Source organism: Bacillus rossius, chromosome 13 (genome assembly GCF_032445375.1).
Source record: "Bacillus rossius redtenbacheri isolate Brsri chromosome 13, Brsri_v3, whole genome shotgun sequence".
NCBI classification, from domain to species: Eukaryota; Metazoa; Arthropoda; class Insecta; order Phasmatodea; family Bacillidae; genus Bacillus; species Bacillus rossius.
The window spans coordinates 6,968,189-7,040,277 of record NC_086340.1 but is presented as its reverse complement, the minus strand read 5'-3'; the positions used below and the strand labels follow the sequence as shown (position 1 = coordinate 7,040,277).

At 37.3% G+C, this 72,089-nt stretch overlaps 1 protein-coding gene across 2 annotated transcripts; it reads left to right on the top strand.

Moving 5' to 3' along the window:
• The first annotated feature begins 25,257 nt into the window (after positions 1-25,257).
• Positions 25,258-61,217, top strand: LOC134538155 (protein tramtrack, beta isoform). Of its 2 annotated transcripts, XM_063379204.1 has the most exons (8): positions 25,258-25,462; positions 28,789-29,036; positions 30,166-30,306; positions 32,585-32,822; positions 36,072-36,247; positions 39,363-39,462; positions 58,832-59,124; positions 60,739-61,217. In XM_063379204.1, exons 2-8 carry the CDS (start codon positions 28,866-28,868, stop codon positions 61,054-61,056), a joined length of 1,437 nt encoding a protein of 478 aa, XP_063235274.1. In that variant the 5' UTR covers positions 25,258-25,462; positions 28,789-28,865; the 3' UTR covers positions 61,057-61,217. The 2 variants fall into 2 exon arrangements, with proteins under 2 accessions (XP_063235274.1, XP_063235275.1); XM_063379205.1 differs by lacking the exons at positions 58,832-59,124; positions 60,739-61,217 and adding an exon at positions 49,950-56,265 and having other exon boundaries at positions 25,277-25,462.
• Positions 61,218-72,089: the final 10,872 nt, after the last annotated feature.

Genomic DNA, 72,089 nt, shown 5'->3' with positions numbered 1-72,089 from the left:
GTGCAGCCTGGCGTTCATCGATTTATAAGACGTTATCACGTCAAAAAAAAAAAAAAAAAGGACTGCAGAAGCGAAAGTTGCAGACGAGTTTTGTCAGTTGTAGAAATGCGTAAAAGGAAAACAGGATGCAGTTAGAGCGATTGCTTTGCCACCGTCTTCCCACCAAAGAACTAAATCTGACATTAAACAGATGTCGGTTCAGTAGTATGGCCACAACAAGCTCTTCGACACTTTGCGTCTTTGGCTGGAGGACAAGAAGGTATAGGTTACGGGTGGGCACAAGATCATGTGCCGAATTGCGATACAACCAGACACCCCCCCCCCCCCCAACACATTCTGTGGGCCCCGTTGCTAGAAGTCATGATGCCCCCCCCCCCCCTTTTTTTCTAACAGAGATAAAAAAAATGTTTTTTTTTTTCCTTTATGTACATTGTTTTAGTTTTTTTTTTTTTAACCTTTTCACAATTATTTTTAAAACACATTAAAACTAGTTTTAAGTAAGTGTTTCGATCGTCAACGTAAATTTATTTTGAATAATGGCAAATAAATGAGTGTAAGTGTTCTGCACTGTCAACATGGTGTCACGTCAATTGGTGGTGGTTTTGTTACTCACAGTTGTAGATTCAGACACGTTCTGTACGTACAGCATACTCCGAATAATATCACTCTGGTGTGATATTTCATCGGTAACTAAATTTAGACCTTACTGTTATAGTTGTTTTCTATGATTTATTTAAAATTGTCTACTTTTTTTGTTTTAAGTTTTTTTTTCTTTCCTTCGCGGGCCCCCTAGACCCATGGGCCCCGTTGCCGTAGCAACGGTAGCACCGGCCATGTGGGGGCCCTGGATACAACTGAAATAACTCCGAAAAGCATGTACCTATATAAACTGCAAAATTCCGAACTGCAAGTTAATACACAACAATAGCACTAAAAATGCAAGTTAAATCATGGAATTAGGCAGCATTTAACCAAAACTTAATTCAAATAAAAATAAATTGTTTGATATTCAAGGAGTGTCATTATTTCCAGACGAAAATTTTATCATAGTGCATAGATCAGATAAAAATTAAATATGAAGTCGAAGGAAGTGAGTTACTATTGAGTCACCAGGTTGCAGGATTACTGCAAACAGGGAATATCTTTAAATAAATAAATAAAAGTCCAGGGAAATTTCAGGAAATAAAAAAATATATATTAAAGACCTGGAAAGCACATGGAAATTGCCAATATCCAAGTACAAAAACAACACCTGTAATTTTTCACACTACGCAGTATCTTTGTGTTTTAAAATAGACTTGGATTTTGATGGGTTGGTGATAAACACAACAGTAGTAATTGGTACTTTAAATAAATCTCTTGAGCGACAAAATGGCGGCGTGGCGAAAGTTATTAGTAACGAGATACGCCATTCGAGTGAACATGTTTCCGAGCCAAAAAAAAAAAAACCATCGGGCATTTACCCGTCTTATTTCAATTAGTGAAAATCTGTTGAAAATATCTGCGACAAAACATCAAATGCAAGAAAGGTATTGTGTCAACATTTTCAGAAAGAGTCCTTAAATATATGCATATATTAGAATGCACATTTATCAAGGGTGTCTCCAAAGAGCAGCGTTGCTAGACACGGTGGGGGGGGGGGGGGGGGGGGGAGAGAGAGAGAGAGAGAGAGAGAGAGAGAGAGAGAGAGAGAGAGAGACGCTCTTACGCAAAAAAGTGAATCTAATCTTCGTCTATTTACTTAACGTCATTCACATGAAATTCCATCCATTATGCACGATGCAGTTAACACAACTTTATCTTATATGCGAATTGCATTTTCTTTTTTTATTAAAAATGTACAGGAAATATCTGGTCAAAAAATTGGTGAAGCAACGAAAATTGAAAGAGAGCTACATAGAGCGATATATTTACGGGACAAAATCCCTTGATTAATAACCATTATTATAAAAAGTAACAAACAACTCGGCAAGTGACATAATGACTCTACCGAGACTTTAATGTCGCCACCAGTTTTTAAATCCGAGAATAGGTTGGTCAGGAATGTACACAGAATTTCATTCCCTGAGGGATAAGTAGGACATCTTTGTCTGCTATTTGCTTTCAAATTCTTTCCTTTTTTTTTTTTGGTGGAGATGACAGTTTTTTTTAAATATATCTTAGGATTGGGAACGGGGGGCGGGTATATACCGCTATTTAAAACTTTTTTTTTTTTTCGCTTTCGTTCACTGCACTGCATCTGTGTAAAAGTTTGGACCAAAAACTTACAAACATAAACCGCACCAATAATTTGAAGAAGAAATAAACATCACTGTCGTTCTTAGTTCAACTCAACAAAGAGGAGGGATAAAAAATATGCTTGAATGCTTGTGAGTGAACGTGCGTACCTACATTAAATAACCGTCTTAATTTTTAGTTTTCCATGACATCGAGAATAAAAAAAACTTATTTGTGTTGCAGGTTGCTTTTTTTTAAAATTATTTTTACTGAATTTTTGTAAGAAACAAAAAATATTTCTAAGAATTTGCGTATGATGTGGTAGTTCAACTGGGAGAAAATGCGGTTCAGCATGAATAATTAACAAAACAAAAAAAAAAAACTGTTTTGACCGTACGTCTGGGCTGGAGCGTTCTATCGCCTTTAAAAACTCGCTTCCCCCTTCCCCTTCCTAAAAAAAATGGAGGGGGGAGGTACTCCTCCCACAATCCCCTGCACATTTCCCCCTCCCCGCGGGGTGGGGATTATTCTGGCCTGCAGCCACGGTCGCTTGATAAGGGGGGGGGGGGGGGGGGGATCGATCACATCCCCTCCTCCCGAGTGCTTGTATCATGGATGAAGAGGGGGGAGGTGGAACCTCTGGAAGGGCGAGAGGGGGTATAGTTACGATGAATGGCTGGCGGCCTTTCCTAGCTCGAATGTTAGGAGGGTTGAGAAGAAGCTAGACAGGACTGGGAGGGGGGACGTAGCTAGAAAGACCCTGTTTGATGTCTACAGAACTCCACTCACTTTTACTTTTGTATCAAGAAGTTTCTCCTCTCTCACTCTATCTCTCTCCCTCCCCCTTTCTTATCAAAACATATTTTTTTCTCATCTGTATTAAATTATTCCATGCGTCCATACGTCCTCGTATCTACTTTTCAAAAACTACATTATCTTTTTTTTTTTTTTTTGGTTAATACATAATTTAACAACCTCGTGTTTACACCTTCACTCACTTGTTGATTTTTTTTGGGTGTGTTTCATTTTCTTGTTATTAATATTATTAAAGGGCTATTTCTGAAATTTGAAACACGATACCCCCCTCACTGATATTTTAACATAATATTCACTTAAGTACTGTGATATAATTAGTGGGAAAAGTCGCGCAGGTGACAAAGATTACACTCACGTGACCTTTTACACTCATCTGATTACAACTAGTGAATGTATGTTGACAATGACACGAAATTTAAAGTGAAATTCTATGTAATACTGCCCGTTCGTGATCAATATACTGATAAAAAAATTTTTTGCTTTTTCTGAAACATACCAAAATTTCTAGACTTTCTTTGCCCACCGCTAGAATTCGCTGCCTGAATCCACGACGAGTACATGGCAGCACAAAACAAACGGAAATTTTAAACGTCTCCGATAAAAACGAAAAAGACTTGAATAAAATCCTAAACCCCTGCTTTGGACCTGAATTTCGACTAGGAAACTTATTAAAATGCTGTCCATCTTGTTAAAATTCATCAAACAGTTAATACTATACAGTTTCCGCACACATAGAAGTTATAACTCTATGGCTTTACTAAAATATTAACCTAAAAAAATAAAATAAAAACATATTATATATTTTTTTTGCTTAAACGTCTGAAAATACTTATTCAAAATTATCATTTTATAATATTAATAAAAAAAAAGTTTAAAAAACTTTTAGTGACGGGATTTGAACTACGTCACATTTGGACTATTCACCGCTGTGCTACCAAACCAGTTGACATATTGCAAAGAGAATAATGTATTATAAGTTTTGTAATACCAGTTTTCTTGTGTGTTTTGAAACTTTTAGTTATTTTTTTACTATGACTATTCTAGTTTACCAAATATATTCCAGGGTATAGCGTCACTTACGTTTGGTATGTCTCCTAATATTTACGAAAGTGACTATATACGGGTTTATGTTGCCACCCGTGGGTCCGCCATTTTGGTTACACATTTCCCGTCGTTAACTTCCGTTCCATTTACACGAAAATTCTCCTACCAAATGCCGTATACCGAGAGCTAAGATGTAAACACATAAAAAAAAAGTGGTTGTCTGTAAAGTCGGTTTACGGACAATAGTTTAACGTGATAACGTCATAACAAAACATTGATGAAATGATTACACACTTTTATGAATAAAATTGGATCACTTTTATTGAAATATCACTATTTTGTATGGATACAAAGGAGTGTAATTAAATCTACAATTTAATTGATAAATTTACTTTTATTTGCTCTCATTAATTCAAATATGTTTATTACTTTAACCATTGAATATATATAACTTATAGAAGTCGCGAGGGGATAGGATTTATTATTCCAATTTTCGGATCCAAAACTGAGGTAGTTGTTAGCTCCGCCGCTAGACAGCTCTTCTTTCCACAAGAGGGTACTCGTAGTTACCAGCTTCCACGCCAGAGCGCTGTAGCGTCGCTTTTTTCAAGGTCGTGCGCGTAATTCTCTGTTTCACTCTATCGAGAGGCGGTGCCTTTTGTTGAAATCCGAGCGCTTAGATACCGGCGGGCGCAACTGAATTGGAGTACGGCCACCGAAAAAAAAAAAAAAAAAAAAAAAAAAACAGTGCGGTTAAAAGATGCCAACATAAAAAATTAAGTTTTAATAATAAGAAAACTACAGAAATTTCTTAAAGCGTATCAGATTGGAATGTACAGTATAGTGTACATTCCCACTGACATTCGTAGTTCAGAATTTATAAAATGTTGTGTTAACGGAGTGGCGCATTGAGTAAAATGGCAAAACATAATTTGGAATAATTCTTGACAACGTTGAATGATTTTGGTAGCTATGAAACAACTATGGCTGCGATGACTGTTCAAACGCGTGCACGTGTTGTTTTTAGTAACTGAAACTAATGGTATGATGTCATACTTTGTGGCTATGCAGTTTATAATTTTTTTTAACATAAGATGAAGCATTTTTACATAATGTTTTGGTTGTTTCGTAATTCAAAATAAATAATCTTAAACGTTATATGGTGAATATTCCCAGTAGCGAATGACCACAAAAAAAAAATCAATTTTGCCAACACAGATCTGAAAAGTTAACGATTTACTATGTTAAGTTGCTTATAAATAACGCACATTTCCCGGATCTCCAAAGAAAATAAGAGTGTTTGTTATAGCATTGAGTTCCCACTCTTTATATTCCTTGCTTTGAGGTTAGATACACAAGTTAAGCCCGGGCTACATTCGCAATAGCACGCAAATGGCACAGACGCACAGAAGTTCAACATACACTATTAGATATAAGCTGCCACATTGGCAAATAGCACGCGCACAGAAAAATAGCACAGGATCGGCGCACAGAAAGTTCATTAACTTTTAACTTTTAGGTTATTTTCTGTGCGCGACCATGGTGGTAGCCAATCAGCAAACAGTTTAAGTACTACTCGAGTGGGCTTATAAAAGAACAATTGTCACGAAAGTATTAGTGCTCTTGACTTGAGTAGCTTGTTATTGTTTTCAAACACGCGATAACATAAAAATGGAAGGCACATTTGATAGCTTTTTGATAGCTGTAATAGAAAGTAAAAATATTTTGTATGCCAGGGGATCCGCAGGATACAAAAATGAAGAAGTTAAATTAAATGCTTGGAAGTCTGTGTCTGAATGTGTTAAAGAAGCCGGATTTGAAATAAACAGTGATATATATTTTTGAATGCTCAATGTGTTTTGTACGTAAACTTTGAAATATTTAAAATATTTCTGGGTTTAACGAAAACCGTACCACAATAACAACACACGAATCTAAACAAACGTCACGTATGCCAACTTCAGTGACCAAAATTGTGAACGGGAGTTTTACGTTTAAAAAACTTTTTTGAATGCTTCCGGTATTATTTTGTGTTGTGTTGTGCGTGAATGTAGCATCAAGCTCTGTGCTATCTCTGTGCGTGTGTGCTATCTGTGTGCTGTTTGCGTGCTATTGCGAATGTATCCCGGCCTTTATGCTCGTAAAAACGATGCGCAAGTATTTTGAATACAAATATATTTTCTTTTAATAACCGAAAGGTAAATATTATTTCCATGAAATATAATACAATTCTTTAAACACAGACAACATATAAGAGCTATTTTTTGTTTATTATTCCATCTGGCGTGATAAATATTATACCGTATTTTAAAAACTGTTTGTGGATTTTTAATATAAAATAAATATTTATTTATGACATCAATTTAAGTTGTTCAAAAAATTCACTTTGGTATGAATTAAACCAAATTCATGTTATCCAGGGCACAAAATTAGAAACTACCAAAAAAGATTATTTACATTGCTGTTTTGTGTAAATCTGTGCACGGACTTAGTAAGTGACATATAATTCCTCATTTTAGCAACCCATTTTAACAAAAGAGAAAAATAATTTTATACTAAAAAATTATTATTTTAAACCATTAATTAGCAGGAAACATGTACGAATAATCTATTTAAATTTGCATTTGAACAGTGAATATTATTTTGCAATAATAAATATCATCGTATTTTACTGATGAAAAGTTTGTATTTCCATCTAATCAGAAGTATTATGACACATTTAATTAAATTGCTTTACAAGTTTTTATTCACATGAAAATCATTAAAAATTGGTTGGGAAGTTATATAAATATACAAAAACAAATCATTATACATACAATTTTATTATCTTAGTGGATTTAAATTAATGGTGTCCCAGTGACTACTGCGAAGAAAAAAGTCTTGCGAAAGGTTTCCTCGTAATTGAAATTCGTAAAACAAAACTATCTCTCATTTTTGGTGACATTTCTGACAAGTGGTACGATGAAATTTGAGACTGGCAAATGAATGTTGTGAAGCAATAAACAAAATATCACATTCGTGAACTACAAATGCATAATTGTTTTTATTTTATAATAAAAGTGTATCTAATAACCCGTGGCTTTGCTCACGTAATTTCCGGGTATTGCTGATATTCTACCATTTTAAGAAAATATGTATTAAATTTCAAAGATTTTTGAAGAATTATACACAAAGAACTGTCAAGTATAGAACATATTTAATAAATAAAAATATTTTTACGACTTATTTTTAATTGGTTTAGCGTAAGTCTATTTTAACTTTTATTTAAAATTAAGTACCTACCTTATTTTCTATCTCCCGGTTTAGTGACTTTGAGAATATATTTTTCCTTGATGAAATCTTAACTCTTTTCCATCTGACAAAGAAGCCAATTAAAAAATAAACTAAGACTCGCGCACTTATTGTATGTTAAGACTGCCATCGTTTTAAATTAGGTACTGTAATTTTTTTAGTTATAGTCATGCTTAGTATAATAACATAATATGCCTTATTACGCATACATTTCAGTATTCATGAAACCAATGCATTTTTATTTGAAATGTAGAGCAGTTACCAAATTTCTTATCTCGCATATTGAACTTTCGGTATGGCTAGTATTACTTAAACTAAATTTTTGAATTTTCACTGATGCACTGTTTTCCCTTTTCTATGTGATTTAGAAAATATAGCAATATACGTAAACCAATTAAACCAAAATCATACTGAATTTTTATTACCGAAAAAAGTTAATTACAAAAAATTTTAATGTGCGTATTTTAATATTGAATTTATATATATCTTGCCAATACTGATTTAGTGGGTTACATTTTTTTTTATTTTTAAAAATAATATCTACCCCTTTTACTACTTAATAGATAACGTTGAATAAGAGAAGGTTGTTTAAGGTATGTTGATTTTCCTTGCCAATATCTAAAAGTAAATTTGTACAAACGTGAAATATATTTTAAATAAGTATTTTACTTTTAAAATAAAACCATATTTTGAACGTAACACTGACTATTGGCCCAATACAAAGTTTTAATAGCAAATTTTCACTTCACTCGGGTACAGAATCCCATCATTCAGTGATTTCCGTGGCTAGCTTCTTTTGGGATTTCATCATTCTGAAACGACGGTAAGGGAAGCTCCTCTTCAAGGTCGCCTAACGATGCTGATAAGACCTGCCGGGTAATTTGAATCGCTGGTCTGGGATTTTCGCGAAAGGGGGGGGGGGGGGGTGAAGGATGATGTCACGACTGGGCTGGTTAACCTAGTTCTGCCAAATACCGCCAGGGGCGTATACGGCCGATACCCAGCGATGAAAGCGATCGCAGCGGCGGAGCTTGGAACTACAACAATTCTTCTAAGAAACCGGACAGAAAATTTAACCTGGGCTCGCGACTTCTATACATTATATATATTCAATGCTTTAACGAAGACATTATTTTATCTATAACTTTTATACATGTTTGCTATTTAACTTCTTCCAATCTGTGTTATTCTGTTAAGGATAGGACGATGATAGGTAAAGTAGGAAACGAATGGGAGTGTTTTCAAGTTTAATATGCCTCGAAAAAGTCAAATCGATGGTTGTTCCAATCGAGTGGAAGAGAGATAGATGCGGCGCAATCTTACAAAGAGCGTAACGGGACACAGCGCAACGGAACAATGTGCGTAACGGGACACTTTTTCGTGCGTGCAGCCGGCGTTCATCGATTTATTAGACGTTGTCACTTCAAAAAGGTATTTGATACCAGGCCGTAACAGAAGATAACTAAACGGATAATATTGTCAAGTATTTCCAAAACTAGCAGATCTTTGACAATAGCTGATCATGGTTCGTGTGCGTGTTAGTGTAATTATGTGATGTACATCGAGAATAATTGCTTAACATTCTAAACTTTTATTGTAAAAGATTTGTTTAATGGATGGTCAGTCATCTTTCAGCCCAATTTTACTTTACACCATTAAATATTCTTCACTTTCAGCGTGAGGACTTTTCGCGTATCATCGAATCAAATAATTCAATAAATTCCGTACACGGAATTCCACGAATGCTATCCAAAAAACCGGATTATATGAAGCTTGAAAACTTGTAAATTATTTCATAGGTTATTTAAGTAGCCTACGTAAAAAAAATATAGGTTAGTTTGTGACATCCGGAAAAAAAAATTTCTTCCAGAAGTTCATTTTATTGCGGGTAACATGTTTTTTTTTTTGTTTTCCGAGTAAAAAAGATGCATCAAATCAGATATCTGACCGTCGAATGTAAATTATTGTTTAAATGTATAGGCCTACACGTTTACGATTTCATTTCCTTTTATTTTAACATACATTTCTTAAAAGCATATTTGGTTTTCTGGGGTAGCCTAATCTGGGTTGCCACAAGAGCTCTCAGAACCATTCTAAATTAGAAACAAAAATTTCGATCTGAGTAAAGTCCGAAATATTTGACGTAATTGGAAATTTAAATCTCTTGAACGACAAAATGGCGGCGCGGTGGTTGCGTTAAGTTTCAGTAACGTTATATACGCTATTCGAAGGATTGAATTCGAGTAAAAGGGAACTTGTTTTCAAGTCAAATTCGATTCTGTGGAATAAACGTTATTGTCGCAGGTTGTGTTTTTTTTTTTTTTTTTTTTTTTTTTAAACCTTGCACAGAGGAAGAGATAGACTTTCAAAATCTTTCCACCACCCAGGCGTACTCAAAGATGGAGTGGTTCAAACTTACCCCTCCCCAACAAATCATCATGAACAATAATAATATATTAAATTTTGAAAAGTAACCATTAACACAACAGTCGCCCAATTGAATTTATGCATAGGTATTCTAATGATTAAACATGTAAGATTTGTTCTGTTTGGAAATTGTGAATTCATCTGATGCATGATAAAGTACAATATAGACTTTTTTTTTTCAATATCCAAACATCCATGACAGTTGGTACCTGCTAGGGAATTATGTGCCAAATAGTACAGTTGCCTAATCTGATACTTTGTAAAAAGCGCGCAGAGCAATAGAGATCGCGTACTTTTTTTTTATGTGTAAAATCTTAGCCTCGGCATACGGCATTTGGTAGCAGTCATTTCGTGGTTGGAACGGAAGTCGAATGGAACGGAAATGAGTAACCACGGTGCTGCCAGTGTAGTTATAGTATTAACGGTTTAATTAAAATTTTTTTATCAATGTGGGAAGTGATTTAATTTTGTTGAAAATCAGGTTCTAGTATTTTTTCAAGTCTTTTTTCTCTTTTATCGGAGCGAATGCATTACATAGTCTGCAAATGAAATTATATGATATGATAGTTGACGTAGCTTCTCCGGAAGCATGTGATTATTTTAAAGAATTATACGTTAAATGTAGTATCCAAGTTCCAATTATAAGTGTATTTGCAACATGAAAACACATGAATTGGCTGGTTACCGTCAAGTTCTAAAACACTCGCTGACGTGTTTTTTTTTTTTTTAAATATCCTCCATAGGTACAATAATGCTTCCGAAATCAACGTATAAATGACACACGAAACTACAGTAAACTCGTGGAATAACATCATGTCAGTGTTAAGAAGACTGCTGATAGTCGCTCTACCACTCTGGTTCTGGGGTAGATCGCCTGCCTTGTGACTTGTAGGACCCGGGTTCGCGCCCCGGCTCCTCCAAGGCGGATTGCCCAGACAAAATGGTGGCATTTTCTCTGGTAGGAATACAACAAGTCAGGCTACCAAAGAAACGGTGGGTGGAACAGAAAAAAACCTACCAGGTGGCTTCCAAATGGGGAGCCCGTTTCTTTTCTTGGGCTCCCCATGCGGTGGCCATTCCGGGGGTTTCTCCGGGGGAACGGAGTTTTGCACAAATATATTTAAATTGTTTTGTTATAAATAAAGCTCAATTAAACGAGAAAATGATTTCACAAATGTTTGATTTTTCAATTAAAATACTTAACAATTTTATTATGACACGATCTGCGCGTTTCTGCTGTACTTACAAGCCACGTGTCCTCTTGTGAGGCAATAACATGGATATTTACCTATAGTCACGAAAAAAAAAACACAACTTTAAAATTACGTTGTAATCCTGGGATTAAATATCTGATAACATTTTTTAATTCGCTCGATTCCCACAACAGGAACTTTTAACGTGATAACGTCTTATAAATCGCTGCACGCACGAAAAATTGTCACGTTCCGCCTGAGCCGAGCGTGCAAGAACCGGCCAACCACGGTGCGAGGTTAAGGCGGGCTTTTTAACTAATTGTTCGGTATTATATTTAAACAAATTATTTAAATTAAATTTGCATATACTGTAAATAATATTTGAAAATTAAAAAGTATGCAATTTTTGATCACTGTTTTCTTATGACGTTTTCACGTAAAATTATCGTCTGTAAACCGACTTTACAGACAACCCCCCTTTTTTATAACTAAGTTTATGTAAATTATATATAAACAGCATGTTATTTTGTTATATTACACAAACAAAATAATAAGGGTGCACTATTAACTTTGTAACATTTTTTTAGCTCCATTATTCCCTTACCACTTATTTTTCACACAATCTGAGAGAGTTTTATACCAGTTAAGTACACCGTTGTAATACAAGATACGTACCTTGGGAAGTTTTTAAAACCATTTGAACTTCCTTAACTTAAAATTATTTTCTTATTTCTATCTTTATGAGTTCAGAACTAATTCTTTACATCTAAAACTGCCTTACACAGACGAAGGATAAAAAGATCAAATCTAAAACACGCGACAAAAAAAAAGCTAAAGGTTTTAAGAGGTCAAATTTCGGTAAAACGTAAAATAATCATAAAAAAATATGTATTTTCAAAATGTCTAACCCGGTATAAATACATTTGAACAAGTTTATAAACACAATTTAGATCACTAATTTACAAAATAACTTTTCTTCTTTTTATTATATCAACCAATATTCAATACCAATGACTAAAGTATAAGATTTAAAAGCATATTTATAATTTTAATTTTTTATACTGTGATATATTTGTTCATGGATAGCGCGTATCGTAAAAAATTCACTCTCATCATTTTTTTATTTTCATTACGCGCCTAAAGAAGTGTTACTTAAAAAAAAAAGTTTTCGTGGCTAGGATTTTAACTACACACTTTACATAACCCAAAGTAATTGATGAGTTGATCGTGTATACATTCGTGTGCATGTCTTATTTTTTAAAAAGAAATTGTGAACTCAGCTAGAGCGTCAGCTCCACGGAGAACGAACTCCACATGTGACAAACAAGTGTTGCTCAGCAGTGGCAATCAGTGGCGTAGCCAGGATTTGTGTATGGGGGGGGGGGGATTAAGAAGCATGGCCGCCCCCCGTATTAAAGCGGGGGGTCCGGGGATCCTCCCCCGGGAAAATTTGGATTTTAAGGTGTAAAATAGTGCTATTTTAGCAGTTTTCGGGTCTTAAATTTAAATATTGTAATGGTAAAAATTTTATTAATTTTAATATGAAATTTGTTTGAGTGATGAATAAGAAATTAAATAAAGATTTGGTGCTAAGGGGGGGGGGGGGGGTTAAAACCCTAACACACCCCCCCCCCCCCGGCTATGCCCCTGAGTGGCATGAACTACTTTTGAAGTGAAACTTCTTTGCTGAGTGGGGGGGAATTGTCGAGCCTTACGAAAATTACAGTCGCACGAGGGGGAATAGCTAGGTACGTGGTGGGGGAACCGGTAGAGGAGGATAGTGCGTCAGCGGCGACGCCACTCCAACGCATGCGCCAGCGGTCGAATGGGAAGACGGCAAGGGGGAGGGGGGATAGGTACGTGCATGCTGTATGCTAGTTGTAACGGCCGGAAGGGTAGTCGGCAGGGGAGAGGTGGAAATGACGCAGCAGTGACGCTACGGAATTATAGTAACGTCTACTCTTGTCAGTTTTCGTAACGGCTAACGATTGACGCTACCATATATTTCTTTTTTTTATTTATTTAAAGTATCGACAATTTATTTTATTCGTGTGGAAAAAGAGTTATTGATTTGTGCGATTACCTTTAAAGTACCATTAATTTGTATGTGAATATCTCTACTTAATAAGCAAGAAGTTTCACTTGTCGCGCGTGGACTCAATCCACAAATATATTTTTTTTCGATTACGGGCCCTGGACCTAGAATCAAACACGCCCCCCCCCCCCCCCCCCCCAAAAAAAAATTACAGTCACGTGCTACATTATAATTGCATGGTTATTTCTTACCTACACTCTTTTTAGAATGTTATTTAACCTGAAAATTCAGGGTATTATTATGGTTACTATTTTATAAGTCCAAACTAAGCTTTATTTAAAAAAATATCCGTTATGTTTTTTTTTCTAGTTTGTAACAAAATTATGATGGTTAAACATTTAAAAATAAACGAGGCTGGACCCAGGGGTCCACCCAGCCCCACCCTTGTGGTGGCCCAGGGGGAAGGTGGTGAGGGGGGGGGGGCAGATGTTAGCCTCGTGACACGCCTGGGTGACGAGTCTCGCAGCTGCCAGCTGTCACAGCGGCGAGCGACATCTGCCCGTCGCCCAGGGGTGGAGGGGGGAGTCCAGTCACGTAATATTCCCAAGGGCTTTTGTTTTTATCCCAACACCATTTCATTAAAAAATATATATATTTGTTGTGCCCACTTTGAGCTATTTCTCCCATTTTTTTTTTTGGAACGACAGAGGCGTAAATTATATATCATGCAAAGCTTTTACACCTTGTTAAAATCTGATATTTGTTAATCTATTCACTGTCATTATTCGTGGTGAAGTTAGCTTATAAACCACATCTAAAAATGCAGGTACAACGATAGAAAACAAATTTGAATGTCAAATAAATGTTCGAAGATAAAAAGTTAAACAGAACTGTATATATACACATACACATGTGGAAATGTAACTAATGTTACGCGATGCCTGTATGAGATAATATATAGAACTCCAGTCACATAGTTACGTTAAGCTGGTTTCTTTCAGAAAAGCTTATGCCAGTTCTCTACTCTTGGCAGTTAATTGTTTTAAATTAAATCTATAAATTGTTCTGCTAATGCATTTTAACTGTCAAGAGACTAAAATATAAATATATCGGCTTCTTTTGTTTGTCTCTAAATAGCTTTAAATTTTAAAATTTAAACATTTTTGAGGACCTGAGCACGAGAATAATTTAAACGAAACTTTCCAGGTGATATGTTGATTATACCTTCTACTTAATGACATCATTGTTAAATTATTAACTTTATTTAAAGGTAGGATACTAGGAACAATTGGACTATAAAATAAAGCTACGCAAATTTCTCTAATCCTGTAAACATTCTCTTCCAAGTGGCTACAGTTTTTTTTCGAATCCCAACTTTTCGTTAGCCAATAGGCACAGCCAAGATTTCATGGTGTTATAAAATAGCAAAATTTTGTCATTAAAAATAGTGGGTTTCGTCTTTATTGTCATTAAAGCACATATCGTACATATCGAGCAACAACTACGTTGATCAATTGCTTCAAAAATTCATGGTAAGGCATGTACATACTATATTGATAAAAGTCAAAGAAAAATACTGCAACTAAAACATTAAATATTATTATTTCATCTTCCTTAATGATAATAAAAAATGTACACTTAACTCTTTTATTGCAATGTATAGGCCAAGATTTCATGTACCTATAGATGTAAATTCGTGGTTTTATATTTTGAAAATTTAGGTTGTTTAATTGTTGGTCACTAGGATCATGGATTAATAGGCTATATAAAATAACAAACTGTGGTATAAATTACATTATATTTATATAAACAAGGAATTGTGTTTGTTGAACAGATAAACGTAAACAACGTTTTTACCTGTGTGTGTGGGGAGGGGGGGGGGGGATAATTTTTGGTTTAATATTATTCACATACTATTAATACGCAATGTTAAAGCCCAGAATCATTATACTTACGATTTCCTCGTGATGTTTCTCTGTAGATATTTAGGCATGTCTGTATGGTATCAGATATAGACTGCTGTTTACTTTACATTAAACTAAATAAAGCCTTAACTAAAATTTTTTAGTAGATAAATTGAAGTAATTTGGTCTTTTGTGTTTTGGCTTTCAATACACAGTGATTGCCGAGTTTTGACTTCCATTATGGTGTTTGGCAGTTATTGACATCAATTTCACAGTCCCCCCCCCCCCCCCTCCACCAAGCGATTCACCACATAATCTCGCCTCCACCAATAGGCGCTGTGGAGCGGGGTGGGACCCCAATGAAGATCTGGCAACAGCGCGAAATCAATATCTCGTAGCGGCAGGCGGTTCAACAACCGCTCCAGGGAAAATCACGTGGAAACTTGGAAACTTTTGCATTCGAGTAGTTTAAGTGGGCGGAGGAAGAAGAATAAGTTTCATTAAAAAAAAAATCAACCGAAGTTATCCCTAAAGTTTTAGTTTCAATAATGTATAATCACAACGGGAATGTAAATGGACGATATCCGCTGCCAAACGTTGAATCGGCAGAAGTAACACAAGATAGAATAACAAAAACCAACAATAAACCTAGAAAGTTACCACTCACTGACACACACTTAATTCAAATATTTTATGTACAAAAGCAAAAATTTTTGTATGTTTGTTTGAGCTTTTTAATGGTGGAATGATAATGCTACAGTTACTAAAAACTAAAAAGCTACAAAACTACAAATAATATTTTTGCAAAACTCCGTTCCCCCGGAGAAACCCCCGGAATGGCTACCGCATGGGGAGCCCAAGAAAAGAAACGGGCTCCCCATTTGGAAGCCACCTGGTAGGTTTTTTTCTGTTCCACCCACCGTTTCTTTGGTAGCCTGACTTGTTACAGGGGATTGTATTCCTACCAGATAAAATGCCACCATTTTATCCGCCTTGGAGGAGCCGGGGCGCGAACCCGGGTCCTACAAGTCACAAGGCAGGCGCTCTACCCCAGAACCAGAGTGGTAGAGCGACAATCGGCAGTCTTCTTAACACTGACATGATGTTATTCCACGAGTTAACTGTAGTTTCGTGTGTCATTAACACGTGCATTACGTGCAGTAACATCTAACCTCGGTAACGAACAAATTTATGTGTTCTTATGTTCGTTCAGCATGAATTATGTAATTTCATAACAATGAAATATAATTTGTTTAACTAGCCCGGCAATTTTTTAGTTAATTTCTTGCAAACAAACTTACAGTCCCGCTGTACTATAATTAAGTATATAGAAAAATAGACTAGAAAAAATATATATAAGCTTGCACTGTCGATGGTAAAGTTATTTTAAAATAAATTTTAGATATAAAAAGTGTGTCTTTAGTTAAAATATGTGTGTTCTTACAAGCATGAAATTGTATAAACATTTTATTTATTTGTTTTTAAAGCCACAGAAAAGTTAACTTTTTTGTATCACTTTCTTTTGTTTTACTGTGCTTAATATTCGCAGCTAATACTGGAAAACTATTTAAAAAGCTGTTTGCAAATAGGCGTTTCCAAAATCTTAAATCTATGATAGTGTTGGAGATGTCAAATAAAAAGATACATTTTCATACTGACATCGCCGGAATTTCAGGTAATGATAGTGCTGACCTTAAATCGATCAGTTTGTGAAGATTAAGAATTGTGATGACGCTAGTTTTGTAAGATTTGGTTACTTATTTAGAAATATTCACATAATTTTAATACAACTATATTTTAATGGAACTTGCAGTACTCCTGAGTACAGAATTCTTGGCAACAGCTTACTTACATCAGGGTTAAGCAGGAGCATAAATAAATGAACCCTCAGAAACTTAATTAAATTGGGATTATTAAACATGAACTTTTTTGAGTACATAACCACAGAAAGTTTTTTTTTAAAATATTTGTGCACTTCGCAGTGACATTGCTACTTAATTATTTGTACTTTTAATTGTAACAAAAGTTGGATTACGATGTTTTAAATATTTTGGTTGTGTAATATTTCTACGCGTAATAGTATAAAACATGTATTATGTTTTAACTGTTACAGTATCAAAAATTCATTTAATGGTTGTGTATGCTTATTTCCGTCCAAAAAAATATTTTGAACGAATTAAAATATCCTACAAGAGATTTCACTTTTATTTTAATTTTGTTGTTTTAAATTATTATGTTCAAACCTTTCCTTCAGTTTAACAACTTAAGTAGATTTGATAATTTCGCTATGAAATTAAATACTACATACCTACATACTACACTTGATATTTTGAGATTATTACGAAAAAAGATGTAATTTTATTTTAAATACTTCTATTTTTGCAAACGTACCATTACCAATATTCAATTCCATTACCAAATACCAAATAATTTTTTTTTTTAATGGTTCTTGCAATCAGTGTTGTTAAGTAACGAATTACAAGTAATCGGATTACTTGTAACGATTACTTTTCAAGTAATTTATACTTGTAACGAATTACATAAAAAAAATGTAATTCGTACTTGTAATCGGAATACATAACATTAATTGTAATCGATACATTAAGGTAATCAATACTTCATATTTACTTGCCGTTACTTTTATTCTCGGAACGTATAATGAATACAATTAAGAACAAGAAGATCATACACTTTTGTGTTAGTAAAGTTTATAATTTTACGCTTGTAGTGCTACGATCGTATGCACAACATCTATGATCAAAAATGAAGATCCAAAGTGACTTGCAGTGTCTCCAACATTACCCTATCCTAAAATATGCATTTTTAAAATTTAACACATCGCTACCGTCAAGTGCTCCCGTTGAGCGTCTTTTTAGTGTTGGTAAAGATGTTTTTGCCACCAAGAGAGGGAATCTATCTGATGAGAACTTTAAAATACAATTGTTTTGTAAGGTCAATTCCAAAATTTAAAGTGTGTTACTTTTATTATAGGTAGCTACTTGTATGAAGTCTTTTGATGTAATTGAAGCAAGTTTGTACTCAAATATTATTCATTTAATTAAAGATAATAAATTCAATCATTACATGAAATCATTTTTTTAACAAAACATATATGTATGTATGTTTATTAATGTAACAAAGTGTAAAAAAATTGAATCGTAGGTCAGTTTTAAAATGGTAGCGGAAAGTAATTGTAATTGTAATTTTACTGATTACTTCTATATAAAGTAATTTTTACTTGTAATTAGTTACAGTATCACCACAGTAATTGTAATTGAGCCCAATTACTTTTTCCGAGTACTTTTAACAACACTGCTTGCAATATATAGGTTAGGACATCCACCATTGCTGATTACAATGTATGTCATAAGAAACCTCAATAACAGACGCGAAAAAAAGAGAACAACGAAACATATAAAACATAGACAGCACAGAAAATAACGTAGAAAGAATAGGTATTATTACAGCACAGACATGTGTGCTAACAACGACGAGACAGTAGCAACTAGAACAGTAATTAAAGACGAAAAATACTTTGGACAACACACTACACACAGAATTGAATTTTCAGTACTTTTACGAAATATTCTATTGGAAATGGAAACCAGTTGATAATGAATTGTTTGCAACACTAAAATAAAGATATTATAACTTTGTACATCACATGGCTTTGGTTATTTTTGCGTATATGAAATATGGTTTAACTCGGTATAACTGAGTATTTCTTACAAAAATTAACTAATAATTGTATACTTTAATTGATGTGTTCATTCGGCATAGTTTTTTTTTGAAACCATGGAAAAGATAATCGATCGAATATTCAACAATTTGGCTTTCTTTTGTTTTACCATGCTTAATATGCGTACGTAGCTAATACTGGAAAGCTATTCAAACAACTGTTTGCAAATAACTTTAAATATTAGAGGTACTGGGGCAACGATACAGTTATTTTCATGTAAATGTACAAATTAACAAATGTGTAAGTTTACATGAATATTTCTATTCCATTTACAAAGAAAATTTACGGTGCACAACGGCAAACAGAATAACTCAACGATGAAACTTAACAGATAAAAATTGAAGAAAAACAACGGATATACAAAGACGCACAGGTGAACCCAGCAATGTGAATAAACAGTGATGATAGCACAGACGAACACCGTAAGCAACAGTTGAGCGAAAAAACAGATATTTGGAAAACCACAACCATGATAGCGCAGACTAACACAGTATATGTGCCAAAGTAAATTTTATGGTAGAGAAACTATCCTGGAATATATTTTTTAAACTTAGTCATAACAATATATAACAGCAACTTAAAAAAAAAAAAAACAATTATTTAATGTCCAGGAAATGTTTTTGGAACAAACATGGGGTAAACGATATTTAGAATTTTTTTTTGTTCTCTAAAGCATTACGAACGCAGCGCTATATTTTAAGTATTTTTCAAAATAAAAGTGGCATTAAAATATATATACACATTGAAACAAAATTTACCTGAAACATTTTAAAACATATACTTATTATAACACTAAGTACACGTATATTTGTTTTTGCTTAAACAACAAAAATCAGTCTGAAAATACTTCCGAAAAATAAATCTTAACCTTATCGAGCTGATTCAAAATTTGAGAATTAACAGAAAAAATATAACCACGAATTTCTTTCCTTCAACATGGCAACGAATATGTGTATGCTTACAATTTATTGTCTCTCTGCAGTATGACGCTATCTCTACAGTTAAATGTTAACTAAGGATTGTCAAAATTGTAATGGGCATTATTTAATTTGTTTTTATTATTTTATTTGTAAGAATATAAATTATAACATAAAATATTAAAGGATAGTTGTACTAGTATAAAGTTTAGTTTGGCACAGCACACCAATACGCTTAGTAAATCGCACTATGTCGAGAAAGTTAATATACACCGCTGAAACACGCGGGTCCGCCACCTTTTCGGGATTTCTTTACTATTACCTTTGAATATATATACTGTATAGAAGTCGCGAGTGGATAGGATTTACTCTACGTTTTTCAGAAGCGTATGAGGAGCAGCTTGGGAACTTCACCGCTGCAGTGCGCTGCCGTAACGCCCTGTATCGTCTTAGTTGTTATTTACACGTTAGAGCGCAGCACTGTCGCCCGCTGTCATTCCCCGCACCCCCCATCGATCAATCACTGCAGCTCAAGTTCGTTCTTCAGGAGGGGGAAGGGGTGTTTGAAGAGTTCGACACTTGCCCGCTAGGGACCACCACAAGTCGATGCCCTAGAGATGGTGGCGATTGCGGCGGTGAATTAACCAACTACCTCAAAACCGTATTAGAAATTTTAACCTGGGCTGGTGACTTCTATACAGTATATATATTCAAAGTTATTACAGATCCCAGCACCGTGGTTATACATTTCTGTTCCATTTGACTTCCATTCCATTCTTGAACGCGCTCCTAGCAAATGCCCCTAGAAATGTTTGTCTTTTTACTGGCGTTAGATTCAATTGAATCTTTAAACGAATTATTTGGTTCATAACAGCTGAAATATGATACACAGGGGCTTAGCCAGGGGGGGGGGGGGGGTGTTTAGGGGTTAACCCCCCCCCTTACCTACAAATCTTTAATTAATTTCTTATTCATCACTCAAAACAAATTTCATATTAAAATTAATAAAATTTTTACCATTACAATATTTAAATTTAAGAACCGAAAACTGCTAAATAGCACTATTTTACACCTTAAAATCCAAATTTTCCCGGGGGAGGACCCCGGACCCCCCGCTTTAATACGGGGGGGGGGGGGGGGGGGGGGGGGGGGGCATGCTTCTTAACACCCCCCATACACAAATCCTGGCTACGCCACTGATGATACATAACCATATTGGAAACGTCATCTGATTCTGCCCCAGAGTTCAGGGTTGTTTATATTGCTGCGTGTATTCCTACTTGTCAGACATTTTAGTAATCTTTCTCTTTTCGAGAAAATGGTTTGGATAACTGAAGCTTTGAGAGTACTCGACGAAACCACTTGTTTACCTCGTTTGTTTCAGATTCACATTTGTCTACATTCTTTTTATTTACATTAGCTTTTTTTTCTAGAATAAAATCTCTGTTATTGGAGAGATTATTTATTTTGATCTAATATTTTTTAGAATGTGCACTTAGGTTCAGGTGTGATATTCTGCCGAGGATGCAACCCACATGTCCACTGGCACAATTCGGTAAGATCAATATACATGTGTATTTATGATCACTTGATTTTATTTGTAAGACTGCTGCTGCTATCTGTTGAAAATAACTTAAACTATCTTCCTAATTGGAAAACTGTTTAGTTGATTCTGCTGTATCTCCAGAGAGAAAATGTGTTTAGTGGATATTGTATTTTAGCGATTTTGTATACTATTTACAAACTTTTAAATAAATTATAAAGAATTTTAAAGAGGAACCAAAAGACACCATTTTGGTTTCAACTTATAATGTTTTTTCAGCCATAACATTTATTTTATTGAACAATATTGCACATTTGGTTACGTTAAAGCAAAGTTTATAATCTAATGTCATGTCTAGAATTAATAGTGATTCGCTGGTACATAAATTTACTCGCTAAATACATTTACCCCAGTGAAATCATTCAGTATTGAATGCATGTACTGGAATGACTACAACTGTAAAACACTGTTGATAGACCCAGACTTTGTAAATATTTTCATAGGAATCCACTTGACTTAACGCAGGCAAAATTTCTATTCTATTCTATTTCTTTTTTTCAATTTATTTATCTCAACTTTATTTATCAAAGCGACATCAAATGGGGGCAAAATGGTCGCTCACATGATATGTTTGCCTCAACTATACCACGTGTTTTTTTTTCTTCAGGAATATTTATTTTCTTTTGTTATTTTGAACTTCAATTAATATTAAATTTTGTGTTATTGAAAACATAAACATAATTCAATTATAGACAACCATATCATCTGTAAAATGCTGCAGGCAGGACTGGTATCGGGTGAAAAGGTTTATAATTGGCTAGCCTTAATAGTTCAACATCACTATGACACTGAGCAGATATAGTACTGAAATATTTTTGGCTAGTACCTAATTACCAGAAATTTGTTTAAAATTCTGGTAACTTGTAGAGTAAACTTTGGGTTGTCTGCAGATAAATATTTATTTTGTTGAAAAAGTTATAATAATTTGTATTCATTAGAAATTAAAAATAAAGAAATAATATAATTAACACATTTGATATTGATTATGTGTATTTACCAACAGTAACCAAGTGTCAACAATGTGTCGACTTGCCATCTTCTTCCAGTTGATGTAGTGGTGGATGAGGGTACCAAATAGCTTTTAATTGCAGATCCTGTGAGCTACTCCAAGGTAGAGTTGAAATTCTGCTCAAGGCTTGACATCGTCATGTGACCGGCAAACAACAGTTTCGAACCCATTAGAGAAACCCCCCCCCCCCCCCACCCACAAACTGTTGTAGCCACCAGAGATGCTATGCTAAGGAGGTTATAAACTATGGAACACCTAAACTTGTCGTCGTCCCTCCGAAGGCCATAAATCCCGGCCTCCACCCACCAGTATTAAACCCCGCTAACGGAATGCAACTTGTGCCCCCATCCACACTATGTGAGATGCGAGATTAAAAAACCAGCACCTAAATACAGTTTCTTTATTTCGTAAGCGCCTCCTGAACAATTAGGAAACAGTCCTCTATACTGTTTAGGGCCAGTGCTTATTAGGAGTAGGGACTCCCTCCCACCATCAACAGCCGTCGATCCTAGTGGAACACGCAGGGGCAAAAACCCACGAACATCTCGGTTAATCCTCGAATTAACCTGGCGCCCGTCGGAGATTTCCTTTAGAGCCACTGAAAACAACTAGGACCGCCCCGGGTCTCAATCCCGAGACCGCGGGTGACGGTATATTTAATAATTTTATTATTATAGCAAATTAAATTTACTAATAAACTCGACATCGTACTTCCCTGGGTGTGCAGACTTGATACAAATGTATGGTTCAGTATCAAAGTGACATCGTACGGCCGAAACCACCCCAAAGCCCGACCTGCACCCGCCAGTACTCGGCTCCGCTAACGGAAAGCGCCCCTAGCCATGGCCCACCCGAGTCAAGTGAGTGGACCGCAGCCCCAAGGTAGAGAATAGCGAACCATTTCTAATTACGCATGCAATGCACTCTCCATGCCTACAAAATTCCCCACGCAATAATAACGTAATCAAAAACAAACAAAAGCCACTAATTAATAAAGTGCGACGTAGGAGTGCCCGGCTCACTCACGTGTGGATTTCCGCTAAAACAGCTGTGAGTGCAACCCTTGCGGCCTTCAGCCTAATTTCAGTAGGGAAACGTGTGACATAATTCAAACCACCCCAAATTAGCATTATCGTTCGCCACTGGAGTAGTTTTCAAGAAACAGACAGTCTCCAGCTTGACGCTAATATTCAAACTTATTTTAGACAAACTTATTAAATGTCATTTCTATAACATATATAGATATTAGATTAATCATTATGTTTTACTATGTGAATTTAGAGCCACTTACATTTAATTAATTATATAGATTTTTACGAATAACGGAACTTTAGAAACTCTGGCGCGACAGGGAGCTTACCCCTCCCCTCGCGCCAGGGCTGCACGCCAGTACAGCGCGACTCGCGGACCGGGACGGACGCACGTCCCACGGGGAGCCAGCATCTCTTTGTTTCACCGAACGTCCATCTGGTAATTATAGTCACCACCAAAACCTCTTTTTAATACTCCCCGTGTGCGCCCGGTCCTTTTTCCAGTGTAGGGCTTAACCCAGCCGCATCAATTTAACACGCCCCACACAAAGCATTACGTGGGGCCGTGCAGTATTCGGTACGGGCCGTCTCCCGCCACCCCAGAACTTTATTTAATCGCCTAGTGCACAGGCACATGCTACCTTCAAGATTAAATGTGTTTTAATTTAGTAGCGAGCCGCGGTCCGCACAGGTGGGCCCGCGCGTCGCCATTTACAGATTACGAAATTAGCCGATGCTAATTGAACGCTCTCCCTCGACTGCAACTGGCGTGAGGACTTAAGTGAACGCACGTAGAGGCACGCAGGTGCCCCTCTCAGATAACGTGTGCAGTGTAATCGTGTACTTAAAAGCACCACAGAGTGCCGTTTTATCAAGTGTAATTGTAATCATAGTGTAATCAAAACTTCTACGTGTTCCGACGCCCCATTGGCAGTCATGTACCGCCGAGTAAACCTCGCGCCCAATGTAATGAACCAGTGTCAATCGTGAACAATAAAAGTCCACCCCGCACCCCCCGTGCGCGACGTGCGACCCGTAGAACAACCAAAACAGTGTATGTAAATTAACTTAAACAACCCAACCCAATCAGGAAACAAAATTCACCACCGCCGACGGTTCTAGCGGACCACGCTGGGGCAACGAACCCACGACCATCACACGGTTAGACACCGAGCTAGCCTGGCGCCCTCCCGGAGCAGAAAACGCTAAGAAAGCCAGCCACCCCGCTAGGACCTGCGCCCAATCTCGAACACGATACCGCGGCTGACGGCAAAAGGAAATGTACTTTATTAGCTTGACGACACCCAACGGTGCTAACTCTGCTAGCACAGGCCGTTATTCCATCTCACTACTTCAGGTTGCATGTGCGGCGTGAACGGTTGATTTCCGACATAAGTGTAATGCAGTAAACCAGGTGAACTGCCATCATCATCAATGAATCTACTGAAGACAGATCAGAAATCAACAAGAGAAATAACTGTACTTAATAAATGTTACTTTACATAATCAAGTAATGAAAAACATCGTTTTAGTATATTAATTATTTACTAATATTTGACGATTTTCTGGTGTTAGCAACATAACGCCCTAAATATGGCTGCAGCCCTACGATGCACTTTCAGTATTAAGTGTTGTTCTGCTAATTAAAAATCACTTAATTAATCCCAGCAATTTATGATGCGTGAGAACTGTTTGGTGGTGTTGGCATATGGACGTAATCTGTGAAGGCACTCACCGGCGTCGGCGGCTCGCTTGACTCACATGAAATGTGCTAGGGTGCTTTCCGTTAGCGGGGTTTAATACTGGCGGGTGCAGGCCGGGCTTTATGGCCTTCGGAGGGACGACGAAAAAATATAATTTTTTTAGATGTCTATTAAAAATAAATATTCTCTCATATTTGAAACAGAAATGATTTTATGTATATATAATTACAAAATAATTTAAATATTGTTTAAACTTATTTATAGCATTGTTGTAACGTTTTCGAAAAAATTACCTAATTATTAGGTCTGTTTCGGAAAGTAACCTGTTGTTTTGATTTTTTTGACAGTTTAGTTTCCCAAGGTTATAGTTGAAGTTTTATGCATTTTACTTTGTTGTTATTGTAAATAATTTGTATTTACTATTTATTATCTTTACATATAAGGCTAGAAACGCGCTTATTAAATTTTACCGTGTTGTTTAGGTGTTAATGAATTATTTCCGTCAATCGCTGGTACAATAATGTGTTTTTCAGGTAGGTTTGTGATACGCGTTTAATGTACTTAACAATTCCCAAAGAAGGTTACAAACATTTTAAAGTTAGTTATTCCTTTTGGTTTAGAATAGTAAATGTCACTGCGATTATGTTGCTAGGGATAAGGACAATCATACAATTTGTTAATATACTATTTATGCTAATAGTTAACTTGAGGATTTAAATTTATTTTATGATAATGTATAATTATTTTATTTTACAATATTAGGTTAGCTGCGGCAGCTTAGTCCATTAGTTGCCCGCTGCAATTTGTAAACGTTTTACACAGTATCTGACATCTAATATTCGTTCATGTAACTTCTTAAGTTTTTGCAATAAAAGTTCTTTATTACCTTTAGATGTTAATTCTGATGGCATGATCCTCTGTACATTGATTCTGTGATTTATTTTGTACGTTGAAAGATTCTGGCCAAACAAGTACTTGAATATTACGATATAAATTTTGTCATGTATTGTGAATTTTTTTTAAAATTTAACATAGTCATAATTCATTGTTGCATCACATTTTTTTATTTCCAGGATCTTTCGGCATACTAAAGTATTGTGTACCACAGGATTAATGTATTAAGTATCATGTAATCAGGATTAAGGGATAATCATTTATATATGTTATGGAAAATATTACAGATACTACACCAAGATAAATTGATTATGTAGTTTTAAAATAATCTAAATGTATTTGTTTAAAAATAAATTTTGTGACTATAAAATATATGTAGACTATTTCTTAAAATATTAGAAAATAACTACAAATGTATATATGTATTCTATTATTTAAAAAATGATAACATGTGAGGCAAAATTTTGGTTATGTAAATTTTTTTTAGAGTTGAGGCTTTCTGCAAAAAAAAAAAGAAGTAAAAATCATGAAAAGATGGATATTTTAGAGTATGTCTAATTATTCTTGATGATTCTGTAAAACAGTAGTGTGATATTGCAAAAAGTTTATAACCTTATAAAGAGGTTAATTTTTAAATGCATTGTTGTATTCACTTAATAATTGCATCATGATTTTAACACACAATGATGATTATGTGATTGTCATTTGTCTTGCGCCAACAAGAAAATATTTGTTGCCAATAAATTGTATTGAGTGGTTAAAAATAAATGATTATTTTATTGAAATTAATAAATAGGGTGTGCTAATCATTAAGTGTTTATTAATTTGTTTATTTTGTTACAGATATTTATAATGTGTGTTATTTTAGTTGTTTTGAATATCTTTGTATTAATGTAGTTTATTTATTCAGAATGTAAATTTGTGTTATGGACATCAAAAATTTAAAATCTCAATGATTGGAGCTCAAAGGAATGTTATACTTTACAAAAAAATGTTTTCTTAATGTGTTTTGGCATAGTTTATTTTGCGAGGAGTATGGTTTTTTCCTTTGTTTCAATGCTTTTTAGACCACAATTTTCCTTCACTTCATTTATTCCTATTATTGGGTTTTTCACAATCCGTTATAATTTTGAAAAACAGTTTTTTGTTTTATGGAACAATCAAGGAACTTTAGGACCTTTTGAAATTACGATTTTATTTTGTTTAAATAAAATTTATTTTGAAAAATCTTTTTAGAAGTTACACCTTTTTCCTTCATAATAAATCTTAATTTAAGTCATTTGAGAAGGTTCTTAGGTAGCAGGGTTTTACTGTAGAAGTAACATTTTGGAATTACCTCTCACAGTCATTCCAATCACAAATAAATTACAGGGAAACTTGGAATTCTTAGGAAATCAAAAAGTTATCAGGTAATTTTTTTCTCGTGTCTCAATGTGTACCACCAGACTGCAGTGAAACACTCTATAGGGTTTCCTGCTGACAAAGGAAATTTGAAAAGCCAAGAATACTCATGGAATTGAAAAGATGTCTTCAAAACCTGGAAAACTCAAGGAAATAATATCAGTATCAGCAATTTTTCATACTATGCGGTAACTTAATGTCTTAAAACCGGTACCGTATGTGTTTTAATTATAAATTCTCAAGTTATTAATAATCCTTCAGCTGATTTTTTCTAACAACAATTAAATGTAATGGATACAAATAACTGTGTATTAAGTTAAGTAATCTGAAGCATAGTCAAATACCTATAAGTCTTACGATGATCATAGTCAGGAAAAATATTGTTTCAAAGATTGATCAAACACATCCATTTATTTTGTTTTTCGGACAGGCAGAGATAGTTAAGTAATGTTGATAATAACACTGCGTACTGTCTTTTTCGTAGTAAAATATGTTTGAGTAGATTCTGCATGTTATTTATTTATAAATATGTTTTGATAGTAAAGCTGGAGCCACAATGTCACGACACACTCAGTAGCCAATGAAATACAAGGTCACCGTGACGTCAACACGACAAAATACGCGCCCTGACGGTCCTCTAGAAGTAGATTCTATTTCCAATTGTGTCGTCCAGCAAGATGGGAAGCAAAACGGATACCTTTTTTTAAAATGTACAGAAAAAAAAAATTATTTTTAAAAGAAGATTAGGAATGATGAATGTGGAAATGCATTTTAATTCTGTGTTTCATTAAGTGCATCGTCTGATAATAACCATACCTCACTTAAAAAAAAAAAAAAATGTGACGGCAAGATGCCATCTTGGTTTCGACCGTTTTCTGTCCTAAAAATTTTGGCTCTTAAATTATGTGACCCACTGCTACTTATAGTTTCTCCTGTGAAATTGATATATATATATATATATATATATTTTTTTTTCAGAATGTATACATCAGTAATAATACTGTCACAACATACTATTTTATGGTCTCAGAAAATTACCAAATATTAAATTGAAAAAAGTTAAAATTATAATTACCAATCATATCGTGGGCTTAGTGGAAAATGTCGGCAAGTCCAATTTCTGGAAAAAAGACAGTTAGTTCACTTAACCAAGTTTTGCTCGCCTAGAACAGCGTTATAATGGACTTGCCTAAATAAAGCTAGAAGGAAAACGTCCACAATCATTCATTGTTAGGACTTCCAAACGTTTTCTTGGCGAAGATGTTTACCCTTACAACTTCAACTGTTAAATTAACTCATTTTCACAAAAAAAAAAGTGGACTTGCCAACTTTTTCCCACCAAGCCCCACGATATACAAAATAAGAATTTTAATGTTAACAAGCCGAATGGGCTAGGTGTTGGGAGGTGTCCATGCCTCTCAACCAACTCCTCACCGACGCCTCCAGGCCGCGATGAAATGGCGTATCTGTTTTCCTCACCATTTGCATCAGTTTGGCAGCAGTGAGTGCCGTTTGCTCTGCGCCGCAACCCCGGCACGAGACGGACGGTGTTGCTTTCCCGCAGGCTGTCTCGGTGACCTGGTGCGGTAGAGAGGGAGGGAGAGGAAGGGGCGTGGGGCGCGAGAGAGGGGGCCGGCCACCATGTCCTCGCAGCAGTTCTGCCTGCGCTGGAACAACCACCAGCCCAACTTGGTGTCGGTGCTGAAGAGCCTGCTGAACAGCGAGTCGCTGGTGGACGTGACCCTGGCGGCGGAGGGCAGACACCTACAGGCCCACAAGGTGGTCCTGTCCGCCTGCAGCTCGTACTTCCAGGTGACGGCCTGTCTCCCGTCCCTCGCCTGCGGGCATTCCACTCAGGGGCGCAATATACCTTTTTATAAAGAATCATCGATCCCCCCCTATCGAAGCGGGGTGGTCCGGGGGTCCTCCCCCCGGGAAAAATTTGTATTTCAATTCGGAAAATGGTGCTATTTAAGCAGTTTTATTATCTAAAAAATTGATTACACAGCACTTTCTTTGCCCCCGTTTGCCCCCACTTCAAGGTTTCAGAAGGGGAGGGGGGGAGGAAAATACCCTTGCCCCTTCCTTGTTGTTGCGCCCCTGAATGTAGGTCCGCAGAGGATCGCCCGATTTAATTATTCATCATTTTTCTTAAACATCCCCCCCCCCCCTTATCCCCATCCCATATTATCACAATTATTACACTTCTCCCCCCCCCCCCCCCATATTATCACACTTTGAATGCTAATGCCCGGCAAGCATTGCAATACCACAATCAATTTTTTCTTCTTCGTAATTTGTTTGAATTAGGCACACATGTACAAAGATTCTCACTATATCTCTCTCTAATTGTCTGTCCCACTATCTGTCTCTATTTATATCTCTCTATCTCCGTATTTCTCTTCTCTACACCTGCATCTAAGTATATATGTATAACTCTATACGTGTGTGTGTATAACAATTAAAAATATTAAAAATCTAGGTTTGTACCTATATATTTTTATCTATGTACCTGTCAATGGTGTGATTGTCACAAGATAGTATTTTATGGTCTCAGGTAATCAGCAAATATTAAATTGAAAAAAAATTAAAATGATCATTACCAATCATGTACAAAGTATGAATTATAATGTTAACAAGACAGGTAGCATCAATTTGGAAACACATTTTCCCTGTGTTTACGCAGGTTTTACTTGGGCCCAACTTTAACTAGTTATAGTCTAGATCTACGATAGGGGAGTTAGTCATGGCAACAATTACTGCCTTTGCTGGCCAATCCCCGAACAGCATGGCTGAAATCCAGCGTGATTAGGCGTAAAGGCTTCGGCCTGAGACGCACTCGAAGTATTCCCTAGCCCAGAGACCCTTCCCGAACAAATACACTTAGTTTTAGTTAGGTCGCTGTCAAGCAAACGGGACGCTGTGTGTTTCTGCCCGCCAGACTCTGTTCACCATCAACCCGTGCCAGCACCCGATCGTCATCCTGAAGGACGTCAAGTACAATGACCTGAAGACCATGGTGGACTTTATGTACTTCGGAGAAGTGAACGTGTCCCAGGAGCAGCTACCGGCAGTTCTGAAGGTGCGCTAGCGTACAGCAGGACCCGTTTCTTTGGAGCGACATATTCACGCACTTTCACACTCTCAGATCAAACATTAGGAATATAACCCATGCTTGACTTGTTTAGTTGTTTCTTAAATGGCTCATACATTACAAAGTATTAAAGTACTTATTTTGACGTGATGTCTAATAAAACGATGAACGCCGGCTGCACGCACAAAAAAGTGTCCTGTTGCGCACATTGTCCCGTTACGCTCATTGTACGCTTGCGCCGCATCTATCTCTCTTCCACTCGATTGGAACAACCATCGATTTGACTTTTTCGAGGCACATTAAACTTGAAACACTCCCATTCGTTTCCTACTTTTCCTATCATCGTACTATCCTTAACAGAATAACACAAATTGGAAGAAGTTAAATAGCAAACATGTATAAATGTTATAGTTAAAATAATCTCTTCGTTAAAGTAATAAACACATTTGAATTAATGAGTGCAAATAAAAGTAAATTTATCAATTAAATTGTAGATTTCATTTCACTCCTTCTTTGTATCAATACAAAATAGTGATATTTCAATAAAAATGATTCAATTTTATTTATAAAAGTATGCAATCATTTCATCAATGTTTTTTTATGACATCACGTTAAACTATTGTCCGTAAACCGACTTTACAGACAACTAATTTTTTATTCTTTTGTTAAACTAAACTTTAAATTATGAAGTGTCTGAATTTTAAGCCATGGTTTGTTAGATTAGAATGCTTCAAGATTGTGCAGTTTTATCTCGTGTGTTTGATAGTATATCTAGTCTTGGTCTAATTCAGTGCAATAAAACCCACCCATCTTAAAATATTTTTAGATCTTTGCCTAACCAATTTATCTCATTGTTTAGTAACTCAATTTGATGTGCTTGTTAAAGAAGATCCATATCATCAGGCTTTAAACATCAGTATCATATTAGACAGTTTTACGAACATTAATAATATATCTTCTATGTTCAGAAATTATAAAGTTGTTAATTCAATCAAAAAACATGACGTAAAAATTTTATAACTCTTCTGATGTTAATAATCTTGTTGGACCAACTAACTAACTGTATATCTGATAAAATTAGTACTTTTATTCCACTATCTCTAATAAAATCCTGTAAATATCCTCATTTGGTTTTCTATTGAATTAATACAAACATCAAAATCTAAGAAACATTTTCACAAACTATACAAAAGAAATAACAATAAGTAATATTACACAACATTTTCTCATTTTGGAAATTAGTTACAAATCTAATTAATCGTACCAATTCAGTGAACTCACTTGAACTAAATAACAATATAATAACAGCAAATCCAAAAAAATTTTGGCTTTACATAAAAATAATGAAAGATGAATATTATGAACATTACTCACTAAACATTAATGGTGATATATCTAATGCTCCAATTGTGCTATTGACTGTTTTTGATCAGTATTTCTCTAGTGTTTAAGTTTCTTCTTCTGACATGTGTCTATAGGGTTAATACCTGTTCCTACAATTTCTGAAATACTAGTGTGGACTGCCTCGCAGATGGTTGATGGTTGATATCGCGAGTGTGGACTGCCTTGCAGATGGTTGATGGTTGATGTCGGGAGTGTGGGCTGCCTTGCTGATGGTCGATGGTTGATGTCGGGAGTGTGTACTGCCTTGCAGATATTTGATGGTTGATGTCGAGAGTGTGGACTACTTTGCAGATGGTTGATGTCGAGAGTGTGGACTACTTTGCAGATGGTTGATGTCGAGAGTGTGGACTGCCTTGCAGATAGTCGATGGTTGATGTCGGGAGTGTGGGCTGCCTTGCTGATGGTCGATGGTTGATGTCGGGAGTGTGGACTGCCTTGCAGATATTTGATGGTTGATGTCGAGAGTGTGGACTACTTTGCAGATGGTTGATGTCGAGAGTGTGGACTACTTTGCAGATGGTTGATGTCGAGAGTGTGGACTGCCTTGCAGATATTTGATGGTTGATATCAAGAGTGTGGGCTCCTTGCAGATGTTTGATGTTGAGAATGTGGGCTCCTTGCAGATGGTTGATGGTTGATGTCGAGAGTGTGGACTACTTTGCAGATGGTTGATGTCGAGAGTGTGGACTGCCTTGCAGATGGTCGATGGTTGATGTTGGGAGTGTGGACTGACTTGCAGATGGTTGATGGTTGATGTCAGGAGTGTGGGCTGCCTTGTAGATGGTTGCCAGTTGATGTCGAGAGTGTGGGCTCCCTTGCAGATGGTTGATGGTTGATGTGGGGAGTGTGGGCTGCCTTGCAGACGGCGGAGATGCTGAAGGTGAAGGGGCTGGCGGACATGCCCGAGCAGAGCCTCGGGGGCTCCATGCAGGTCTCCAAGTCCCTGAGCGTGTCCTCGGACAGGGCGGAGCTGTTCGCGTCGGGGGAGATGAACTGGTCGTCGTCGGAGCTGCCCCGCCGCAGCGCGTCTCCCGTGTCCCCGTCCACGCGCCGGAAGAGGCTCCGCAAGTCGTCCACCGGCTCGGGCTCCGGCTCCACGGGTAGGGGCTCGTGTTCCACCAGAGACTTTCAATATATATACTGTATAGAAGTCGCCAGCCCAGGTTAACATTTCTAATACGGTTTTGAGGTAGTTGGTTAATTCACCGCCGCAATCGCCACCATCTCTAGGGCATCGACTTGTGGTGGTCCCTAGCGGACAAGTGTCGAACTCTTCAAACACCCCTTCCCCACCCTCCCTCAGACATGCGTTGTCCTCCACCCACCCTCTACCCCACCTCTCATCCCTACAGTTTTGTGACGCACAAACTCCCGTTGAACGACCTCGAGCTGCAGTGAATGTTGGGTGGGGGGGTGGGGGGTGCGGGGGAATGACAGCGGGCGACAGCGCTGCGCTCTAACGTGTAAATAACAACCTAAGACGATACAGGGCGTTACGGCAGCGCATTGCAGCGGTGAAGTTCCCAAGCTGCTCATCATACGCTCCTGAAAAACGTAGAGTAAATCCTATCCACTCGCGACTTCTATACAGTATAAGCCAGTGACGAGTCATGGGAGTTGGAATCGGTCTGCCCACATGAAAAATATATTTAAGGAAAATTTAGTGTTAACTTAAAGTACAGATTATCATTAGTTTTTATTCTACATAACTAAGAACATTTAGCAAAATTCAGAAATAAAATTAAACTACAAGTCCACGATTGTAAAGTACATATTTCAACAAGGAGGGACAAATAATGGGACTTGGAATTGGTCTGCCCACATTAAAAAAAAATTTAAGGAATATTTAGTGTTAGCTTAAAGTACAGATAATCATTAGTTTTATTCTACATAACTAAGAACATTTAGCAAAATTCAGAAATAAAATTAAAATACAAGTTCATGATTGGAAAGTATTTAAACAAGGAAACTGAGTACGGGTGGCAAATGGAATCTGGGCTTGAAGGTTTTTTGTGCTGGATCAATCAACACTAGTCACAGTGAGCAGCCTTTTAGTCACAGGGAGCCCGGGTCCCCTGAGATCTACTTTCTTGAGTGGTTTAGCATTGTATGATGGTAGAAAAGTATTTTTATTATTTTTGTATGCATACAGCTAACGGGCTCCTGTTTGATGCCACTTGATGGCCAAGATTAACAGCCGGATTATACCCGGAAAAATCAATTGGCACCCGGTTACAGAATGTGAAGATACCAACAAGATGGTTTACATTTGTTTACATTTCAGTAAAAAAAAAAAATACTTTCATAATAAAAGCTGTATCCGAATACCTAGGGATGCGTCCATAGCACACATATCCGTACATCCCTCAGCAAATGCAGCCACATTGTAGAGGACACATTTCTAATGGATGGACAGTATCCGAATACTTTTGCTGCTAGCACCGCCTGTTGGCAGTTGGTTGAACTAATGTGCACGCAGCCATTTTGAGTAGTTGTGTCTACGAATATTCAGCAAAACGTAAATACCAATGACCAATTAAAAAAAAAAAAAAAATTAATGTAGCGTGACTGTTATGAACGTAAGCTATCAAAATAAAAATTTTGTTATGAATCTCAAAATCAAATAAAAAATACTTATAATGAGAATTACATACCCTTCTGAGTTTTTCACTTTTCAGTAAATATTATTAAGGTTTTTTATTTGACTAGGTATATTTGAGTTATCACTGATGCTTATAATGTTTTTAACAAATATCATGCCAAAATTCTACAAAGCAAATAAAACACGATTCTGAAGATAATGGTTGTAGGGACGTATTAGTGGATGCGAGTGTCGCATCCCTAGAAATCTCGAATTTAGTGGACTCATGCAGGGATGCGTTGTGAGAATTCGTAAGCAACAAAAAAGATGGCCGCGTCCTAACATGATGCACTTCTAGTGAATCCTGTAGCTAAGGTTTTTTTAAAATGAGATTTCACAGTAAACATTATAAATATAATCACATACATTAAATCTTAAAAAAAAAATGAACGTAATGATAAGTTTACCTGAAAATGGAGATCTTAGCTAGGTCTTTGGTTTGTTACTACATTTATTTTTCTTTAGCATGCTATTGATAATTATTTGTGTGACAACAAAGTGGTGTTTTCGTTTAACCTTGATCACTGATTTGTCAGAGACATAATTTTCGGACATTGTACGGACGTAGTCATGCAAAAAGGAACCAACCCACAATTGTGTTATATTTTATTTGAAAATAAATTAAAATAGTACAAGGTTGATCGTACCGTTGTTGCTATTATTATATCAGTATTTATACTAGACCATTAAAATTATACCCACATTATGTTATCAATACAAGAATTACAATATTTATAATTAACTTTTAACTTAAAAATACTCAGAATGGGTTTCATGTGGGTTGGTTCCTTTTTGCATGACTACTACGTCCATATATCAGGAGGTCCTGTCACCTCGAGCTTCTCAGCGTAACCGTGTATATTATTTTGATTCAATATTGTAAAATATAGTGTACTAGAGTGCAGTTTCTATTGTATTGTTTAACCATGTAGGCAATTTGTTAAATACCAAAATGTCAGTACCTGAAAAAAAAAATATTTTATTAAAATTTGTTTGATTTGAGTTAGATAGATATTTACGCAAAAGACAACTGTTAAAATTTTTTTTTACTTGAATCAGCTTTTCAAATAAGGCATCTATGCGTTCTCCACAGAAAGATGATGATCTAGAATGTCAAATTTCAGCACTTAAGTCTTGCCGAAGTGCAAAAGTTTTGGGACATCAACCTTGGCAGAATATACCTGGATCACCTCTGTGCTGTCCACAGCCATGCACAGGGGCGCAACAACTAAATTTTCAAAGGGGGGGCATACCTTTTTATAAAGAATCATCGATCCCCTGGGAAAATTTGTATTTCAAGGTGGAAAATGGTGCTATTTAAGCAGTGTTATTATCTAAAAATTGATTACACAGCACTTTATTTGCCCCCGTTTGCCCCCACTTCAAAGTTTCAGAGGGGGGGCAAAATACCCTTGCTCCCCCTGTTGTTGCACCCCTGGCCATGCACACACTGCGCCATTTAAATTTTGCACAGCTTTATCATGGACATCTGAAACCATTCTACAAAAGTTAAATTAAAATTTAAATTTGAAGATTTTCGGGCTGGAACCAAAACTGCGAAACGCGCGATGCAAGTCGGGTCTGAATCGGGAGGTGTCCCGTCGCCTCGAGCGTCTCAGCGTAGCCGTGTGGACGGCGGAGAACCGCGAGAGTGGGGCCAGGGCCCCGTGCTGGAAAGGGGCGTGCACGCGCGTTGCCGTGTGCGCAGAGCGAACGTCGGAGGACGCGCCCTCTGAGGTGCTCCTGATCCCGTCGCCGGCGGTGGTGAAGCCGGAGGCAGCCCCCGGCGCGCTCGGGAACAGCGCGCAGGGCGCCAGCACCGACTCGGAGCCCCGGGAGGGCTCCCAGGACAGCGTGGAGGACGACCCGGACCCCCTCGTCATGGTGGGTCCTTGCCCCGCAGTCCCGTCGACTATTCCTCCTTGTCTATGTTGCGTGACAGAAACAACCTTGGGCAAAATATCGCACCCTGAGAGTACAAGACTATCGTGACTCAAAAATCAGTGCAATACTATCACAACTGGGATGCCGTAGTCTCGCGCATATTCTCATATAATGTTTTCCGGAGTGCAACACTACATCATTTGCCACAAGTCCCTTTAAAAGTAAGTATAATATTGCGATAGTCGTGCAGTGCCTAGATAATGATATTTTCCTGCTAATGGTAACAATATCTCGAAAACTCAATTTTTTTGAGTTACGATAGTCTTGTACTCGGGTTGTGATATGTACTGCCACCATAAAAAAAAAAAAGAAATACTGAATTGCACATCCAACACTTGTACTTAAAGATTTTTTTTCATCCTAAATTACTTTGCTTCTATAATTCTGTGTTTTTCCACATTATTTTAAATAAATTTATAATATCTCTTAGAATGCTAGGACTCGCAAAAAAATTTGCTTTCAAGGTAATAAAAAACCCATTAAATAAGACATGTTTGGTAGAAAAAAGACGATAAAATAATATGGTTAAAAGTTTAAAAATTTGTCTGTGTCAGCAAATGCAGGCTACCGATAACCTTAAAATTTTGTGTAATGCAATTGAAACAAATAATTTGTATGTTGGTACTGAATTGTAAAATTATAACACCATTTTGATCCTTCGTATTGGTAGAATTTAAAATACCTACGGAAATATTCATTGTCCCTGTGATCATTGAATGTCAGAAATGGTCACAAATTATTACAGTAAGTCCTTGGTTTACGTCGGGGTTACGTTCCTGAAAACCGTGACGTAAATAGAAACGACGCAAAATGAGCCATGTTTCATGCCACCGGCCGACCACGGCCCAAGGTCGGCCGGAAGCGCTGGCATACAGACGTGACAACGGGCAATTTTATCAGCAAATTACAAGCGACAGCGTGGGAAACAAGTCCAACTAGTACTTCTCAGTTTTATAGAATGGTTATTTAACCAGCTGCTTTATTACCTTTATTGATTGAAGTATAAAAACAGATATATAGTCGTTTGGAAGACATCTTATGAAGAAAAAATCATAAATTGCAGTGAGCTGATACTGTAGGCCTACTACAAACGCATTTAATCACGATAAAGTTAACAACGGCACATTTAAAACTCCGGCCAACTCAATGATATCATAGCGACTGAAGTGTAGAGCTGTAGCAAACCGTATGTATTCGTTACTTTTTTTTTTTTTTATATTAATGTGGCCTACAGCTTTTTGCCAACAGCCAAAGGGTCATCATTTTCAGTGTGAATCTCAATTTCAACTCGTTTTCAAATATCAGAATATGTATGGTACACCCATGCCTTACCCGTGACTCGAACCCAGGACCCCTCGCACCTTAAGCCGGTGTGCATCCGACTACGCTACGGAGGTCGGCCCGTATTCGTTACTGAGTAACGGGTGCGGCATCTAGTAACGAGTAACGAAACGTTACACACGAATGCATTTCGTTACTCGCATTTTTCGTATGTTTTACGCATGCGCGCGCTTATTCGTTACAAAGAACGATGTTTGTTTATTAAGAAAATTATAATTTGGAAATTCGTCGTCCAAGTTTTTTACTGTTTATTAAAGGTATTGTGTGTGTAGACAAAGTTTGAGATTGGAACAGAAACAACGTAAGAAAGTATTTTTTACAAATTATAAATATGTATGTTTTTGTTTTATTATTATCGCGTATTTTCACGTTTTTTGTTCTTATCTTAAAAGAGATATTATAATAAAGCTGCTCTAATGAGATTTTATTGTTTCTTGGTTAACAAAAGCTGTTAATTATCAAATACTTTTAATTGTTTATATTCGATTTATTATTATTTACGCGACGTCATACTGCACGCGTACGAAATACGACTCGATTCGTTGCTGTTACATAACATAGCATGTTATGCGGTATCAGAAGTAACGAGTAACGATACGAAAGTAACGAGTAGTAATTGTTATAGTAACGAATACATACGGGTACACTTTTTTTAGTTACTTTTACACCTCTACTGAAGTGCCAAGGAGTTGGACGAAAAGGGGTAGGAGAAAATGCTGTGTCGTTGCGGGAAGTAGATAACACTTCTACGTGCGAGATACGTGTGTGGCCGAGCGGGCGGGCTGGTAGTATTGCATCACCGCGCGGAGAGCAGCGGAGAGCAGGAAGCGTCCCTCATGATGTATGATAAGATAAGGCGGTGAACGTGTAGCTTACGCTACATAGCATAAATTAACTACCGAAGGAAACAAAGAATTATAAACGAATTATATACGGTGTTTTGGTTAAAATAAAGATTTACGGTCATTGTAAACGACGTTATTGTGAATTGGCGACAACTTAAATTGAAACATGAGTACTCAAACATTAGCGACGTTAATCCGAAACGACGTAAATCGGTACGACGTAAATAGAGGGCTTACTGTATTTATTTCATGGGAGCAACTATAACTGCTATAATTATTATGCCAGTTGACATCAATAAGTGGCCAAAGTTTGCCTCTGTGTGATACGGGAACTGTACTGCAAGCTTAGGCTTTATTTTTGAAAAAAAAAAAACAAAAGATCGCAGATTGATGAAATTATATTACTGTGAATGCAAGTTCAGTTTAAACACTTTCTTTTGTGGTAGTCTTCCTATGGTGAGAGAGAACGAAGTGAGTCAGTTTTGTTTAAGGGAGTTAGCTTGAAGCTAGATATTATCAAGGCAACCGAAGTTTTTTGCAACATATTGATAAATCTTTTTTTACGCGATAACGTCTTATAAATCGATGAACGCCGGCCGCTCGCACAAAAAAAGCATGACTCGTCGTCACGTTCCGCCCGAGCCGAGCGTGCAAGAACCGGCCGACAACCGTTAAAAAGTATGCAATTTTTCATCAATGTTTTCTTACGACGTTATCAACGTAAAATTATCGTCCGTGAACCTACTTTACAGGCAGACCTCTTTTTTTTGTCTTTAAGAAAGTATTGTGTCGATCTTTGGGAAGAAGAATGGGCGGCGGTCTGGTTTGCTGTGCTCCTCCAGTATCCGTGGCCGTGGTTTCTCGTGCAGATGTCGCAGGACTGCAGTGTCGAGGCGAGGATGGCGGACCCCGGCGGAGTCCCAGTGCCGTCCTACATGGGAGCCCAGCACCAGCAGCTGTCCGCCCAAGGTAACTACTGCGTGTCCGAGGGATGCATGCGGTACGAGATCCACAAGGCGGGTTACCTTGGGCTTTCCAAAGGGTTGACTTGATGTAAGCTTTTGGACATACGCCATTGCTTAGCAAGATCGATCATTTTCTTTTTCCAACTTCCTCGGAGAAATATGCATACCGGGTCCATACCGGGGCAGTTGATGTTATCTTTGAAAGATTTGTGCAATGGCGTATGTCTAAAAGCTTACATCAAGTCGTTGTGCACTCCCATTGCACAAATCTTTCAAAGATAATTCCAAAGGGTTGTGGGCGGGGTGGTTTAGGGGCGGTGGATGTTTACGCCCTTAATTCTCCTCGGCACGCGTGCGTGGCGAGGCCGCTTTCTTCTCGCTCCAGTACGTCTGTCATTACTTTCTCGGGGTTCCATCCCCCTGTGGGGAACATCTGGGAAACAAGGACGACTCGGGGAATCGAAAAAAAAAGTGTCTTCAAAAAACCTAGAAAGCGCAGGGAATTTGTTAATATGCAACTACGAAACAGTATCAGTAATTTGACATGCTATGCAGTATTTTAATGCAGTAAAACTAGTGATGGGTCACTTACCAATCTTTTCAAATCCGAATCTCAAATTCAAACCGGGTAGCACTTGTAAAATTTGTTGGGTGCTGAAAAATTGTTTGTTAAATTCCAAATCATTACCCTCATTTTGGCAAGAATAACAATGATTTTCTTGCAAAAATAAAAAAAAAGTTTGAAAATAAATTTTTTTTTGATTTATCAAAATGTTAACCAAAGTTGCAGATGCCATTTGCCTAATTACAAAGACACATTTCCACATCAAGGACAAAATGGTTTCATACAAAAATAAAAATTTTTTCTTGTAAACAGATTGCGAAATGTTCAATGTCACTTTAATTTGAAACATGAAATAAACAAAAAATAATTACCCTGTGTACACAGTTGAACTAATGGCACAAATTGAGAACGCCATTGCTCTGGAAAAGGGGGGTGGGAAGCACACCCAAAGCCTCACAGAAGACCAACGCTGCTGTCTGTGATCGAAAAAATTTCTAGTTTCAAAAAATTGGAAAAATTTTTGAACAGCGTGCCTTGGACCACATATGTAAAATTGTCTCCAAACTGTCTAGTATATTATTACGTAATTACTTAATGAGCTACGGATCAAAATGACTGACTGTAGCAACATCGGATCGGCACAAAATTCTACAACAATAATAATAATAATAATAATAATAATAATTATAATTATGATGATGATAATTTTTTTACACTTTGATTACTATTCACTAAACTAAACAGGAAAATTTTGCACTCACTAAAGCAAGCTTGTGTGTGTGTGCATCTAGTCACTTAAATGTATGTAGAATATTTTTACGTATGATAAATAAATAAATTTAAAAAACTTTAGAAATATTACATAAGTTTTTATAAAGTTTAAAGTTACAAAGAGCAATTAATTTAACCCCTTAACATATTAACCCGAGTATATTCGTTTTTTTACATTTGGCACGTAATTATTAACCCGAGTTTACTCGTTCGACTAACAAAAACGTGCGTCTGATTATATTATTTCGAGTTTTCTCGAATGAGTTACATGAGCTCTCGCTAGATGTCGTGGTAGGTATTTTCAGCCTTTGAAACAGACTTCCAGTAGTTTTATGTTACCCACTAGATGTCAGGGCAGATTCGATCCATCACGGTACCCTACTTACACGCGTTCGCCGTTTGTGTTTGAAAAATTGTACATTAGATGTCTCTAATAGTACTATTATGAATTTATGATGTTCCCGCCAATGTTTATATATTTTAGCTGAGGTGTCAACATTACTGTAATGTGAATAATAGAAATTGTTCAAAATGAGTGATTCCGACAGTGAAGGAAGCGACGTGAGTGATCTTGATAAATTGGGATCTGATAGTAGCGACAATTATAATGACATTTCAAGCTCAGAAGAATCAGGTAGTGAAGAGATATCTGGCAGAATGTGGTGTGAGATAAACTGTAGTTTGCCAACTATCTCTCCTCCAAGATACCCATTTACAGGTAAACCAGGCGTCAATGTAAATGTAAATGTTGACGATAATTTTCTTCGTTATTTTCTCTTATTTTTTGATAATGATTTGGCTGAACTCATAGCTACAGAAACGAACCGTTTTGCATCACAGTACATTCAAACACATCCTCAAACAAAATGGAAACCAACAAACAAAGAGGAAATCTATGTTTTTCTTGCACTAGTTGTGGCTCAAAGCATAGTCAAAAAACCTACATATCAAATGTACTGGGCTAAGAACCCAATATTTGACACACCATTTTTTAGGAAAACCATGCCATTTCGCAGATTTGTTCAGCTGAAACAGTTTCTTCATTTTGTGGATAATGAGTCATATGATGCAGCCACCCATCCAAACCCTAAACTGAACAAAATATGGCCTATATATATATTCATTTGCAAAATAAATTTTCTGAACTTTACACTCCAGAAAAAGATGTCACAGTAGATGAAAGCCTTATGTTATATAAAGGGCGTCTAGGTTGGAAACAGTACTTACCTCTCAAAAGGGCGCGGTTCGGAATAAAGTCATTCATGTTATGTGAATCGTCAAGTGGATATGTATATTCCTTCGTAATTTACACCGGACGAGGAACCAATTTTGATGATGAATACAAAGGCTTGCCAATGTCGTCACAAGTAGTTATGTCATTAGTGAAACCTCTTCTTGGGAAAGGTTATTGTGTCATTACTGACAATTTTTATACCTCACCACAGCTATCAGATATGTTGCTATCACATCGAACCGATTCTTATGGGACTGTGAAAACGACAAGAAAAGAAATGCCACCAGAATTGCGGAAACAAAAATTGCCGAAAGGCAGTGTCATTGCTTTCCAAAGAGGTAAACTATTGGCATTGAAGTGGATGGACAAAAAACCAGTCACAATGTTGTCTACAATCCACAATTCTGAAATGAAAAGTGTTACAATCTATGGACAACAGCACATAAAACCACAAGTTGTGTTAGATTACAACAGTACAATGGGAGGTGTGGACATTGTTGACCAGCGCACAACAGACTATGCAGTACCCAGGAAGAGGGGGAAAAAATACTATAAGAAGATTTTTTTCCATTTAGTGGACCTAGCAATATGGAATTCATTTTTGTTATATTCAAAGTTGGGAGGGAAGCAGTCACATTTGGAGTACAGAGAGGCTGTTATCAAAAATTTGATTGAACAGTTTCACAAGCCAACAATGTCGCCAGGACGAGGTAGGCCTGGAAAATCAACGAATCCACTGAGAATGACTGAACGTCACTTTCCAGCTACGATCCCGCCAACTGACAAAAAAAGCAATCCTACACGCCAGTGTGCAATGTGCAGCAGGGTGACAGATGCACGGGGGAAAAAAATACGGCGTGAAACACGGTACATGTGTGAAGACTGTGGTGTGCCACTGTGTGTAGTGCCGTGCTTCAGAGTTTATCATACAACAGCAGACATTTAGGCAGAAATTAGTTAGGCTTACAGTCAGAGTGAAATGCATTCAAGAATAACTTCACAAATGTCAATACAGACTCGTGACATTATTCAGCTACTGTATTCAAATAAAAATTCTTCTATTTATTGTGCTGTGAAAAAAACTGAATGTCTCACATAAACACTTTGTTTTTTGTAAAGAATGACATCCTTGACATTACAATGATTTTTTTTTGTATTTGTGAATGTTCAGCTATTGCAATTAGTGTATACTGTACAAACCTTGTGAGGTAAATTTTTATACGAAGATCTATTCGGACTGACAACATTTACATATCATATGTACATATTTTGTTTTTCATGTTATTCAGGCAATTTTATAAAAGTAGATGTAATTTTGTAAAAGAAATATGGTATGTTGCAAAAGTTATTTCACTGGTTTCTATGTAAGCTTATACTATATCTGGCTAATGTTATAAATATTTTTAGTAATCTTAGTGAATATTAGCACTGACGAGTATACACGGGTTAGGAAACCAGTGTCCATTCAAAATGACATGATGGTGTGATAAATGTGAAATTTTAATGTATTTTGTGTGGTATGTCCATTTGCATATTGAATAGGTAAAATATATTGCTGCACAAATGTGATTTTCAGATAACTACTTTTGAGAAATAATTCTAACCATGCTGAACATTACTAATGTTGTTATAATAACTTCCAATTTGTGTTAAATGTTTTTATCTAAATATTTATCTATTTAATTATATTCCATAAATATTTATAATGTATTTACATATATTTCAGCAATGACGAGTATACTCGGGTTAGTAAAACAGTGTGCATTAAAAATTACATAATTTTGTAAAAAATGTAAAAACGTATGTTTTACATGTGGTACGTTTATTTGCATATTAAAAACAATAGATTACTGCAAAAAAACCAATTTTAAAAAATGGTTTTTTTAGACACATATATCTAGCCATAATATATATGTTAAGGGGTTAAATACAAGATAAAGTATAACATTGTTTCAGAAAAAAATCTATATATAAAAAAGACAAAAATTAATATTTATAGGAAAAGTAGAAGTACATAAACAACTGACCTAACAAGGCACAATTTACAAATACACAAATGTCCCTTCACAAAAATACTTAGCTGGAAACTTCCCCGTCTAGCTTGCTTTCATTGGCAACTGCCGGTACTTGTTCATCTGTTGGGGCTTTATTGTGAATAATCCCTTCCTATTGGCACAAATTATGTTAAACAGAAAAAAATTTTTTTTTTATGATTCTTCGTAGAAAAGTCATTCCCACAAGTTTGGTTTCTTTCTCTCTCTAACACTTGTGGTTGTGCCTCTCTCTCTCTCTCTCTCTCTCTCTCTCTCTCTCTCTCTCTCTCTCGCTCATACACTGGTGTGATTCTGTCTGTGGGCTTGTGCCACAGTCTCACACTCGTCACGGCAAAGGAAGTAGATTACAACTAACACTGCTACCAAACTACGTTCGTACGCTAACAATAATTACACATTGAAGTAAAAAGTTATTCCATGAAAAATTAAAAAAAAAAGAAAATTACACTAACATAATATTAGCTGCGTATAACCTTAAAACAAATGTAACAATTGTTTAGTTAGACTAGCTCACCTTGATCTTGAATAGTTTTATAATTCTCAAATAATACTCAAGTGGTTGGTAAGATCTATAAAGAAAAAAGAGGCAACATTATATATACCGTATTTACCCGAAAATAATGCGCCTCTGAACATAATGCGACCCCAAACTTTTTGATTACAAGTATACGAAAAAAAGACTATGGATTGCAAATTACAATTTGGGTACATAGCATTTGAAAATTATTTAAATTATTGGATTGATTCCATAATTACTGGACCCTTTATAGCTACTTTTGTCAATAGAGTGATTTACGTGGTCTTTTTTAAAATCGCAAGCCACAGTTAGAAAAAAAAATTGTGTTTTGTGACTAGTTCAAAAGGGGCGGCTGTTCAGAAAGCAAGGAAGGTGGTGATATACGGTGGTCATCTGGGAGGGGGAGGAGGGGTGGGTGGGTAGGGGGGAGGGGTGCCTCCCCCAGAAACCAGTGAAGAGAAGCAGAAGGAACCCAGTGACTAACTCCATTTGCCCTCTCCTTCATCCTGCATCTCTCATATGTCACATCCGAGCAGAAGTCCAGCAAGCCCCGGACTAAAGTGGCATAAGTGTTAGTTTACAGGCAGAGCATGTAGTTCCTCAACTAAGCTGTTCCCGGTGGCAAGATACAAGTTTGTGATTATCCTGCGACCCTCACTTTTAATTTCCGCAGTTTTGGTGAAAATCATAGCATTATATCTGGGTAAATATGGTAAATAATAAAGAGTAGGGTGAAGGTTATGCTAAGCTGCAAAATGCTTTAAAATGCAAAGAATCCATACATTGAAAAGTGTTTAATCCAGCAGATAGTCTAATGTTAATAAATTTTTAATGGGTACTGAAATGACATGAAATATAACCCACTGGAAAACAGAAATCGCTGTACTGAAATGAAAACAGGAAGTGTTGATAAACTTTGAGCGAAATAAAAATTCAGGCAGCATCAAGGTCAACAGCCTAAATCTAACCAAAAAAAAGCTGATTGTGAGCGGCTCATTGCAGTTAAAAGATAATTAACTTGGTGTTGAGCATAAGCAAGTTAAAGAGTATGTGTTTTCTTAAATCTCGCTTCGCAACACAAACACAATACTTTTACCACTAGCACCTAACAAGATCAACACTCTTGTGAGGGCCAGGAGCGTACGCAGAATTTAATTAGTAGGGGTTGTAAGTGGTGGAGGATAGAACCACTTTGCCCGTGATTTGTTACATGCGAGGGCGTAGAAATGCTTAAACTTAATTCACTACATTGTGAGCACCGTTGTTTAGCCATCATTATCGACCTTACTTGGAAGTATTTTCTCTCTTCTTATAGTCAGGGACCGGAAAAATTCGCTAGTTCAAGACCTGTAGGATGAACTCCATAGTTCTACGTACACTAGGTCAAATGTCACCCACTCATTGGCTGCTGTCTTGTGAGACGTTTCAGCGTAGCAGCTTGTGATTCGATAAAGCTTTGGTTGGGTGTTTCTCATTGGCCCAAAGTGAGTTGTGAACCAATAGCAGAGGCAGCACTGAGGTATAACGATTTGTATTTTAGCCTATCGCGAATTTTTCCGGTCTCTACTTATAGTTGATTTACTAAATCTTGCTCCCTGCACCTGAACCGCAGAGCGTGCTCAATACTCTTGCCACATCCGTGTCTCGCGACGCCACAGACCTTTTCAGTCGAGACCGGGACGGGCGCCCGCGGAGACTGTGATGATGCCCCCCAGAGGGGAATGTTCCAAGTCGAGTGACCGCAGCACACAACTTGGCCCGGACTGAGAAGCTACAACCCCAACTGAAAATACTTCAGAACATTTTGCCACGTGACATTATTCTTTTATCCTCCAATACTCGTGTTGTTTGCTCGTCGCGAGCGTGCACCCTTAATCCGAGACGAGCTCCCTGGCGGGGGCGGGAAGACGCTTAACATCGGAGTGTCCGGGTTCCGACCCCTGTCGGGCCGTTACGACTCCCCGCCAGCAGCTAGCTCGTCCTACCCAGGCAGGGACGCAGGAGGGCGGGGCAGAGCTCGGGTTCCTTTGACGAGACTGAAACTGGGGACCGCGACCAGGCAACTCCACCGGGTGCGGTAGTTCCCGGTGTGTCGCATCCTCTGAGGCATCTGCGACCGGCGGCCAGCGACGGTGCGGAGCGACCAATCACACTGCTCCCGAGAGCAGCTTGGTTGCGGTCTCATCAACAAGTGGACCTGTATCCGTGTGTGTCATTATTATTTATTTTCAAAATGGCACCATATCATTAATCAAAAGACCAACATTACCAACAATTCTAATAGTCTAACCTCTCTCAGATCTTTAGCTATAAGAAGTGAGCTATTAGATGCCCTTTTTATCTATAACTGTTATACTAATAAAATAAAATGCAATTATATTCTAGAAAATACTGGGATTAAAGTACCCACCTATAACAGTCGACAGACACCTTTATTATTCTCCTTAGGCAAAACAAATTATATATTATACAGAATTATATCAGATTTTAATAAACATGGTTGCTATGTGTCTCTATCAAAAAATAATTTAAATATAAAACAATTTTTCTTATCTTAATTTAAATTTAATATGTTCAAGGTTAATGATGCTACCATATTTAATTTTTTTATAAACAGGTTCTTGATTATCTTTATTGTTGTTATATAATTATGAAACTTGTTATTGTTTATCTGTTAGTTGCCTGCTGTGTTGTCTTGTGTATGTGTTACTATAGTATTGTCCTCAATGTTATTCATTTTGTTTCATGTGGTTGTTTTGTCTATGTAATTTTTTATGTTTATAGTGCCTACCACCCATGGCCTTATGCCGTCGGTAGGCATGTAACAAATTGATAAATAAATATATAAAAATATTTTTTAATGCATCAACAGAGTAATTGACGAAACAAAACTATATCAATTATAACCTTAACTCGATTAATTTTGATATATTTTCATAATTTTTTATATCCTTACTTCGAACAGTAACAATACTATAGTTTATTGATTGTAATTTTACTCTTGGTACATTAATTACATATTATCTGAGTGTCAGAGCCAGCTTTTCGTCTGATATTATCGGGTATGGAATACAGTTGATTCAGTTTTTTTTTCAAAACATAGTTTAACCGTGGCGCAAAGAGATGGAATAATTTCCTAAACTTCGTGTCATCTTTCATCAAATGCCTGTTTACGAGCGTGGAAAAGAAACCTTCATCAGCATGTTGCCTGTACATAACACTAGCGTCGATGTTCATTCTTTCGTAAAACTGGACAACATTGTCGAGCACATAACGTCGTCATCGTTTTTATCAAGTCATTGTTCGTGCTGTTTCGAAAGGAAACGCACTGGAAATGCAGACGAATGGTGGTAGTCAGTTGTTTCAGGGGAAATTATCTGCCCCAGCGACCGGCACCTGGCGACAGCAATCGCGATCACGATCGCGATTGCCAGTCGCATCAAAGGAACCCATCTTAACAGCTCAAAATTTCAGTAGGCAAGTGCTGCCCTGAAGATGGCGACAAATTAGGGGATAATTTTTTTCAATCCAGACGCGACTTCTGTCCAAGACACCAGATAAAATGTCACGTATGGTTAATTTCTAACAAGCGCAGATAAGTACATTGTAGTAATTAACTGTAAAAAAGAATTATTTACAATTCTAAACACATAATACGAGTTATTAAACTATAATACTATTGTGCTGGAAATTTACCGTACAATAATGGAATCTCTCTTACATTTGTGTAAGAAAAATTGCACAAGAAATGTTCTACGTTTGTATGGTTAATTTCCCATACAATTATGTAGGCACTTAATTGTAATTAGTACTTGTTTAGGATATTACTTAATGTAGCTTCTGATTCTGTAGCAGGTATCTACAGGTCACAAAAGGGCGTTAAAATAAAAAAAAAGTATGGTGTTGAAAGTTATGAAACTTCAATTTCTAACAGGCTCCTGCTAACTTGCATTTTGTTTTTTGATGCCTCACCTCATTTTGTAGTTGCACATTAAACATGAATATTTGGAGACTTCCACTTACGTCATATGGAAATTCTCCCTGAATACGTTTTGGATGTGCAGTATGTTTCTGCGAATAATAGATCTATTATATATTACATTTAATTGTGTTTTATTTTGCTTGTATGTATAAAAAAATTAACTCTGTAATATAAAAATGGTTCTAGAAAATATTATTTAAAGGACCTGAAATTGTTTCAACAGGTATTTGTGGACATACTGTGTAGTTTCATCCAATTCAACCAATTGATTGTATTATTTATAGCGAACAAACAGCAAGTAAAATAATTTAGAATGTAAAAAATGTTGTTTGGCGTGCTTAAAATTTAGAAACTACTGTTGTAAGGAAGGTTATTCTTATTTCACTACTCTAATCTTACCTTTATTAGAATTGAATGGTGTTTTATTTTTTTCCCCAACACAAAAGATAATTTAAGGTTATAAGTGGTACATATTTTTTCCAGATTCGCCTATTGGAATGAATGCACATTTAAATCGGTACACTTCCAGTGTGATATTTTATTAGTATTTGCTGTTTATACGATGGTTTTGAAACAAGTGTGCACCAAGTGTGCGAACTTGTGGATTCCGTCGGCAGGCACAGGTTTGTCGTAGCAGCTGCAAGTTGGTGTTTGGTTAGAGGAGCGTTGATAACGGGATCGACGGGACCCGTTCGTCCGCGCGTGCAGACACGGCCAGGCCTCCTTCCTCTCCCAGTCCCACGGCACACGGGCACGTCTCAGTGGCACGGCGTTGGCTGGTCCGAGTCGCTGGCGTGAGCGACCGGCCGGGTCTCGGAGCAGTAGCTCGCTGACGGCGGGAGATGTCGCATATTACGTGCGTCTCTCTGTGTCTTAAAAATGTGCTTTGTGCGATTAAAACTTCTCCATCGCCTGTGTTACGTGATCATTTAAATATTTTGATTCGAATGTCGTGTAAAAAAAAGGCAGTTTGTACTGCACAGTTCGTTTAAAAATAGGCGAGGGAGAATATTTTCTCCGTGAAGTACGTAGATAGTGGCTGATCATACTTTCCGCTGCTCGCAAAGGTAAATTGAACGTTTCCGACCGTGAGCAGCGCAAGTCCGGTAGACACCCTGGTAGTCGGCCGCTCACCAACCTGTGGTCGCTACGCTGTGCTTGTGCCGTGTGATGCTGATGGATGTGGATGGATGTGGATGGATGGATGTGGATGGATGTGGATGTGGATGGATGGATGTGGATGGATGGATGTGGATGGATGTGGATGTGGATGGATGGATGTGGATGGATGGGGATGTGGATGGATGGATGTGGATGGATGGATGGATATGCATGGATAGATAACGTGACGCCAGTTTGCCCCGCCAGGTCTCCCCTGGACCTTCCTGGAGCACGGTTACCCGCGCCTGGCCGGTCTGCACTGCGCCGCCGAGACCCCTCCTCCCTGCGCCGCGCCGCAGTTCCCCGGGCCCCCGGCGCCGTGCGACGGCCAGCCGCGGCGCAAGCGCAGCGTCAACCCGCAGGCCGGGGAGAACTTTGTGCGTGCACTGGAGGCGGTGCGCCTCGGCGGGGTCGGGTTCTGCAAGGCGGCGCGCATGTACGGCGTCAACAACCGCACGCTCTGGCTGGAGTACAGGAGGCGCGGCTACCCGGTGACGCGCCCCAGCATCAGGAGCCGCGCCAAGCAGGAGCCATCGCCCGCGCCGATGGCCCCTCTCCCCCCTCCTCCCCCGCCCCCACCGCCCCGGACGATGGTCGCCCCTCCGGGCGAGGGCTTCGCGGACTCGCGGTCGCTGCAGTTCGCCCACGCCCACCCCCACCCCCCGAGCCCCGCCCCGCCCCGGCACGGATACCACATGGGCCTGTCCCCCCCGGCCATGAGCGTTCACGGCGTGCACTTCAGTGCGATGCTCAACTAACGCTCGGTCCGGCGTCATCAAAACAATTTGTTTCTCTGTAGTTGCTTTTATTAAAACTGCTGGTGCGTTAATTCACTCTGTGTACTCTTCGTACCAATAATGATATTATTTATAGGCTTATAACAAACTACAATAATCCACGAGGGTTATTTTTTTTTCAACCTCCGATCGACTGTAATAAAAAAACGGGAATGAATTGGGAAATTATTTTAATGTCAAAAAAAACGTACATCTTTACTCTATTTTTCCACATAATCACCGTGCAGATTGAGGCATTTGTCGTACCGATGCAACAGCTTTCCAATACCCTCTGCATAAAATGATGCCTCCTGCCTATTCAGCCACGTTTTAACAGTGCTCATTCGGCGATGGATTTCTGCTGCAGTGTGCCCTTCTGCCTGTAAGAAACGGATGACTCCACGCAGCTCGCATTTCGTCGTACAGTTTATCGTTGCAGCCATGTTGATATTCCCATAACCAAGCTTCAACTGAGGTGTGAGTTGGCCGCTCCACATGGTTGGTGGAAGGGGGTAAACACTACGAGACGTGTCGATTCGTGTACGAGCGATTAGGGTATCGATTAATGGGCATGCCATGGAGAAATGAAACTGTAATCACACTGCAGGGCACTGTTAAAATGTGGCTGAATAGGCAGGAGGCATCATTTTATGCAGAGGGTATTGGAAAGTTGGTGCATCGGTACGACAAATGCCTCAATCTGCACGGTGATTATGTGGAAAAATAGAGTAAAGATGTACGTTTCTTTTGACATTAAAATAATTTCCCAATTCATTCCCGTTTTTTTATTACAGCCGATCGAAGGTTAAAAAAAAAATAACCCTCATATATTTGAATTCCAACAGTGTTTAATTATAAATTGTGATTTATGTCTGTCATATCTATATTATTTTTCCTTCAATTGTTCTCTTTAACACTTAATGATATGATTTTACCTATATGTTTTATGTGTTATGTGTTATGGTTCTTTAACCTTTGTTAGTGTTTTGTCTGTTTTGTTATCATCACTGTTAGTGTGTGGTACTCTTGCTCTCGTTTGCTGGCCATCTGTAGATGTTTTCCTCCTATGGTACCGACGGAGGTGGGAGTCCATACACTGGTAGTGATAACTGTGTTCCTGTTATTACATGTAGTGCCCTCCACTAAAGTCCACTACTGTTGGTGGGCATGTGACAAATTACAAATAAATAATAAAATATGTAGAAACAAAGTAGAACATTTTTTGCTGGATATTTTTTTTTTACTGATGGTGATTACGGATGGTGTCTGCAGCTCACGAATGTTACTAAACTCAACTGGTAAGACCGTTCGTGAACGTCACGAAAAAGTCTCTCAATAAACTGTAATGGTTCTGGAAGTCACACGAAACTTTGATTTACAAGACAGCCTTTTGCTAACTACGTATTTGCGTTTTGTTTGGACGCCGCACTTCAGTTTACGTTACTCACGTTAAACAAGACTAGTTGGAGACCGGTCTACTTGTATCGTGTGGAAATTATCCCTGAAAATGTTTTATCTTTCAATCATAAAAGTTGTTCCATTTTTATTACGTTTTAAGTTTGCGGATTATATATAAAATATAAACCTCTGATATAAAAGGTTTAAAAAAATTTTATAAAATACTTTTAAAATGTCTTGAAATTTATTCATCGGGTAATTGTAGACGTATTGTAATGTACAGTCTGTATTAACTTGAATGTAAGACACAGTAGAAATAAAAGATGGATCTTTCTTTTGATCTGTGTTTTCTCTGAAAGAAGATTTGCTACTAGTATTGTTACACTTTGTTTGTAATAAGTGAATGTTAACTGTGGTGCCATAAGCATACAACCAACGCCACAGCGGTGTCCAGCAGGTTTTTTTGCTCAGGCTGTGTTGGTCAGTCTCGCTGATTTAGCATTTACTGTTAGTAAGAACGGGTTGTTCTTTGACTTTTAACTAGAGACAAAAATTTTATGGTTTTAGTTCAGTCCAATTTCGTTTTTTAAAACAGAGGATTTTGGTGTTAATGTTTTTATTTTTATAAATGCTTTTTTGTAATACTTACTCCACCAAAACAGTGGTAAAATTTATGTGCTGCATTTTTACGATAAAACAATTTGTAATAAATTGGTCTAAAATAGATACATTCAAAACAATAAAAATAAATTAATGAGCATGTGTGTTATAAAACGGATTTAATAAGAGGTTCACAATGAAACAAATTAAATTAATTTTTCTGATCCATGCACTTTGATACAAATTTTTGTCTGGAAAAAGAAGAGACTTTCCTTGAATTTCAAATGCTAAAAGATTACTTTTTTTTTTATGATTTGAATAAAGTTTTGGTTAAATGCTACTTAATTCACATGATATGACTTGCATTTTGGTGCTGCATTGTAGATTAACTTTCATATCTGTGTTATGCAGTGTTCTGACATGTGCTTTTCTGTGTTACTTCGGTTTTATCGCAATCCACCTGTTGCGCGAAGAGATGTGGACTGAAATAATTAGCGGTTGCAACATTTGTAAGCAACTAAACTATAGTTTGATTGAAACGAGTCGCGATAATAACCAACGTCGACTCACCGCCATGTTGATTATCAGACTGTCCTCTTCCTGTGCGCAGGTGCACCAACCTACTTCCTGGCCACTCCAGAGTGACCAACCACAATGCCCTGCAGGGCGGGAAGTTTAAAATGTTCACTACACTAAACATGCTCAAACTATATACACGGATAGTCGGAACACCACCATATGACCTTGTCCCTACATATAATGTATTTGGTGTCTTTCTGCTTAGGCAACCTGCGATAATAAGAATTTTATCTTAATTTGAAAGTTGACTAGCCATATCCTGTTTTACTATTTTATTAAATAATTATTCTCTTTTATTTATTTTTTTTATAATTTTTATTAATTATTTATTAATTTTTATTAAATATATATGTATGAACTATGGAAAAAAAATTTGAAGCTGGGCACTTATATAAAATGTTTAGTAGTTTGTCTGCAAAAGTAGGAAGTCATTGAAACCACACCCAGTTTTCAAATATAAATAATTAATCAGGGGTGTCTTGGAAATAAATATAAATTCAGTAAATATATAAAAAAAAGTATTGATTGCAAGAAACCATCAGTTGTATAACACTCCCAAATTTCTGAACCAAAAAGCAGTCATTCCGAGTGGGAATGAATTACAACAAATGTAACAAGAAGCTGTAGTTATAGTGAATTTTAACTAACCCTCTCAAACTACTGCTGAAAAAAATTATTTTTAATAAGTTATGTTCTTTTCCTTTTGTTGTTTTTTTATTGCATGATACAGTGGACCCTCCCCCCCACGAAGGAGGTTGGATTCCGTAAAATGCCCCCACCCCCGGTTCCCTCTTTTAAAATTCCCAAAAACCGCTCCCTTATACTTAAGAGCTGGATATGCCCTTGCTTCCAGGCATTAGTTTTCTGTTTTTTATTATAGTAACCTTTGTAAACAACTAGTGAAATTCTTTTGGTTGTTTCAAAATGTTAGTTGTGTATGAAATGCTTAAATGTTAAATGCTTCAGTGACTAGTGGTAACTTTTGAATAGCAAGTAGTTGAGAGAAAATGTGTTTTTTTATAACATGTATACTGTACATATTGTAAAGAAAAGTTTGTATTGGCTGCGATTCGCATATGGGGAGGTTCCGGAAGGTAATGATGTGAGATGTAAGTCAAGAATTTTACAGGTTTTAGGTTTCCAATTCAAACAGTAATCTGAAAGTTTCAGAGGTGAAATTTGTAGCTGACTGAAAGCTTCAAAACTTTTGACACGCACCATTATGTTCCGGAGACTTCCATGTGGGAGAGATTTGTTTCATGAGTGTTAAGCATAGTTAAAGTCTCATAGTTAACAAAGTTTCACGTAATTTGTGTCTACAGTGCATAATATTATACAAAAATGATCTCTACAATAAAAACCAATGTAAATTAAAATGACAAAAAATAAAAATTTAATTTATTATTATACCTTTAAAAGTTGTGTTCTTTTAATGACTTGCATAATATAGTTTGGGAAATTTTAATGCTTTATTGTATTTAAAATAAGTTTAAAAATTAATAGTGCGTTTGAAACTGATAAAGTAATAGACTCGTCTTTGAGTTGTCTGCCATTTAAAATATAGACACACTCATCACTGACAGACTTTGTAACACTGTATGAATTCCGTTTTCATGCCTTCACAGTATGACATTTTCATTGTTCTTTCCTCATAGCATTGCTGTGAAGTCCCTTGGCAAAGATAATATGCATGGGGGCTAGGGCTGTGCGAATGTGACTTTTTCAATGCAAATCAAATGTGAATCAAATATTTGCGAATAGCGAATAATTTGTGAATATTTTCTAATTAAGTTCTAAGTATAAATCTGAATAATTACAGTCAAAATTTGGCATATTATAAAATGTTGTTTAAAAGAGTAATGTTCTTTAGCTTTATACGTACATGTACATTTTTATTACTCAAGTAACGTGTAAATTTTTATGTCTCTTCTAATGTTTTAGTAATAAAACACAATCAGTGATATAGAAATGTCTTCATCAAAAGCCAAGCCTACACCTTGCCATCAACATTACGTAAATTGCAGTGCAAAAATACCAATTCCTTTACATGTTCTGGATTCAAGCATTGCCTCTTGGAAGTGACAATGTTCCCAGAAGCAGAAAAACAACGTTCTGAACTTCACTTCTTCTGAAAATTAAAAACCTCAAAAAAGTTTATGAAAGTAAACAGATCTTCGATGTATCAGTTTTATTTTTCGCAATAAATAGTCAAGCGATTACCAATCAATATATTGAAGAGTTGTTTATTACAACTGCTCGTAAGCATGGTCAATATTCCGTTCTCAGAGTCTTTTGGAATCAAACGTGTCAAGGCAAAATAATTTTTAATGAATTTTGTTGATCGTGTCTTTTTAATTTTATCTAATTATTTACGTAACATTTTTGGTAGTTTAAAAAGCGATTGTGCTGGAGCAATTCTAGCAACACAATTCTCTGGCCATGGGCCGCTCTGCTGGCCATAACCACAAACGGACACGTTTTCTTTTTTGCTGTAGCCATGATGGCAGCTGTGTTTACTTTTCTATCGTTAAAAAAAATTCTCTAGATTTGTATTAGTAAAATTAATAGAATGGTGAGCAAAGAGTATGTGTGCATTAGTTTTTAAAGGTTATTATTGTAAGCTGATAAGCTGGCATTGTTTTAAATAGTTTTACACTTTTATATGGCACATGGCTCGCCCAAAAATTGTGCTAAGGACAACTGGATATAATAAATTAATTATGCTACACATCACGTAAAGTTTTTATGAAAATCGTAAGCATTTATGATAATTTTCACGCTACATTGGCTTTAACTGTTCTCAGTATGCCAATTTACCTAATATAAAATTTGATGTAAGTAAAGGTCCGCTTACAGTTTTTTTTCTTCCATTAAGTCTCTCGGGAAAATGATTTCTCGAGGTTCGACATATTATTGTATCACACGTTTTGTCAAACAAAAGTAATATTTTAATACATTCGAAAAGTTTCGAATATTTGAAATTTTCAAATATCTAATTTGGTTTCGAATGTGAATCGAATCAAATATTTGATTCGCACGAATATTTGCAATTTCGAGTATTTGCACACCCCTAATGGGGGCACATAGCGTCGTATTTTTGACAAGGCCGATAGTTTCAGCATTTTTCATTGCGTTTGCAAATATGAATCTACCAAACGCTGTTGTGTCAATTTTTCAGCATTAATGATAGGATTGAATTGATCATATATATATATATATATATATATATATATATATATATAAATTGCCTGTTGAACAGTTTATTAAAGATGAGTGTGTGCTTAAATTCAATTGGTAAAAATTCCTTGTTAATACAACCTGGAATATTTTTTTGTATTTACAATTTTTTTATACATTCATGTAGTTAAATCACGTTTCTATTATTTAAAATAGTGTTTTTTTACCACTAAAAATTCCTTAGTTAAACATGTCTTTTTTTATTTGTTATTTATTTATTTATTTATTAAGTTTAAAACAGAAGTCTGTACTGATTCAAATGTGCATTCAGTAGTATCAGCCCATTTAGCTGTGTCTGTAAATAACCTGTGTCTACGAAACACAATTACGTGCACTGCATTCAAAATTAAATAATCTAAATGTAAAAATATTGCACAATTTTGAGCTTTGATTTAACGCTAACAATGTAAGTTCACAAGAATTTGTTGGTTGTTGGTACTTTTGATCCCCCAAAACACTTTTACAGGTTCTGCATTGTTTTACTTGTTGTTTGATGTATTGTTTTAAATAATTACAGTTACATTTCATGAAACTAGACAGTCCGTAACTAAATGTTCAGTAATCAATATTTTGATATTGGTTAACCACTTAAAAAAAATAAAAGGTATTACTGTATCTGTTTTTGCTGTGAGCTAGGTGCAGTGGTAAGATGGTGGGAATACATTTCAGAGGAGCCGTGTTTGAATCCCTACACAGCCATTCTGATTTTGGGTTTCCCTGTTTCCAGCATTTACTCCAGACCACGGTCATTTGGCAAGGTCTGATAGCTTCCTGTTTTCCTCACGGCGACTTGCGAACTAACGGCGGTAGCAGTAGGCTAGCCCAGTCTCAGCACGGGGTCAAAGATTTTGATCTTCCTTCCATTTAGGAGCTTCGTAGATGTTCAAAGCATAACAGTGACTTGTAATTTTTCAGCATTTGTCATTTAAAGTTGAAAAGTGAGAATGTGTAATCCAAAGAAATAATTTCCTCCCATGAGAAATTATGTATTAAATGTCAAGTGCATATTCAAACAGGAAGATTTGTGATTTATATATTTTGATATTCAAGCTAGGTTAGATAGAAAGGGCTTATGGTCAGATCACTTTCCTTCCTTTTCGGGAGCCGGTGGGTTTTCTCTGAATGCTCCGAGTTCTCACCATCCATTCATTCCGTCGAGGATACGTCGGCTACTCATCCTTCATGGTCTTGATTGACCCTGGTGTGGCCGAGACGCTAAGCCCCGATTCATTTCATTTCACTTCATTACTGTCAGGGACAAATGTTACAAGTCTATTATATTACATTGCATAGAAATCTTTCCACATCCTGGAAAGTCATGGAAAATAAGAGAAAAGTCAAGGAATTTGGAATTGGTGGGTATTTACTTAAAATCCTTTTAAAAAAAAATCCCAGTGACAGTTATTTTAAGGGAAATTGTAATTTTTCAGTCTGCCATCATCCAAATTAAAATAACATTTTTAATTTCATATAGTGGTTTAGTGCATAGCTGTATAAACTATAAAAAATGGTGTATGCATCATTGTGTTTGAAATTTCAAGATTAGTGTGTATATATATATATATATATATATATATATATATATATATATATATATATATAGATTGTGGGTGAATGCTGGGTTTTCTTTAGTTCTTTCAGAAAATCTGTAAAATGTGTAAATTATTTAATAAATATTGCTGAGGTGAAATTTAAAATTTTGGTCATGGAATATCAGGGAAATTTTATCGCAGATTTGTATGGCCATCCTGTGTCGGGAAAGTAATTAATCCTGTGTCGGGGAAAAAAGTAATTAATCCTGTGTCGGGAAAGTTATTAGTCCTGTGTCGGGAAAGTAATTAATCCTGTGTCGGGAAAGAAGTAATTAATCCTGTGTCGGGAAAGTAATTAATCCTGTGTCGGGAAAGAAGTAATTAACCCTGTGTCGGGAAAGTTATTAGTCCTGTGTCGGGAAAGTAATTAATCCTGTGTCGGAAAAGAAGTAATTAATCCTGTGTCGGGAAAGTAATTAATCCTGTGTCGGGAAAGTAATTAATCCTGTGTCGGGAAAGTAATTAATCCTGTGTCGGGAAAGTTATTAGTCCTGTGTCGGGAAAGTAATTAATCCTGTGTCGGAAAAAAAGTAATTAATCCTGTGTCGGGAAAGTAATTAATCCTGTGTCGGGAAAGTAATTAATCCTGTGTCGGGAAAGTAATTAATCCTGTGTCGGGAAAGTAATTAATCCTGTGTCGGGAAAGTAATTAATCCTGTGTCGGGAAAGTAATTAATCTTGTGTCGGGAAAGTAATTAATCATGTGTCGGGAAAGTAATTAATCATGTGTCGGGAAAGTAATTAGGGCGTGGCCCGCAGTGAGGAATCATGCCAGTGTTTTGTGGGGTGACTTCAGTCGCCGTGGGAACCCAACTCGGGATGGCCTGATAGAGATTTAAGCATGGGTATTCGGTGCTCAGCACGGATGAGACGTAAAGCCCAGGGTGTTGTTTGTGTGCGAGGACAGCCGGCGGCAAGGCGGGCAAGCGCGGCCGGCTGCTGATCCGACAGCCGCGCGTCAAGAAGGAGCCCGACGGCGCCCAGGCCTCGCCTGAGGGGGAGCCCTGCGCCCCGCGGCTGCCCTGCCTGCTGGCCGTTCCCCCGCCATCGCACCTGGCGAAGCAGGCGTCGCTGCCGGCCGCGCAGGGGGCGGGCCCGGCCGTGCAGCGCCAGCTGTCGCAGCCGCTCGAGCGTCCGGCCAGCGTCGCCCCGGAGCAGGACCCCCCGCAGCGGGTCTGGCGCTCCGCCTCGTCGCCCCAGGCCAGTTCACGCTCGAGGCCGGAGTCACCAGCGCCACGGCGATGCCCGGCACGCCCGGTCCGCTAGGTCCAGATTCTGTCCCTGACTCTGTCGTGTCGTCACGCCCGACAGAACGGGTAGCCAGTCGCCCCGACAGTCCGCTAGGTCCAGATTCTGTCCCTAACTCTGTCGTGTCGTCACGCCCGACAGAACGGGTAGCCAGTCGCCCCGACGGTCCGCTAGGTCCATCTAGATTCTGTCCCTGACTCTGTCGTGTCGTCACGCCCGACACAAACCAAAAAAATGGAAATGGAAAGCCTCGCAGAACTAAACTTAAAAAAAAAATATTTTATCTGCTCTGTAAATCTTCACGCTTAAAAAAATGAAATTTCGTTAATACTCGTTGCTCGTCTCCATATTTTTATGCAAACGAATATCATCATGTTGTTGTTGTTGATTGGCGGAGGTTTTAATTCAAGAATGGATGAGTTCGGAGAAGAGGTAGCGTGTCCTTTTTTTTTTTCTCTTCCAACACTGTTTTCAGCACATTCTGTACTGAATTTTATGGAAGTGTTCGGCTTGGAACGATTTGCCGACGGCAAAATCAGAAATCGTCTTGTTAATGTTGTTGTAGTATTGTGACCCTTTGCTTTTAAATCTTGTCGTGCTGGGACAGCGTGCAACGGTTTGTCTGGATTGTCGTGTCGTGTTCGTCGTGGCATTGTGACTCCGCCTTTTACTGGTAACTTTCTCTGTGTTCTGTATCGCACTAAATCTTATGCTGATGCACGTAAGCAAAGTTAAACCAATTTACGGAGGCACCAATTTCAAGCCCATAACCTTTTACTTGACATTAAGTTAAGGGATTACTTTTTTTTTTAATGCTGTCAACCCAAAAGGAACATTTTTTTTTAAAAGTCAGTTTCAAAGGTGTTCAGATAAGCATGGATGGACATTGTCCAGTCATTTGAATTGTCTAATGTTATTGATAATATGATATAGCCTATAGCCTTCCTCGATAATTGTACTATCCAACACTGAAAGAATTTTTCAAATCGGACCAGTGGTTCCTGAGATTAGCGCGTTCAAACAAACAAACAAACTAACTAACTAACTCATCAGCTTTATAATACAGTAGAGTCCCGCTAATCCGAACTAATTGGGACCGAACCCTGTTCGGATTAGCGAAAATTCAGATTAGGCGGAATTTTCTTATATAATGCCATTTATGGTCTTTATGAGGCGTGTGCTATTTAACATCTGATGTGTCAAATATTAAAGATCAGACACAAAACACACCTTTATTATTTAGCGTATTTAGCATAATATAAATACGTAAATATTTAAGTACTATGTACGTAATCATATATTTTTTTCTTTTTAGTTGAAGGAGAAATAGATAAATCATTAATTTTCTTACGTACATATTAATAAACGTATGACATTACTTGAAAAAGAACTTGTTTTTCTTTGATTTTTCAAGGTTCATAATTGTCATAAAAATATTTCTTTTTTTCGTCTTAGCCCTGTTCGGACTAGCGGGGGTTCGGATTAGCGGGACTCTGTTGTATTAGTGTAGATGAACCGCCGGGAAGTGTGGGAGTCGCGAAGCTGACCGCAGGCGGCGTTGCGCAGGCGGCGTCCTCCGCCGCCGCCGCGGAGCCCCACCGCTCGGTGCACTGCCCCGCGCTCAGGCCGGGCCCCGCGCTCGGCTGCAACTTCTGCTGGAACACCATCGACGGGCACGGACGCATCCTGCGCCGCAAGACCAAGTACCACTGCCCCGAGTGCCAGACGAACCTGTGCATCGTGCCGTGCTTCCAGGAGTACCACGAGCGCCTGGCCGTGCCGCCCGGCGCGCTCTCGCCCGCCCCCCGCCCCCTCCCCCTCCCCCTCCGGCGTCAAGCTGTTCCTGCCCAAGACGGGCTCCGTCTAGTCCCGCTGTCCTGTTAAGTTTGTCCTACTCTCATATTATATGTTCTTTTGTCAAGGGCGTCACCGGTGAGGGGGGGTGTAGGGGGGGGGGGGGCAGTTGTCTCCCCCCCCCTAGAGCCCTAGAGTTTCAAAAAAATCTAGCCAAATGCAAAAAAAAAAAACACATAATTTTCCCACAACTTGCCCCCACCCCCCCCCCCCCCCCCCCCCCACCCCCCCAGGCCATCGGTTGGCGACGCCCTTGTCTTTTGTTAAGTTTGCGTTGTTATTGCTGAGCTTCAAGCGTTGTTTGTTTCTGTGTGGAGCAATCCACATCGTGGAAAGAAATTTTGTACCTTAACAAAAGCTTGTGATTTTAAATGACACATCTACATTCACTGGCTGTTAAATGTTAACGTACGTGTTGTTAAGATTTTTGAGCTTGTCTGTGTTGATATTTGTGTAGTCCTACAATGATTGTGGTTTTAGGAAGTACAAATTTACGCAAATAGTTTTTACTATGTGTCTCTAAAATTCAAAAATAAATGACAATTTTATTTTAGAGGTATTTAAAGTCCCGTGTGTTATGGCGGGAGGTTTAGTGGAGGACAGATTACAATTTAATTAATTCTAATAAGCTGTTACCCAGATAGGACTCTACCTGCAACCCGAGGGTAAGAAGTTAGAAATGTATTATACAGAGCCATAGACCACTGAGGCCTACCAAATGTTTCTAAGCCATCTGATCCATAATGTTTTTACTATCTTTGTTGTTCGTACCATAGTTTCTACATGTTTTTAAAAATTTTTGCTGCAGACTGGTCAACTTGCTTTGATTTCAAATTTGAATTACAGTAAAAAAATTGCTTGCAAAAAATTTGCTTTAAAAAAAAAACTTTTTTTTTTTGTTGAATAATTGTGCAGAAACTAATCTTGCTTTTAAGTGGGATAAGTCGTAGCTATCTTGATTTTCTCAATTTTTTGTTATAACTTCAATTTTTTGAGTATTGATCAAAATTTTGGGTGTAACAGGGCATGAATTAATACCTCCACAAACATTATATACCTTGTTAGGTTTTGATATGTTCGTACAGGCGTCTAACATTCAACCACCACAGGAAATCAGCTTTCACTCCGGCAGCTACAACTGTCGTGATGATGTCATGTAGGGCCTCAGAGTGTCCCAGGGTCCACTGTCTTGCCTGGCCAGTGATGTAACAATGTGACTGTGGGTCAAGCTGTGGTTTAGTGTTTGCGTAACCCGAGAAGGCATGTACTAGTCCCGGTGTTTGTCCAAATGTTACTCTCATTATGGACTGTGCAATTTTCAAATTTTTTTTCAGACAGTGTCATCCAGAATATAAAGACTGTTTAGTTATACAAAATGAATACACACAGTATTAATTTAAAAAAAAAAAAATTCTTTTACCTACTCTTCATCATTTATAAAACGTTTACCGCCCAGAAATTCTTTCAGCTTAAGGTAAAGATGGTGATCGCTAGAAGCAAGGTCCGGACTATAGGGTGGGTGATAAAAATTTTCCCGTCCGAATTGTCCCGGCGATTCTTGAGTTGCAGCAGCTGTGTGAGAGCGGGCATTGTCGTGAAGACACACGACACTGCAAGACACGAGCAGTCTTTTGTTTCAATGCAGTGACCACCTGGCTTAACGAACTGGTGGCAGAAGGGTATGTCATAGGCATTCGGAAGCTCGTGAACAGATACGACAAATGTTTAATTGTAGAAGGTGATTATGTGGAAAAGTGAAGGGAGCTTCCAGTATGTAACAGAATTGTTTTTTCCCAATAAATACAGTTTTTTTTCCATCATTTTGTATCACTAGAGACCGGAAAAATTCGCGAATTCATTTAGCGATAGGCTAAAATACATATCGTTATACCTCAGTGCTGCCTCTGCTATTGGTTCACAACTCACCTGGATGACTCTGGGCCAATGAGAAACACCCAACCAAAGCTTTATCGAATCACAGGCTGCTATGCTGGAACGTCTCACAAGACAGCAGCCAATGAGTGGGTGGAATTTGACCGAGTGTACGTAGAACTATGGAGTTCATCCTACAGGTCGTTGAACCCGCGAATTTTTCCGGTCCCTATGTATAACTAAATGGTGGTTATTTCCTGGATGACCCTTGTATTTTTTACTAGCTGCAGTACTTGTGCTACGTTGCCGCAGTCCACAGAGAGAACATTGTGGCACTGCTCCTGCCATGCCTTGGATTAAAAAAAAATGAAATCAATTCTTTGAACAACCATTCATAAAAAAAAAAGTTAAAAATTTCAGTAACCAGAAGAAATATAAATCAAAGATTCCATCTTGGATTCAATGTGTTTTTAAGGGTCTTCATATTCAGATTTATTTAACCAATACTGTGTCAGTAAAATTGCAAAGATTAATCACAGAAAGACGATTAAGAATCAAAAGTGAATAAAGCTTTAATAATGCAATTAAATAGCCATTTCCTGGAGATTTTTATGAAAATATGGTCGAAAATTGCAAAAAAAAAAAAAAAATAATAAGACAACTATATTGATTTTTTGGAAAAAATCATTTCGAAATGCAAGTGAATTTTCCTGGAGAATCTATGTATAGAATTTCACGGCTCTAGGCATTTTAATCGTCGCGCTACGCGAACTACAGTCAGTAAAACTTTTATTATTATAGATTTAAAAGAAAATAGTTTCTAAGGTAAAAGGGTTTAACATTGCTTGGTTACAGGCACCTGCATCTCCAAGATTATAGTGACCTCCGAAGCAATTAGATTCCGATTCAGTAAATTTGAAGGTGAAATATCAGAGGTCGGGATCAAACATGCTACCTTCACCGGGTGAGAGCGACACGTTAGCGATCACAACCACTAATTATGAAAAATGTACTGGTAGTGAACGACATACTGTTTGCCTGGGATGTGATGATAGATTATAATTTATCACAATTTTAGAGTTTTGTTTCCGATAGCAGTCAATGTATGAGTGCTCTAAACCCCAAAATCATTTATTTTTTAATCTTGTCAAATATTGTAAAACTATATTTTCTTAACATAACAGATATCTGCAACATATCTGCAAAAAAAATTAGTACGTTGTGTTTCCCCTCTAAACCGGTAATGTGTATTTGAGAGACATATAGTAAGAACTAGTTGAAAATTCTAAGGATTCTTCAACGTGTAAATATTTTCTAAATGACTAGAGACCTGCAAAATTCACGGATTCATTGACCTCTAGGATAGACTCCACAGTCCTTTAAATACTCGCGGAAATGACACCTGTTCATTGTCTACTGACGCGTGAGACGTCTCAACTAGGCTGTCCGTAATTCGGCTCTTTCTTGGTCTAGCGTTTCCCATTGGCTCACAGTTTCCCGGATAAAATGTGGGCCAATCGCAGAAGCCGTACGAAGGTATAGTTGTTTTGATGCTAGCCTATCGCGAAATGAATCCGCGAATTTTGCATGTCCCTCTAAATGACAGATGCTTGTATTCTAGTATACACAGACAACTTTCAGATACAGTACACATTTGTGTATGTGAACTTTTCCTAGGCATCTAAATATTTTGAGACTAATCATGTTTTTAATGGTTTTTAACTGTAAATGAATACTGAAACAGAGCATGGCATTGAAAGTTTAAAACAGGTGGTTAAAGTAAGTAGTTTTGTCGTAATTTTTTCAGTACGTGTTATACGTTAATTTGAACAAAGATAACTTTGTACTACACTTATACTATCTAATAGCCTGAGGAAATTTTGGATTTCACTTACTCTTTTTGGATATTTGAGAATTTACCTCAGGAAATGGAAGTGTGTAGGTGATAGAACTGTGTGTGTTGTTATCAGCTATTTGTTTGAAGGTTGTAATTTGTGAATTGCGATGTACCTGATTCACTTGTTGTGGAATCGAGACTATCTCTCTGTGTTGATATTACGGAATGTTGAAGAGTTAATAACGGTGTTTATTACAAAAAAATTTATTTTTCTTAAATGCCTGAATGTATGTAAAATATTGTTGGTAGTCATGCTTATATGCTTGTGAAAATAATTAATACACTGTCAGTACCAGGCAGTAACTTGTATACGTACAATTTATATTTTCTCTCAGTGTTTAATGTGGCTGGTTCACTAATATCAGGAAACTTAAATGTTCCCTCACGTAGTGCATGCATTTGTGGTTGAAGCTTTATGCAACCAAATCTTCAAGCATCTAGTGCATCTGTCCAAGTTTTCTCGTTGCCGTATAGAAAAGTAGAATAGCGAAATGTATACCTTGTTGCATCTCGTAGTGACAGGTTCTTTCAGCACGTTCAGTAGCCGTAACCTGTGAACATAACCTACAGACAGGAACTGTTCACCAAAGTTAAGCCCTTGAATCACGTAGACCAGCGTGAATGGTGATTTTTTTTTATGGAGCCTCTTTTCTTTCCCAGAGTCGCAGATGATTTTCTGCTAGTGTTTGTTGGATTCGAGTGTTTCTGTGCCTGTTTTTGTTGTTTGTCTTAAATTCTTATTTGCTCTGAAAGTTTATGGAAACTTAACTTAATGTGCACGAGCTGGTAATGAAATTAGCATTTGTCTTCCTTTCACCTCGTCAAACCACAACCGATGATGGGTGCTTAGGTGTAGGAATATCATCCTAAATGGTATGTTGTTGGATAAAGGACCTGATTTATTGAGCTTGGTGAGCGATCAGTGTGATGTTTGGACCAACCACAGAATGACTGTTGTCGCCGTTCTTTGTCGACACAAACTGTGTCGACGATTGCGGGCGAATCAACCTGCGTGTGGCTGACGTACTGTCTGAGCAGTTGACATCTGACATCAGCTGATTTTCACTTGTTCTCCATGTGCTTATATATTCATCTTTGCATGTCCATAAAATAGTTTTAAAAATGTTTTGAACTCGCTTAAAAACCATAAAGTCTCGGGTCTCTCACACACTGTTAATTTTTTTTCCCTCCTTCATTTTCCCATCATCGTGATAATTTAAGGGCTGTCGCTGAAATTCTAACGCAGTACCTCCCTTGTATTCGTTGTTCTGTCACAAATGTTGGAATCAGATATTCACCAAGTGCAGCACTAGAGCTGATGGGTCGGGGCAGGAGTTATCGCTGAGGCTACAACACTTCCGCCCCTCGAAGTAACGCTGTTCGATTAGCGCAGTTTTTGCAGCAATGACGCCAATAAATTACGGCATGATTCGAAGTAGTGCGGTCATAGATTCGAAGTAGCGCTGTTTTCTTTCACGTGAATTTTTATTTCCGTGTACACGCAATGGCAATGGCTCTTGTGTAGCGTTAAATATACAATGCAACAATTTAGTAGTGTGACGAATCAACGATTGATATTTTGCTCTTTTCTTCATTGTGTATTTATCTCTGACGACACCAGAGTGTTCGCCATCCCGCATGCCAGCAGCATCTTTGGAGAGTAAAGTCAGATGCTTATAAGGCTAGTTTACCTTACGCCACAAGAATGCTCTAGCGGCAAATCATGGCAGACTTGCATTTTGTAAACAACAGAGTTGGGAGTTAAATTAACAGGTTAAAATAATCTTTAAAACAACAGAAAACGTTAAGTTTGTGCTTTTTTAAAAAATTTGTATTATAACTGAACAGTCTCTCATGTATTAATAACATTATTTTGTAACCACCTCCTTAGGAATTCTATGCCCAAGCTCTATAATGTAAACAATGTGGTAAGTGAATTTTTTTTAAATTAAATATTTTTATGTTTAAGTCACCAGATGTACTTAAAATTTAATTAAAAATATATTTGTACAGTAAATTAATTTTAACGGGAGCAGTGTCTTTATTAAAATGGTACTAGTTAGCAGGCACACTTCCCCGATTTGAAAACAAATTATTTTGATAAACATGCACTCTTATGTAAAAACATACTTGATTAGCGCTGTTTTGATTAGCGCTCCATTTTCCTGGAATAATTAGAGCGTTACTTCGAGGGGCGGGTGTATCCCAAAAACAGCCCGCACCGGCTGCCAGGCCATCAGAAAAACTCTGGCTACAGCGTGCTTACAGATTTGACACGAATTTCCGACAGGAATATTAATGTATTTAATCTCAGGTTGGGTGTCACTTTGGCTGAGGATTCGACCCCACCTAAAACTCGTAAACTGCGAAAGCTACAGAGTTGAAGTAAATACATCTTTGTGGAGCAGACTTTGCTCGTGGTCGTTACTCACGACTCACCCGGTTAGCATCTGCAGTGGTGACGTAATGAGCGCTGTTGGGGAGAATCAAATCGAATCCAGGGAGAGCTTAGTTTCTGAATTATAGCCTCTGCAAATTACATGTGTTTGGCATCACAATTTTTCTGGCATGGCCGGTCGACCGTCAAGCTAGACATTCGCTGTACTCACGTCGAAAAATAAAGGAACATCAGTTTTGTTAAATTATTTTATTTATTTAATGCACAACATTCCCGTTCAGTGCGATGGAAATTCATGAAACAAACCCCTGGTAGCTGTAGTCCAAAATACAGCCTACCCATAATTTTTTTTTAAAATTCCGTAAAAAACATGTAAATGAATAAGTGTGTTAGTTGTGGCTTTACAATTTGATGGAATTACAGTGAAAGGCCATTAATCTGGCATTCCGTGGCTTCGCACACTCGGTCTCCGTTTGTAGACCTCGGCCGCCCGGTCTCATCTCTGCACCGCTGGTGTTTTCAGTTCGCTCAGCGTTTATCGTTACTGTCTGGTTTTCATTTCAGCTCAGTGTTTCCTGTTTTCCAGCTGACATTCCACGTTTCACAGATACATTTTCATAATAATTTTTTTTTTAAGAAAACCCACGCTCCTCTATTCTTCCTTTCTAAAAATCATCAAATTACAACTTATTTTAGTTAAAATTGTACTGTATGGTAATTTTTTTCTCGGTGTTACTGTTGAAACTATATCGACATTCGATAATCCAGCAAAATAACTAATCCGACATGTCAGTAGTTCTGACGTGTCAATTTTTTTTTTTTTTCATTTCACTGTATTTTGTGTGTTTGGAGAGAAAAATTTATTTATTTTTGTGTTGTTACGTTTAACTCCGAGCAGGGACGTAGCCCGGGGGGGGGGGGGGGGGGGGGAGGTCCAATGGGGCCAAAGCATTTAAATGAAAAAAAAAAAAATCTTGTGAATACATAATAGGAAAATTACAGCAACTTAGCTCCATAAGGTTACAGAGAGCTTTATTTGGATGGATTATTGTAATCCTTATAGTGTGCTGCAATAAGTGCATTTCCGTTCGCGTCTACGGGCCTCATACACAGAAGCGACAGGGATTTTATTTGCAAGAAGTCTGTATTAAATGGAGGTTTACACACACGTTTCTGCAAGCATGTCTTTCATACAAACTTTGACATGTGTGTTTAATGTATTAAATAACATTAATAAATAGGTATTTATGACTTGTTTTTAACAACAACCTCAAAAAGTGGGAAAAAAGAGTCAAAACCAATTAAATAAATAACAAAATTTAAAATATTCAGTTTTTTTTTCCAGCCATAATCATTACTTAGATTTCTATTTTGTAAACTTAAGGAGTTCTAAAAGTTTGCTGTTCCCTCAGATTTTAGTTTGACAGTTTTCTTTTAAAACTCAATTAAAAAGAAAACTTGCTAAAAAAAAAGGTTTTTGTTGGTTATGCTTGCACCCCCTCCTGGCTACGGCCTTGTGCTGAGGTGACTGGGAAGAAATGCCAGCGAGCTTGGGGCGAGGGGTGTGACAAGCACCAGTTTCCAAAGAGCTTGCGGCTGGAGAATCGTAGGCAGGCAAGCAACATAGAGCAAATAGAGCCAGAGATGTGAGTGGGGAAATTTTCCTTTTTTTTTGCCATTACCAACATAGAGTTACATGATTGAAGATAGTTTGGTATACATCATACAATACTTTATTTTATGCAGATTTGTAGGTACTGATAAACAAGTTTTTTTTTTGTTCTTATCAGTTGGGTCCTACCCAAATGTTAAAGTGAGCCATAAAGATTAACAATATGTATCTTTTATTTGTTCTGTTTGTATCAACACGTTGAAAAATTTGTTTCTAATAATCATTCAAAGAATAATAAAATTTGCATGTTTCTTTAAAAGTATGATTGTTGGAAAAAATACGGTTTTTAAAAAACATTTTCGGTAAATTACTGGAAAATTTTCCCAAAAATTATTTTCCTGAAAATTAACATCACAAGCTGTGTGAACATATTTCTTTTCAATGTTGTTTATGCTTGTCTTTACTCTTATAACTAAGAGACAAGATTTTATGGTTTTATTTTGAGTCCAATTTCATTTTATAAACCGAAGATATTGATGTTATTGTTTTTATTTTATTTTAATAAATACTTTTTTATAATATTTACTCAACTAAATAATTTTATTTGTATTCTGCATATTTACTATAAATTAATTTGTAATAAATTGGTCTAAAGCAGATTCATTCAGAAAAGTAAAAATTAATTGGCTAGCATTCGTAGTTTAAAATGAATCAATAAGATATGCACAATAAAACAAATTAAATTAATTTTTTTTCTATGCACTTTGGTACAGTTTTCCCCCCTTAAATTTCGAACATTAAAAGATTACTTTTTTTTTGTGACTTAAATTAAGTTTTGGTTAAATGCTGCTTAATTTTAAACTTGCATTTTGGTGCTATTATGTGCATTAACTTGCATTGCGGTGTTATGAAGTGCATTGACAACCTTTTCGGAGTTATTTCAGTTTTATTGAAATTCACCACGTAATCTTGTTACTACTTATTGTTCATAAAAGTGTGTTTCGTAATAGTTTTTTTCTCTTAAATAAAAGGCTTATTGTTACAATTGTGAGAGAATTATCAGTGAAGTGACATTCCGTATGTGGTTAGTGTGATTACGATGGTAATATGTAGCGTTCTAACTGTGCTCTGTGTTGGGCAGATGGGAGCTTATTGTTTGGAGACATTCATTGTTGTGTGTATATTTCTACATATCGTGGGCGTACAAGGAAAACCCTTTGAAGTCCATATAATGAAATTATGAGAAAAATTGATTTTTATATTCATATGGGTTTGTAAAATACTGTAAAATATATACGGTACTGAAACATGTTTAATCTAACATGATAATACTTGTCATGAAACACTTTAAACTGGACTTTGTCGTATGAATATCTCATTTTTTTATCTAACAGGACTTAGTGGATCTTCCTTGTACGCCTGTGTATCGGAAATCACTGTTTTTGCTTGAGAAGGTGAGTTGGTGTGTGCGTATCGCCGCGAAGTGCCACTTTTCGGGAATTCTGTGAACTAGCTTACCTCGTTTCTGCTTCCATTTTTTTTTTTAAACCTCTTCGGTTGTGTGTGCTTTGCATCAAACCATAGTTGCTCATTACATTGTATTAATAATTTCTAAATTTTTTGGCTGTGTCACCATGCTTGATGGTTTTTAGCTGGTGTTGCATGCAGCATGTGAAACACGTAGCTGTACTTGTAAAGCTATGGAAATTAACTGTTTTTTTTTTTTATTGTGCCTGTTTTTTATGTGTTACGTACAGGGACGTTGAGATATTCGTGGGTGGGTATTGGGAGGAGGGGGGAAGGAAAGTACAGTAAACTCCCTATTATCCGCGCATGCTACGAAAAAATGCAGCACATATGTAAATCTGTATTTTATTACAAGTGAGCAAATTTGAATTCTACTGACGAGTGTATTGTGTGCAGTATACAGTAAAACGCCACAGGCCTTCTCGGAACTCACGCAGTAGGCTGGCATGCGTTGCTATTTTTGTCTCTGTCGCACTTTGTTTCTAGTCGTATGGTTGAGCACTTATTAATTATTTAGTAAAATATTAAAATTTTAGCATCATTTAAAATTTTGTACTGTTGATTGTAACTTTTACTGCACATAAATGTTTAGACTTTTAAGTTGAAATTAATGTTTTTTTTTTCTTCCTTTTTTTTGTTTCCCTTTTTCGGCTCTTTTGCGGATTATCCGCGATTTTCACTATCCGCGGTGGCCCTGCCACTTAATTTCGCGGATAATCGGGAGTGTACTGTAGCTGAAAACTTTAATAACTAAAAGCAGAAAACATGATTCACAGCTGTCTTCCCTCGCAAGCTATTTTCTAAAAAAACATAAATTTTTGCTGTGACATGTCCTGTTTATCGTAGACAAATCGAGTTTTAAACTTTAGTTTTATCATTCTGTGTATTTTTTGGAAAACAGTTGGCTGAAGTTATGCAGTGATGTTGTGCATCTTCTGAAATGGTTTTCATATTACTTGAAGCATTTGATATGAAGTGGGGTTTTTTTTTTTTTTAGTTGGACTGATTTTTGTGTAGCAAATTGTGGACCTCCCTCCTTGCCTGACGAAGCTATGCCTTTTATCTGCACTGCTCCCGGTGTTAGGACGTGCGTGAGAGTAGCACGTCGCAGTTATTCTGAACTCTCGGAACCAACGTTTGAACAACCCAGTGTACGACTGTGTGAAGTTTAACAGCTGTTCGAGTTGGGCCAGTGGTGTTAGCGGTGTGGCATAGATGTTTGTTCATCCTGCTTTTCTTGGCCTGATAATGGCTCTTATTTTTATGGCTGCGTGATTTAGCTCCAGTAATGTGGTGGAGCAAAAAATTATTGGTCTTAGTTTATGTGAATTTGGAAAAAAAAAAAGTTTTTCCCCAGAAAATATAAAATATCGTAACCCAAATACCATACAGTACATTTGGTATTGAGGCGGCCAAGCTAAGACTTGTGACTTCAAACCAATGATGAAGCGTTCCGTTGCTGCAGTATAAAAGCCACGTGAACACCTGTTTTTAAGAAAAAAATTAGTTGAAAATAGCTTCATCAGTGCCAGTTTTCACACACATGTGGTCAACTCGACAAATGGGTGTCGAAAAGTGTTTTTATCAGTCTGAGCCAAATTTTATCATATTCACGTGTGGCCTGTTGTCTTTTTCTGTGAATGCCCATGTTTTCTGCTGATAACATCACGAGAGTTTGTGTGTTGATCACAAACGAGGAAATCTTTGAGCTAGGCACCGTGCCTGCTTCTCGGCAAGGTCACCGTGCATTGTCTCAA

What these genes read in the sequence shown, in the direction of transcription:
- LOC134538155 (XM_063379204.1), top strand. Translation starts at nt 28,866, where the DNA reads ATGTCCTCGCAGCAGTTCTGCCTGCGCTGGAACAACCACCAGCCCAAC. An exon ending in CCTGCAGCTCGTACTTCCAG is followed by an intron (nt 29,037 to 30,165) that starts GTGACGGCCTGT and finishes TCTGCCCGCCAG; the next exon opens with ACTCTGTTCACCATCAACCC. An exon ending in ACCCGGACCCCCTCGTCATG is followed by an intron (nt 36,248 to 39,362) that starts GTGGGTCCTTGC and finishes TTTCTCGTGCAG; the next exon opens with ATGTCGCAGGACTGCAGTGT.